This window comes from Vigna angularis, chromosome 1, assembly GCF_016808095.1.
Source record: "Vigna angularis cultivar LongXiaoDou No.4 chromosome 1, ASM1680809v1, whole genome shotgun sequence".
Lineage (NCBI taxonomy): Eukaryota > Viridiplantae > Streptophyta > Magnoliopsida > Fabales > Fabaceae > Vigna > Vigna angularis.
In genome coordinates, this window is record NC_068970.1 from 37,907,405 (window position 1) to 37,979,493 (window position 72,089).

Here is a 72,089-nt window from a genome sequence, read left to right on the forward strand (position 1 = left end):
TTCGCACATTGGTCCTCAATGACGTTCGGCCATCCATGGCCTCAACCATTCAGCCATTCGCTCATCATTGTGAACGAGCGTCCAAACACTTGGCCTCACACTCGGCCTCTCGACATCTACAGCTCGACCATCTACGGCACGTCCTATTGACGTTCAGCCTGGAGCGTTCGTCTCTCCTCTCAGCATCGACATTCAGTCCCTTGCGCTCGACTAGACCGCTCGACAACTCATGTGTACGAGCGTCCAAACAGCCGGACGTTCGTCCTCACCCTGCGGAAACGAATGCTCGACACTCAATGTGGACGAGCGTTCAAACAGCAGCCGCTCGTCCTCGTCTTTATATCCGAACGCTCGACACTCAATGTGGACGACCGTTCAATAAGCAGACCGTTCGTCACCTCCCTTCGGAATCAAATGCACGACAATCAGTAGGTGTACGAACGTTCAAACACTGGGCCGTTCGGTTTCAACCGCTCATCCGCACGTTCGGTCTCTACCGCTCGACCATTCTTCAATACGAGCGCTCCCACATTCGGCCAATCACTTCATTAGCGTTCGCCAAATTCCGTAGGAAGCATTCGGTCACTTCATCTCTTTGACGCTCGGCCTCAAGCGTCCAGCCACCAGGTTTGCAACTTGACCAAACGGTCTCACCTATATGCTTAATATTATTTCTTACAATGCAGATAAACTTATCTTGTACATAAAAGCGGACACTTGAAAGCCGATCATCCTGAAGCACTTCTAAGCCCAGCTGCATCGAGCAACACGTGCATAAAGGGATACACTCCCGCTGGCCGATGTTCGCCCTAGAACACCCAGCTGCATCGAGCAACACGTGCATAAAGGGATACACTCCCGCTGGCCGATGTTCGCCCTAGAACACCCAGCTGCATCGAGCAACACGTGCATAAAGGGATACACTCCCGCTGGCCGATGTTCGCCCTAGAACACCCAGGTGCATCGAACAAAGGGACACACTCAACGCTCGACATTCAATGGTTAACGAGCGCCCACTCAGTCAGCGTTCGGCCTCAACGCTCGACAAACAATTATCAACGAGCGTCCCCTCGGTCAGTCGTTCGGCCTCAACGCTCGACATTCGATTATCAACGAACGTCCACTCAGTCAGTCGTTCGGCCTCAACGCTCGACAAACAATTATCAACGAGCGTCCACTCGGTCAGCCGTTCGGCTTCAACGCTCGACATTCAATTGTCAGCGAGCGTCCAATCAGTCAGTCGTTCGGCCTCAACGCTCAACATTCAATTGTCAAAGAGCGTCCTCATGATCGGCCTCGCCCTCACTTGCTCCAGCAACCACTCGGTCACGATCAATCCACACATGAGCAATGACCAGGAACACGCTCTCTAATTACAGCAAAGACAGCCTCCCTCAAACTCATAAGTCCTATAGTTACCACGCCAACGGTTAACTCGGACTTGGGGGGCATGTTATGTAGTAAGGATATTTATGTAATAACATAAATATCTTAGATATTTTAGACAGTTAAAATATCAGTCAAAGCCACTAACCATACTTTTAGGTAAGGTGGTTATTTTTATTCTTTATAAATACAGTGACAGGACCCAAGTCCAGGTACGTTCTCTTTATGCTCTAGAGATCCTGAATAATACTTCAGAGCAGTATCCAATTACTCTCTTCTGAGCTTCAGCTCCATAACTCATATCTGACTTGAACGTCGGAGTATCTTTGCAGGTACCTCCCCCTCCTTTGGCGAATACGAAGGACAACAGTTGAAGAAATGCAAGCATCCCAGACATCCAGGAGCAACAGAGACACACAGGAAAATGTACACTGAAACAGTATTGTAAAAAGATATTATAATGATATTATTTTAATAAGTGTAAATTGATTAAAGTGATTTAATTTAATAAAGTCCTGTACTTGTTGGTGGCTGTATGACTTGTGATGCACGTGATTTGGTTGTGTTTAGCACGCAGTTTGTGGGCCGGCTCATTCGAAATCCTGTGAGACTGCAAAAGCTATGTTTTTATCGTACTCCTAAAATTTGACACATAAAATAATAAAAGTTTAATCATTCTATTGGTTTCACTTTTTTTCAAAACCATAAATTTAGTATCTCTATTTTTTTCTCTTAATTAGCTCTATAATTTAAAATATAATTCAATCATTTTTATTAGTAATGTATTAACACCATTGAAAGGGTATTACATGTCATTTTAATAGTTTTTCTAAATTTTTTTAATATTTTTTTAATATTTTTATTTTTTAAACTTTTTAAAGAAATAAAAAATTTATCGCTTGCTAAATTGACATATTTCACATTACATGGGAATGTGACTATATTTTTATTTTATCATAATTTAGTTCTAATTTTTTTTAAAATAAATAATTTTATCATTTTCAAAATTAAAGCAAAATTTAATTTTTATATAAATGTTATACAAATATTATTATTAAAATTAATATTTTTATTAAATAATTTTAACAAGATTAAGTTTATTTATATTTATATTTTATATTAAATTTAATTTAAAAAACTTTTACAATTATAAATAAAAACTAATGTTAATAGAAAAAAATTCAGAATTAATTTCAACTAAAAAATATACTAAACCTGTTAATCAATTGCATTTCATAAAATAAAATAAATTTATGTAATTTTTCTATTTTTTTATAATAAAAATAAAAATATTTCAAATTTATAATAAAATTTTAAAACAATTTTAAATTTTTTTATAACAATTTAAAACAAATTAAATGCAAAATTTATAAACAATTTTAAATAAAGTTTAATGTAAAATATAAATATAAATAAACTTAATCTTGTTAAAAATATTTAATAAAAATATTTGTATAAAATATATATAAATTTTTTTTTCAATTTAGAGAAGTACAAAATTATTTAATTTAAAAAAAACTGAATTGAGATAAAATAAAAAATACAATAACCAAATTGAAACTAAATGTAACATCCTAAAATATAGTATTAAACTATGAGTAGTAATAGGGTGACACGCCAACGTGTCACTTACACTCATTTGACACGGTCCACGTCAGCTTTTTTCAAAAAAAACTGCAAAATGATGGAGGGTAAAAGTGGAAAAACACCTACTAGGGTTTGTTTTTTCAGAATCGAAATCCCCATTTGAGTTTTCTTAAGAAACTCGATTTCCACCACTGTCATATGGTTCTCAGTTTCATCTTTCAGACACCTTAGTCGTTTGTTGTGAACGTTATTGAGGCGCTTCATTGGTTTATTGTGGAGGCGTGTGCTTGGTGTATCGATTTGTGTCGCGCGTTTCGTCTTCGAATTTTACGGTACAGGTTTTTGATTTTTTATTTTCTGTCTTAGGCTGTGTAGTTTTTGTCGCAATGTAATTTTTTGCTACATCGGTTTATTGATGTGGGGTTGTGGGGGACCAATCTCTGATTTTTGGGTTGATGGGAGGTGGGGTTGGTTTGTTGGTGATGTGTTCTATGTTGGAGGTGGGGTTGGGGTTGCTTTGCTGGTAACGTGTTTTATGTAGGAGCTTTATGTGTGGTGCGACAGGAAGCAGAGTAGTAAAAAGGTTGAGACTTTTGAGTTTCATTTTGACCCTAGGGTGTAGGCGTGATACGGGGTCCATTTGGTTTAAAATTGGGGAGGTGGTTTTTTACACTTTTGAGTTTGTTTTTGTCGCTATGCCGTTGACTGAGGTGGGTTTTTAAGACCCTTTATGCATGCATGAGTTGAGTAATGAGCTGCAGTAAGTGGTTATGTTGTTAATCCTATGTGGTTATTTGTAAATCTGGTTTTGTACTGCCGTAGAAGTTTTTTATATTCAATGAGACAATGAGAGCCTTAGAAATAATGAGACCCTTCACAACCTGCTAAGCCAGTGAGCTTGCAGGACAACCTTTTCTTCCACTCCCAAACGAAATCAGATTGCAATATTCTCCCTGTAGTAGCTAGTTATCTTGTTAGTCGGATGTGGTTATTTGTAAATCGGTTTTTGTACATATGTAGCAGTTTTTATATACAATATCAATGTCCACATTTTAAAGTGCAATAAGTGGTGTTATGGTTAGTTATGCATGCATTAGTTAGATACATTGTATTTTTTGGTACAGTAAGTGGTCAATGTTCAAATTTTAATATCACGATTCCACTTTATGCATGCATTAGTTTGATAAATTGTATTTAACCAATTTATTAATTTGAACATGTGACTGTCAAGTGAGATACATAGTATTATACAATAATTTTATTTTGTTTTGTTAAATTTGCAGGATATAGTGATATGGACAAAGAAGTTAGTGAAATGGTAAGTATGGTGTATTTTTATTAATTTACTATTAAATATGCACATTGTTGTATTGAATTAAGTAACATATGGGTTGATTTATACTTGCAGGCCTCACTTAGAGTTAGGCATCGAGTCCAGACACAACATATAGTTCAAGTGAACGGTTGCCTATCATCCTTTCAAAAGGAACGTTTAAAGTCAACACCTTTCAAGTGGCTGGTGGATATGGTTGATGATATGGTTATTTCTAGCCCTATTCTTATAGAGTTAATCAGTAGGTGGGACGTGGTTCATAAGGCATTTAGGATTAGGGAGAATTTAGTACCTTTTAGAGTTGATGAAGTTTGTTTTTTTTTAGGTTTACCTAATGTTGGTGAGAGTGTTAATTTAGAGAATGATGTCGGTGGCATTGTCAATGACTTGTTTAAGGATGAGGACATCACAATTTTAAGTATAATGGAAAAGATGAAGCATAAGACATTTAAATCCAAAAAAAATGTTGACATGTTTTGCAGGTTGTATATTTTGTTAGGTTTTGGAGCATTTTATTTTCCTAGGAATAGTAATGTGATAAACAATGTCCCTTTTAGTAAACTAGATAACATTATTGATCTAAATATATACAATTGGGGTGATGCTGTACATGGTTTGATAGTAAGTAGTTTGAATCGGGCATGCAATAAATACAATAGCAGATCTTACCACGAAGCTATACACATGGCTGGGTGTGCAACAGTTTTGCAGGTATGTTTATACATTCATTTATTTAACTGTTACAAAATAAATAATGATATTTTTTGAAAGAGATATAACTATTGTAATGAACTTTACAGTTGTGGGTTGTTGAACACATCAGTTTGTATCATCTTGATGGACGATGTATTTATCCCCGATTTCTTCATTGGGTTGTTATTAAAGATAAAAGGAAAAAAATCAAATTAACTTTTCAACAAACAGAGGTAATTCCATACTTTTTTATATAATGCTTACATTTGTTGTGTTATTTGATTAATATGATTTATTAGCGTTGTTAAAATTTCTATTTTGTTTTGAAGATATTGTGGGAATGCAACTTGTCTGAAGAGAAATTACAAAATGATGAAATGAAGGAATCACAAACTTATGGTGGGAAAAGTAATCCTGAGTCAAATGATGAGAACGTAGAGTTTGCTAGACTTGTGGAAGAGCAGAGAGTATTGAGGAGAAGAGTTGACAAGCATGCAGAACGGCTTGATGAGTTACAAATGAAAATAAGACGTCTTGAAGAACAAGTACAGAATGAAATGCCATCTTTTAATGATGGTATGGAGGGACCATCGACAGCTGACAAAATGAATGATTTAGCTATTGTCAATTTTGTGGATGTGGGAATAGAGGGAGCTTCCAGACAGGACAACATTGATTTTAGAAGTGTTTACACCACCTGCACTTCATCACTTTGTAATGATGCTGATGTGTAAGTTATATATAACTCAATGGAACCAAAAATTCAAAAAATTATGTATAAATGTTTTTATGATTGAAATTTATGAGGAATTTGTTTTGTATATAGAGCGCTTGTGGAGGTGTCTAACAACATCTTAACCAGAGGAGACTTGCAATGCTTTCGACCTCGTGCAAAAATTGATAACATCGTAAGTTCAAATACCCGAAAGTTGTTGTGTAGAAGTACTATGTGAGGAGTATATAGAACGGTTAAGATTGAAAAATGGTACATTATTTTATTATAATGAAATATAAATGTGAAAAGGATATTCAGTGATTGGTTATGAACTTTTGGTGTAGATTATGCTGTTTACGACTGCGATGCTTGTGTTAAATCAATTGCATAAATCAGGAATGATCACTCGATGTTGTTTCAATCCATTTTTTGCGGTACATTAATTATTCATTGATGTTTGACCTTGGTGAAGTACGTATGTTTGAACTAATGTTACTGATGCAATTTTTGTAGACAACGATCATTGAAAGAATGAAGATTCCTAAAAAAAAGAGAGAATTATTGGAAGCAATAGATTACCATAATTTCTTCCAACCTCAGAGTTGTTCATTAAATCATTTGTTAATTTCTGAATTTGTAAGTACTTCAACCTATACCTTTATCATAACATGTGTTGTTCACTATATTGATGTTTGTGGTTGTGGTTCTGTAGTTGTTTGTGCCTACTGTGAGTGATGACCATTGGTGGTGCTATTGTGTCAATTGCCAATCAAGAGAATTTTTCATTTTAGATTCTCTTGGTCATAAGAGGCGGACCAAATATGGTATTGACAAGGCAATGGTAAGAGAAGTTGTTTTGTAGACTTGTTATTTTGATGGAAGTATTATTTTAGAGTAAAAGGTGTACAATAATAATGAATGTGTTGAATACAAATTTCCAAGGTCGGTTGTTTGCAAGAGTTATTCAATATGATAGATAATGAAGCAAATTGTAAGGAGCGACAATTGAAGGTCATTAAAGAAGATTTGCCAATTCAACCAAATACGTTAGTGACCTTATCCATAACCAATGTATTAGGTTGTCTCATATGTGATCCTTCTAATATTAGTTTAATGTGTAGGTATGATTGTGGTTTGTTGGTGATGAAATATATGGAGTTATGGGACAACCAACCTAAATTTGATGGCAAAAAAATGCCCGATTACACAACGGTTGGTCTTCTTTAAGTATATGTTTGTATTGTTTTATATGGTTTTTGAAAACAGGTTATTAATTATAATATTTCACAACTGTAATATCAATGCAGGAGCAATTACAACTTATTCGACAACAAACAGTTTGTGATTGGGTATTACATGAAGGAAATATGCATAGAAGTACAGTAATGAAGAACTGTGGAATGCTATAGCAAATGAAGAAGTCATGAAGTAGGATATAACTTGTAATGATGTTGGTGGAATATGATAGAATATGAAACAATTTTTGTTATCGTTTTTTAAGTTGTTTACTATGTATAATGAAGGATCACAAATTGCATTGCTTATGCACTAGTATCACCAATGTCCAATGTAGTTCCAGGAGGTGTTAAATGACCAATGTCCATTTTGTGTACATAAGCTATTAACTAAATTAGCAGAACATGCAGTGAACAAAAGTTATTGAGCAAATAACCATATAAAACTTAACAGATAACCAGTTACTGTACGAAAAATATTTGACATTGAAATTGAAGTTGAACACTTGTATTGTTGTACATAACCTATTCAGTAAATACCCGAATAAAGTTGTCCATATATCCAGTTACTGCATCAAAGAATTAAAACTTTGATATTGAATTTAACCAGTAATATTGTTGTACAAAATAAAATTCCGAAATAACCACATAGGTCTAACAACATAACCAGTTATTGTAACCGAATCAGCGCCTATGCATGACGTGACCGAGCGCTCTCTACACGTGACCGAGCGTTCTCTCTATCCAGTTGACCGAGCGTCCAGCGTTTCAGCACATCACCGTGTCGCCCAGGACGCTCGTCACATAGCGAGCGCACGAACATTTCATAGCAAGCTGACGCTCGTCGCCCCCTGCACGCACAAGAGGACGCTCGTCCACAGAATATCAAGTCGACGCTCGATCTGCTATTGGACGCTCGTCCATACGTCCGTCGCTGGCACATGGACGCTCGTCTAGCGCTCGTGTAGACGCTGGACCAGATGGACGCTCATCCAGACGCTCATCCAGAAGGACGGTCGTCCAGAAGTGGACGCTCGTCCAGACGCTCATCCAGACGCTCATCCAGAAGGACGCTCGTCCATACGCTCGTCGAGAAGTGGACGCTCGTCCAGAAAATTGGACGTTGGTCCAGCGAGACAGCCGTGACTCAATAATTGGACCCTTGTCTTTAAAAACCAGATCTGGAGTCTGTTAGCAAAATGTGCAGATGAAGTTTTGATGATGTACAAATCAAGTCAAGAACAACCAAGACTCATGAAGACTCATGAAGAATGATCTTTGAAGACTTGTAACCTTTTGTAATAATTGTATAAACATAGGAGAATTAGTAGTTTGATGTATGCATTCAAAAGTGATGTAAAAATAAACCAGAAGCAAAATTCTGTGCAGTGTTAATCGATTAACAGAGGGTGTTAATCGATTAACGTTAATCGATTAACAAGGGCTGTTAATCGATTGTTCCAGTGCGCCATGGAGAAGCCCAGAAATGCAGTGCTAATCGATTAACAGAGGGTGTTAATCGATTAGCGTTAATCGATTAACAAAGGCTGTTAATCGATTAACAAGGTGAACGTTTGAAAAACTAGCCGTTTTTAGAGCCGTTAAAGTATCCGTTGGGTTGTTAATCGATTAACCACTGTAGCTAATCGATTAACACAGTCAGAAAGTCTAAAAGCGAAAATGGAGGAGCCTTTGGATGAGTCTATAAATAGACTCTCATTTTCTCTCAACAAAAACTCTTCCCTTGTGCTCAAATACTCTGAAACTCTTGAGAATTATGTGCTCTTGCTCAGCTAAGGAAACTCTGTCTGTAGAGTTGGTGAAATACTGCTACGGTGATAGAGGAATAGCTGGTTCATCCTTGGTGCATCTAAGGAAGTGTTTGGAAGAGGAATTCATCCTTCGTGAAGTATTCGGAGGAAGTGTTTCATCCTTTGTGAAGATTCAAAGGAGGTGTTGTTTCATCTCTTGTGGCTTCAAGAGAGGTGTTTTCTAAACTTTTACAAATTGTATCTGTGTGATTGTAGTTTGTAATAGTTTTGTGATTAGTGAAGTGTTTATCTTGTTTTGAGATAAGCGACTGGACGTAGGATTGGTAAGATCCGAACCAGGATAAAATCATCTGTGCAAATTTCTCTCAACCTTACTCTACTTTATTGTCTTTATTATCTGTTAAGTAAGTTTAATTGAGTAGAAATTTTTAAGGCACACGTTTTTAGTAAGAACCAATTCACCCCCCCTCTTGGTTTGTTATCCCACGCTAACCATTCCGCTGCAGCCGCTTCTGACAATTGGTATCAGAGCTTGCTTTGATAGTCATTCAAATGGCGGGATCGCATCAAACATTTGCAGAGGGTGCTTCTATCAATAGACCACCACTATTCACAAGTGAAAATTACGCATTCTGGAAGGTAAGAATGCAAATATTTATGGAGTCTATTGATATAGATATTTGGGATGCTGTTGCATCTGGTCCTTTTGTTCCAATTAACAATATGCAGGAACCAAAGCCCCGTGACCAATGGACTGCTGAAGATAAGAGAAAATTTGGTAATGGTGTAAAAGCTCGTAATATTATTTCATCTGCTTTAACTGTTGACGAGTTTTACAGGATTTCTATTTGTAAAACTGCACAAGAAATGTGGGAAGTACTTAGAGTAACCCATGAAGGTACAGATGATGTTAAGAGAGCCAGAAAAAATACCTTAATCCAGGAATACGAGATGTTCAGGATGAAGCAAGGGGAAACAATAGTTGATGTTCAAAAACGCTTCACCAACATTGTTAATCATCTTATTGGACTAGGTAAGTCATTTGATACTGATGAACTTAACATTAAAATCTTGAAATCTTTAGACAGGTCTTGGCAACCAAAAGTGACTGCAATTTCTGAGTCACAAAATCTCAACACAATGACCATGGCTGCATTATTTGGAAAGTTGAGGGAACATGAACTAGATCTTGGAAGACTTGATGAAGAAGAAGCAAAAGCCAAAAACAACAAGAAGAGTTTGGCATTAAAGTTGGAGGTTGAAAGAAGCAAAGGTAAATCAGAAGATGAAGACTCGGACGAAGAAGAAAATTTAAGTCTTATGATCAAAAGGTTAAACAGGTTCATGAAGTCTAAAGGTAAAGGAAGATTTAGATACGAAAAGAAAGATAATCAAGCATCTTCCTCAAATTACCGATGTTATGGCTGTGGAGAAAAGGGGCATCTAAAAGCAGACTGCCCAAATCAAAAGAAGGGTGAAGACAAGAAGGAGAAAAGATTCTTCAAGAAAAAGAAGGCCTACATTGCCTGGGAAGACGACAATGAGACCATTTCAGATTCAAGCGACTCAGATGAAGAAGCAAACATCTGTTTGATGGCAGATGATGATAACGTCAGCCAAGTAAGTAGTTCACACTATTCTGATAATGATAGTCATATGGATGAAGATGAACTGCATGATACTTATGCTGCTTTATTAGTAGAATCTGAAAAATTAGATATAGCTCATAAGAAATTGAAAAGGGACTTCAAAAAGTTAAAATTGAATTTTGAAAATATTCTTGAAGAAAATGAAAATTTGAAATCTACTTCTGAAAATCTCTCTAAGATAAATGATAATTTGAAAACTGAATTTACAAATTTATCTGAAGAAAACAGAAGTTTGAAAAATAAATTTTTATTTCAAGCAGAAGAAATTAGAAATTTAAAAAGTAAAGTTTTATATTATGAAAAAGAAAAATATATTGCTAATAATGAATGTGAATCTTGCATAAAATTCAAATATTTTTCTGAAAACACAACCACTGGAGAATGTAGTAAAAATACTGAAAATAAGGTTGTTAAAAATAAGTATGTTCCTAAAAATAAACATAATCATAGAACCCGTAGAACTTGGGTAGAAAAAGGAACAACTTATAGGAACACAAATGTTGCATCATGCTTTTATTGTATGAAAAAGGGTCATACATCTAACAAATGTAAAATTAAGCATTATGGTGTTCCAAGTGGTAGATATGCTTGGGTTGTAAAATGATTTTAATCTTTTAAATCTAACCCAAAGGACCCATACAAAGTAGTTGGGTACCTAAATAGCTTGTTCTTTTTATGTTGTAGGAATTATCAAAACCAAGGAAGTATATGTGGTGTCTTGATAGTGGATGTTCAAAACACATGACCGGAGATAAAAAGAAATTTACAAGCTTCCGGAAAAAGGAACGAGGCTTTCTCACCTATGGTGACAACAACAAAGGAAAAATCCTTGGAATAGGAGATATTGGAAGTGAAGATACCTTGATGATTAAAGACGTACTTTATGTGGAAGGATTAAAGCACAACTTAATTAGCATTAGTCAATTATGCGATAAAGGATTCAAGGTAACCTTCGAACAAAATTCTTGCACTATTTATAAAAATGATTCTTCTGAAATTGCTTTGAAAGGAATTAGGCATAACAATATTTATTTGATTGATTTAGAAAATGCATCAAATAGGAATATTTCATGTTTAGTAGTAAAAGAAGAAAATCCATGGTTATGGCATAAAAGAGCTGCACATATTCATATGCAACAATTGACTAAACTCATTTCTAAAGACTTAGTAATTGGTTTACCAAAACTAAAATATGTGAAAAATAAATTGTGTGATGCATGTCAAAAGGGAAAACAAGTGAAATCATCTTTTCATTCGAAAAATATTGTTTCTAGTTTAAAACCCTTAGAACTTTTGCACATGGATTTATTTGGTCCCTCTAGGATAAAAAGTTTTGGAGGAAATTATTATGCTTTAGTTATTGTGGATGATTATTCAAGATATACTTGGACTTTCTTTCTTACTCTTAAAAGTGAAGCTTTCAAAGAATTTAAAAAGTTTGCAAATTTAGTTCAAAATGAAAAGGACTTGAAAATAAAGGCTATTAGAAGTGACCATGGAGGTGAATTTCAAAATGAATCTTTTGAAACTTTTTGTGAAGAATATGGCATTTCTCATAATTTTTCTGCACCTAGAACTCCTCAACAAAATGGAGTTGTAGAAAGAAAGAATAGATCCTTAGAGGAACTTGCTAGAACTATGTTAAATGAATATAGTGTTCCTAAACAATTTTGGGCTGATGCTGTGAGTACTGCATGTTATGTATTGAATAGAATGCTTATTAGGCCAATTTTGAAATGTACTCCTTATGAACTTTTTAAAGGTAGAAAACCAAATGTTTCACATTTAAGAATTTTTGGATGCAAATGTTTTGTCTTAAATAATGGAAAACAAAATTTAGGAAAATTTGATTCCAAATCCGATGAAGCTATTTTTCTAGGATATTCTCTTACTAGCAAAGCTTATAGAGTTTTTAATCGGAAAACACTTGACATAGAAGAATCTGTGCATGTTGTCTTTGATGAAATTGTGGACCTTGAGGTAAAACCTCTTGAGTCAGATGAATCAGATGCAGGTGAAAATGAAGACTTGCAAAAGACAACCAATGAAGAGAAAATGAATAATCCTCAAGATGATGAAGATCTAAACAAAATATGGCAACAACCTAGAGGATTATCATTGGACAACATCATTGGCGACATATCAAAAGGGGTAAACACTAGAAGAAATCTAGTTAATTTTTGTATGAATGTAGCTTTCATGTCGCAGATAGAACCTAAGAACATTAAGGAAGCTCTTCAAGATGAACAATGGTGTATAGCAATGCAAGAAGAACTCAACCAGTTTGAAAGAAATCAAGTTTGGGAATTGATTCCTAGAGAAGATACTCATCAAGTAATTGGAACAAAATGGGTATTCAGAAACAAACTGGATGAAGATGGAAACATCACCAAGAATAAAGCTAGGCTTGTGGCTCAAGGATATAGTCAAGAAGAAGGTATAGATTATGATGAGACATATGCTCCAGTTGCCAGGTTAGAGGCAATACACCTACTTCTTGCTTATGCATCTATAATGAAATTTAAATTATTTCAAATGGATGTTAAAAGTGCATTTCTAAATGGTTTTATAAAAGAAGATGTGTATGTTGAACAACCACCCGGTTTTGAAGATTTTAAATTTCCAAACCACATCTATAAGTTAAAGAAAGCACTTTATGGTTTAAAACAAGCACCTAGATCTTGGTATGAAAGACTTAGCAATTTTCTTTTAGAAAATGATTTTAATCGAGGAAAAGTTTATTCCACTTTGTTTATTAAGAGAGTCGGAAAACATATTTTGATTATTCAAGTATATGTTGATGATATTATTTTTGGATCAACTAATAAATCTCTTTGTGAGGAATTTGCTAAGACTATGCAGGGTGAATTTGAAATGTCTATGATGGGAGAATTAACATTCTTCCTTGGTCTTCAAATTAAGCAAATGAAAGAAGGTACGTTCATTTCTCAAACTAAGTATTGTAGAGAAATTCTTAAGAAGTTTGAAATGGACAAAGCAAAGGAAGCATCTACACCTATGGGAACCTCTTGCTATCTTGACAAAGATGAGTCAGGTAAAGAGGTAAATCAAACTAAATATAGATGTATGATAGGTTCTTTGCTATATCTCACTGCTAGTAGACCAGATATTATGCAAAGTGTTTGTGTGTGTGCTAGGTATCAATCTAGTCCTAGAGAATCTCACATTACAGCAGTTAAAAGAATATTGAAATATCTTAAGGGAACTGCATCATTTGGTTTATGGTATCCATCTGGAACGGAACCTAGTCTTGTAGGTTTTTCAGACGCAGATTATGGAGGTTGTAAGATAGATAGAAAAAGCACTAGTGGAACATGTCATCTTCTAGGTAGCTCCTTAGTTTCTTGGCATTCTAAGAAACAAGCATGTGTAGCCTTATCTACTACTGAGGCTGAATATATTGCTGCAGGAAATTGTTGTGCACAAATTTTATGGATGAAACAGCAATTAGAAGATTATGACATTCACTTAGATCATATACCACTTAAGTGTGATAATACAAGTGCAATAAACCTTACAAAGAATCCCATAATGCACTCTAGAACCAAGCACATTGAGATTAGGCATCACTTTCTTAGAGATCATGTGCAAAAAGGAGATTGTGAAATAGAATATATTGATACCCAACATCAATTAGCTGATATTTTCACCAAAGCATTGCCTAAAGATAGATTCTATGAGCTTAGAAGAGACTTAGGAATATTAAAAATATCTTAAAATTGGACAAAGGGACAAATTTGCTGTTTTTCGGAAATCAGCGTCTGTTAATCGATTAACACGTCCTGTTAATCGATTAACGTTAATCGATTAACACACCCTGTTAATCGATTAACAACGGTAACCTGCAGTAAATTCTGCAGAATCTAGCCGTTTGTAACGGCTATAAACGGTTATTTTCTCATTTTTGAACGTTGGAGGGTCATTTCTAAGCCTATTTAAACCCATTCTATCCCTCATTTTTACCCACTCACTTTACCCATCCTTCTCCAACTCAATTTCACTTCTTTTCTTCACTCAAATTCCATTCTTTTGCTGTCCAAACTTTCTTTCACACTCTCATGGCTGAACCATCAAGAAGAAGAAGAAGAAGAAGCTATGGATCGGAAAGCACACCTCTTGCACGTGGTCCAAACATTCATGGGTGGATTTCCGATGAAGGAAAGCATGACGAATATCTACAAATGTGGAAAGAACGCAAGATTCTTCGTAAAAAATTTGTAGATCTCAATTGGTTCACCACACATCAATTTCAATTTTCTTAGCAATTGATTGAGCAAGGCGTCCAGCATCTAATGCAACTTCAAGGGCAATATTATCCAGATTTGGTAAGAGTATTCTACTACAATCTAAAATCCCAAAATGGTATTGTTTACACTCGTGTAAAAGGGATAGATATCATTCTGGATAATGACATTTGGACAAATGTTGCTCATCTACCCATTTTAGAAAATACCATGCATGTGCCAAATGACTTTGGTGATTTTAACAAAATTTTGGCATATCGTTCTTTCATGCGCAACCCTCAACAACCTCTACCAAATAGGAGATATCTTCTTGTAGGAAATCTTAGAATGGAGGAAAGGGTTCTTCATTATCTTATTGTATGGTTGTTGTGTCCAAGAGGCTCAAACCTAGCCCAATGCTTTGAAATTGATCTCATGCTCATGTCTGCCATTACTCAAAATATCAAAATCAATTGGGCAGATCTCATCTCCGACACTATTGTCCGGGCAAAGAGGTATGATAGAGGTCATCTTCCATATCCCCTCCTCATTTCCTTAATATGTGTGTATAAAGGAGTTGATGTTACGGGAGAGAAACATCTCTCTGTCTTAAGAAGTCATGAAATTGAGGAATCAGCATTGCATCAAATGGGGTTTATACGACAAGGAAATCTGTTTGTCCGAGCTGCAGATGATATTGCACCAGAAGATGATGCATCAGCTGAAGAAGATGAAGATATACCTATGCCTCATCCAACCAATGTTGCTGGACCATCCCATCCTCCCCAAGAATATAGTCTAGAGAGTATATCTAGACAAATTGCAGATATGGCTTCTATGCAGCAATCACGGATGGATGATATGATGGCTTATCATGCTCTTAGATATGATGCAATTGATAATCATCTTAAGGAGATTGATGACAAACTGGCGAAACTCTATGTACCCGATAGCGATGATGAGCCCTAGGAAATTTATGTCTCTATGTTTTTATTAGTGTGTGCCCTTTATATTTCCTTGTATGCTTGCATCTTAATATTCAATAAAATGTATGTTGTTTTTTATTCTTTCTATGCATACATGCTTTTATTAAGGGGGAGTATAATTTCTAATCAAATTAGGGGGAGCACTTCTACATCACTTTTTAATAATGATCAAAAAGGGGGAGAAATATTTAAAGTCTTCAAATTATCTCTAAGTTCACTAACAAATTATTTCTTCCTTAAGTTGTATTTCAAATACAGATTATTACCAAAAGCTTTAAATCAAGAAGGTTTTGATCATCATCAAAAAGGGGGAGATTGTTAGCAAAATGTGCAGATGAAGTTTTGATGATGTACAAATCAAGTCAAGAACAACCAAGACTCATGAAGACTCATGAAGAATGATCTTTGAAGACTTGTAACCTTTTGTAATAATTGTATAAACATAGGAGAATTAGTAGTTTGATGTATGCATTCAAAAGTGATGTAAAAATAAACCAGAAGCAAAATTCTGTGCAGTGTTAATCGATTAACAGAGGGTGTTAATCGATTAACGTTAATCGATTAACAAGGGCTGTTAATCGATTGTTCCAGTGCGCCATGGAGAAGCCCAGAAATGCACTGCTAATCGATTAACAGAGGGTGTTAATCGATTAGCGTTAATCGATTAACAAAGGCTGTTAATCGATTAACAAGGTGAACGTTTGAAAAACTAGCCGTTTTTAGAGCCGTTAAAGTATCCGTTGGGTTGTTAATCGATTAACCACTGTAGCTAATCGATTAACACAGTCAGAAAGTCTAAAAGCGAAAATGGAGGAGCCTTTGGATGAGTCTATAAATAGACTCTCATTTTCTCTCAACAAAAACTCTTCCCTTGTGCTCAAATACTCTGAAACTCTTGAGAATTGTGTGCTCTTGCTCAGCTAAGGAAACTCTGTCTGTAGAGTTGGTGAAATACTGCTACGGTGATAGAGGAATAGCTGGTTCATCCTTGGTGCATCTAAGGAAGTGTTTGGAAGAGGAATTCATCCTTCGTGAAGTATTCGGAGGAAGTGTTTCATCCTTTGTGAAGATTCAAAGGAGGTGTTGTTTCATCTCTTGTGGCTTCAAGAGAGGTGTTTTCTAAACTTTTACAAATTGTATCTGTGTGATTGTAGTTTGTAATAGTTTTGTGATTAGTGAAGTGTTTATCTTGTTTTGAGATAAGCGACTGGACGTAGGATTGGTAAGATCCGAACCAGGATAAAATCATCTGTGCAAATTTCTCTCAACCTTACTCTACTTTATTGTCTTTATTATCTGTTAAGTAAGTTTAATTGAGTAGAAATTTTTAAGGCACACGTTTTTAGTAAGAACCAATTCACCCCCCCTCTTGGTTTGTTATCCCACGCTAACCATTCCGCTGCAGCCGCTTCTGACAGAGTCCAGAACTAGAGAGTTCTGACGGGGAGGAAACCAGAGGACGCTGCAGCCGTGGTGGTGTAGAAAACCAATTCAATAAATAACCACTTGTATTGTTGTAGAAAACCAATTCAATAAATAACCGAATAAAGTTGTCCATAAAGTTAAACACTTTTAATTTTCACCAAATGAACTTCATATAAAACTTATAACATAACGAACATTACATAAGCACTTAATGCAACAACAAATTGATCAACATAAGTTAAGTAGTTCACAAATTTTTCTAAATAACACATCCATGTAACCACGCACAATATTCGACAACAAACAACAACGATAAATCTGAAATACAGGCAAGGAAATTATGAAAGTTTTAAAGTTGTTGCATTTATATTGTTCTTCTTTCATCCAGTGCCTTCAGGTTTGTGAAGAGGTGGAATCAATGTCGATAGAATGTCATCAACGGAGCGTGTTGGAGGCTTGTTGGTATCAATTGGTATTGATAGACGTACTAGGTCATCAGTTGGGCCCCCAATATCACTTCCAAAAACCTGCACAATCCGAGAGTATCATTTAAAGTCATAGAAAAGTTTACAACATATATAACAGTACAATAGAAAATTGTTCACAAAAATCTTTACCTTGACAATATTCCTCAGAGTTATGTTAAGATAGTATGTTTCACGTATTGGTGAAAAAATTGAAACCTGTAGAAATATTATTGGTGGAATCCATATTTTGATGTGGGAATATAAGGTCAATAGCTAAGTGTTTATGAAAATTAAATATACTTACATCTTGTAGGATTATCACACTTCCAACTTTTAAGTGTACACCTATTTCAGGATGATCAATGGCCTTGTGGTGAACACTTGCTTTTACAGTCCCTATTGGATCCTGTTAAGAAAGAGGTTCATTTATCACAATAATATTTGAAGATGGTCGTCAAAGTAAATATACATCAACCTACCCGAATTGTTATTTTCATGTCAACCAATCCGTTAAGTTCACAAGCTTTAACAATACATCGCAACAAAGATAACTTAGAAGTTCCTCTCAATGAATCAAGGGTTGAGATATGCTCAACCTCATGTTTAATCAACAATCCTGCAAATGAAATTACTATTTCGATAATCTTCCTAAAATAGCAAATTACAAAAAATCTATCAACATCAACTCCCAATTAGGGTATTTATTGTGGATGTCAATGAATTTTTCAACCCATAACCAAGGATTGGAAGTGAAGTCACGATCAAAACTAGCTTTAGCTATGTCACTCAAAAATTCTTGTGTTGGAATGTTTTCATTCACTTGTCGGTTAAGCATAGCTGCCTCAATGACACCAGCAGGGCCCGCGATGACAGTGTCATTAGAATTGCAACGGCGAATAAAACTATCAAGATCACTTTCATCAATATCAAGTTCTTCCCATGGCTCCATTGCTCTCGGTTGCTGTTGACACAAATAAAATTGGACAAAAAAATCAAGTTCACCAAACTAAAACGATGTATTCCCTAAATCCTATGACGTGTGCATGAGAAAAACACAATTTCAGAGGATGTATGCAGCAAAAGTAACCCTAACAATGGGGGGAAATTTCAAAATCGGGGAGACAATAACGAAGGTCGGTGTTGTTCTTCTAAAAATTATAAAATGAAGAGGATGTGGCCATAACCAAATATAATCCATAACCAAAGAATTAGTTGGGGGTGACGGAAATGAAACCTTAAAATTGGGCATACCAGGAAGCGCAGATATTGTGCGTCCGTTCCAGTGAAATGTTTCGTATTCCTACCCAACCAGAGGTTTTAATAAGAGAATTCTGCAATTACATAAATGCCCTTATGAAACATTAAATGTGATTGCTTGTGGTAGAAGTCATGCAATCACTGTCTATTTAATGCCTCTGCCAAAACTTAATGACCCACACACTTTTTTCGTTTTATGATTGAAATAAAAGGTAGAGACAATGTTGTTTCCAACACAATGAAGTTCAAACCCAACCGTAAACCCTAATATTGGTCGGAGAGGAGATGACCGAATGGAGAGAGCTCATACTCATTTATTGAAGTGCATTAATCTCAACAACCATTGCAGTTTTATTGAATAGGTAAGTTATTACAACTTTCCATTCAAAGTAAGAAATATTTACAGTTGGCCAGAAGGTTGTTCACTGCCTTTATTGTTGGGAAATTATATTTGTCATTTTCTTTGTGTTTGTGATATTGTTCTTAGTGTCATCTTTGAATTTATACCCCTTTGAATGCATAGACATGGTACAATGGTGTGTAATGTTCGGTGTGACAGAAATCATTGCATAGTGTACGTTTCAAAAGATTTAACGTTACAGTAAATGGTTGTTTCCTCATTGGTACGTGGTTATTTGTTAAACTGGTTATGGACATATAGAAAAGTACTAACTTAAATTAATGAAGACGATATTAAGTAGTCCAATAATGAACAATAAAAGGTTTACTGAATTAATGTGCTTAAACAAAGTCCATGCACATTATACATGCATATTTGGATGATAATCACATTGATGATCAACATTTAATGTGCAGTAAATGGTTATTTTGTCATTTCTATCTGGTTATTTCCTCTATTGGTTATGTACATATAAAAATTTCATTTTCTTCAATATGAAGAACCATACTAATTAGTGCAGTGAGTAGTAATCATTTTTTTATTAATTAAATGTAGGAAAATCAGGTACATGGATCATACAAATACATCTTTGGATGATATTCAAATTGATGAACAACACGAACAAACACAAGAAGAATTAAATGAAAACAATGTTCAACCTCTCTCAATCGCTCCAACAATTGGAATGGTTTTTGAAACTGTAAATGAAGTGAAGTTATTTTATAGACAATATGCAATATCAAAGGGTTTTGGAATTCGTACAAGGAGTTCAAGGAAGAACAACGAGAACGAATTATGTTACTTCATGATGGTGTGTTCTAGGGCTGGAAAATATGTCTCCGCCATTCAAAATGAAATGACTGGACGTCCAACATGTGCTAATGACTGTTCAGCTCGAATGATTGTATCAAAAAGAGATGATAAATGGTACATTTCAGGATTTGATGATGTACATACTCATGATCTTAGTCCAACAAAGTCCAGATTGTTCCGAGGCAATAAAAGAATGAATCTCAACGTCAAAAGAACTCTAGACTTGAATGCCGAAGCAGGAGTTAGGATTAACAAGAGTTTTCGTTCCTTGGTTTGTGCAACTGGAGGTTATGAGAACATGGAGTTTGTCGAACACGATGTTAGAAATTATGTGGCCAAACAAAGAAGAGCCTTATCAAAAGATGATGATGCTAAGACACTCTTAAATCATTTCTCTTCCATGAGAGAATTAAATAAGGATTTTTTTTACGACATTGATGTGGATGACGACAACCGCATACTTAATGTGTTTTGGGCTGATGCACGAAGTAGGGCAGCTTGTGAGTATTTTGGTGATGTCATTTCTTTTGACACAACATACTTAACGAATAAGTACGACATGCCATTTGCTCCTTTCGTTGGTGTTAACCATCATGGCCAATCTATATTGTTAGGTTGTGGTTTGTTATGTTCAGAGGACACAGATTCATTTGTTTGGCTATTTAATTCATGGCTTCGGTGCATGTCCAATAGACCACCCGAAGGAATTGTTACGGATCAGTGCAAAGCAATGAAGAAAGCCATTTCTTTAGTGTTTCCTAACACTCGTCATAGGTGGTGCTTATGGCATATAATGAAAAAAATACCTGAGAAGTTACAGAGTTATGCAGCTTACAAAGATATCAAGCGCGAACTTAAGCAAGTTGTGTACAATTCTGATTCAGTTGATAATTTTGTTTATGGATGGGAGAGGATGATAACAACCTTTTCACTTCACAAGAATGAATGACTTTCTTCACTTTACGAAGAACGTCATAGGTGGGTTCCTTGTTACTTGAGAAACAGTTTTTGGGCTGGCATGTCAACAACTCAAAGAAGCGAGAGCATGAATGCATTCTTTGATGGATATATTAACTCACGCACTACTCTTCAAGAATTTGTTAAACAATATGACAATGCACTACAACACAAGACAGAGAAAGAGACCCAAGTTGACTTCACATCATTAAACACAACTCTTCCATGCGGTTCACAATCACTTATAGAGCGGCAATTCCAAAAGCATTACACACATGCTAAGTTTACAGAAATACAGTCAGAATTTAGAGGTAAAATTAATTGTTTCGTTGATGGCGTTGTGGTACAAGATAATTCGTCACTATACAAGGTCATGGAGGACTTCATTCATAATGAAATAAGGGAAGAGAGGGCATTCATGGTTACATTTCAGCGAGACACAATGGATGTTAACTGTAGTTGTTTGCTTTTTGAGTTTAGGGGCATTATATGTAGACATTGTGTTTGTGTTTTGGCCCAAGAGCGAGTGATACAGGTTCCAGCTAAGTACATACTCACAAGATGGTGTAAAAGTGTCCGCAGAAAGCACACGTATATTAGAGCAACATACAACAACAAGGAAAAGGACCCACATATTGAACGGTATGATGAGTTAATGAAGACTTTTGGAAATATTGCTGAGATTGCTTGTGACTCAGTACACATGACACAATTATTGGTTGACAACCTTAGTTCTTTTGTAAACAAGCATGACCTACAAATTTCATCTTCACCATACGTCGACAACAATAGCCACATACAAGAAGAACACCTGTATGATATTAACATAGTCCATGATGTAGACACCACTGCAAACACTGCTCAAATCCAAAGCCCCAAAAGTGTGAAGCGAAAGGGTCAACCTAAGACAAGAAGGTTGAAGTCAACAACTGAGACAATCAAAAGAAAGAAACCATCAACAAAAGGCACTAATCAAACATCCAATGCTATTGGTGTAAGTAATTATTTTATTAATTTTTACTGTGTTTAGTTGCAATAATCATTTCGTTATGTAAAAATTCCCAAACTAATGCAAGTTAAACTAACTTCATATCGACTACTCATAAAGGACACAATGACGGACGTACCATATACAACATTGAGAAACAATAGTGATGTCACAGTCAACACACATTACACAACATCCAACTCAATTGGACCGGTAAGATTCAATTCTGATTTTATAATTTATTGATTTCACATTTAGTAAGTCCTGCATATATTTAGATGGCATTTTATACTCTTGTTCTGTCATGCAGGTATCAGGTGTGCAATCCACTGGGTTCATGTCACTGCTGACATCATTACACAATGACATGCAAAACACACAGTTGTCCACAACTAATATTGACAATGTATTTTGAAATACAATATTCACATTTACGATTCAATTCCTGACATGTATGTTGTTACATTTTTTGGGTGATGTCATTTGAAATATGTGGTGAACAACATATTTACAATCATTGCACACAAATGTTTTATTTATACTTTGCTAGTGATATCGATTTCAAGTATTCTGCTTTTGTACAAAATGTCTGAGACAACTAACCAGAAAATTGTACGTCAATAACCACTTACTGAACCAAAATAATCAAACCAGTTAAAATGATCAAATAACTATTCTGCCAAATACCACTCCATTTGACCATATCACGCGATGCACATTAACTACTTCATCAAACCTTAATATCAAACGCATTGAAATGAGGTTGATAAATTTATTGTTGAACGAAATATGTGTGAGGACCAACCACAAGTTTTCAATCAAATAACCACTAACTGCTGCAAAAAGGCTGACCATTTAAAATGACCAAATTATTATTCTGCATAATACCATTCCTAGTACCAAAATATTGGGAACCACATTAACTTCTTAGTCAACTGTTGCTATCAAACCCCTTGAAATCAGTGATATTATTTTATTCTTGTATATAATATCTATTACAACCAACCACAACTTTTCAAACTAATAACCACTAACTGCTGCAAAAAGGTTGACCATTTAAAATGACCAAATTATTATTCTACATAATACCATTCCTGGTACCAAAATATTGGGAACCACATTAACTTCTTAGTCAACTGTTGCTATCAAACCACTTGAAATTAGTGATATCATTTTATTCTTGTACATAATATCTGTTACAACCAACCACAACTTTTCAAACAAATAACCACGTACTGCAGCAAAAAATCTACTAATCTACAGTATTGACTACAAAACTGTTTGAGTTATTGCTTATCTCTAATGAAGCACATGGTTAATTCAATTGCCCTTATCAACAAAAACAACATAAAAAGTTACGTATTCCCAAATCAAATTCAATCAACCAGGAAAAATAACATCTCAATAACAATTACAAATGCTTCATATATTCAACCTTTATTCATCAAAAAATACAACAGTTAACATAATTCAAAATAACATTTCAGTTTGGTAACAATATTTATCATTTCAACCTAATATTGTAACATAAACAAGTTCATAAACTATACAATGCGCCTATGATTTTTCCTATCTAATCTTGTCCAAGGGGTTTTCAGAAGAACACTTCTAACACGCTTCCTAGGTTGAGCTTTTAAACGCGTGTACATGTCAGATTTTTCAATATCCATCTCTGCATGACCTAAAACATCACCACCATTTTCATTGAAACTTTTTCTAACAGCAGGTGTAACATCAAAAACATTATCAGAATTGGACTTCTCCACACGATCACCTTCAATCTCTGACTCTTTCTTTGAATTTGACTTCCCAATAGATGATACTACTACCTCATAATGTTCCTGTGAACTACTGGTCCCAAATTCATGAACTAACATGTCACACTTTTTATTCGAATTTGAATTCGTAACATCATCAACATGTTGCCGCTTTTGTGCAACAAACATTGACAGGTTGTCAACCATTTTCTCCAGCTTGCCAATGGATGCCTCTTGGTCAACAATGATAGCAACCAAAGCTTCATTTTCTGCCACAATATCAGCCATAGATCGCCTTTGCAAGTTCTCCTTCAATCCAGCATTATGATGACCATCTAAGCCTTCTTTGACTATTTCAGTACACATCTCTTCATTGCTTACATATACCTCGGTAATCACCTATACAAAACAAAATAACCACAAAAAACATATTAAAATCAATACAAATTACAAAACATCCAATTGGTATAACACATATTAATTTAATCTCACTTCATTACACAGGAAGGCTTTCTCAATTTCTGCTTCACCAACTTTAACATGTATCCAATGAAGGATTCTAGGTAAACAACTATTTGTTTTAGCCAACTTCTTCTGACCAAATAAAACATGTTCCATTGCCCAGATCTATTACATACAAACTTCAATTTCAAAAAAGTTACAATTGTAAGTTATAACACAATAACTTTTGTAACTAACATCAAAATATACCTGTAATGCAAATACACAACCAACCACATGACAGTGTGATCTGTTTTGTCTCTTTCCCACACACAATGCAGCATCACACAAACTAGAAACCAAATACTCATAAATAACACGCCCCCAGTTATATTTTCCAATACAGGATAAATCATCTAATAATTCAAATAAACCTAAGTGAACTTTTCCACCTCTTTTTGGGAAGAAAAACTCACTCAACCCTAACAATAAATATAATCTACAAACATCACTTACTTCATCCCCTTTTATATGCTTTTGAATTTCTTCATAAACATTATGAACACTTACATCAATTGTGTCAAACAATCTCCTAGTATGACAATCAACTTCATCTTTAAACAACTTAAACATCTCTCCATTAACCCTACCCCCTAAACCTAAACAAAGGTCTAACTTGGTGAATGGAATAAAGACAGACCTAACTTCAAACCCGCCCCTCCTCTCTGACCATCTACTACACAATTCTAAAAGTAGTGTCCTACTCATTTTGGCATCCACATCAATGGACAATAGCCATGCAAAAGGAGTTGTTTGTATCAATGTCTTTTGCACATATGTTAATAATGTGTTCACATGTGCCAAGTATTTTGTCCTGCATGAATGTCGTACATAAACCTATACATCAAAGTATACAATTGAATAAGTCAGACAAAGCATTTCACCAAATTAATTTTAAAAACATAATAAATCATCATGTGTATTCAAACCTGTTTCTCCATAATGACTCTTCCAACTATCTCTATGGTTTGTACTAAATGTCCATCAAATAAACAAGTTAGACTTCAAGCCATAAAAGCTAGAAAATTAAAAATCTTGTCTGTCATTCATCAAATATCGTTTCAACCAACCAATTTATTAACGTAATTATATCAAACATTCTACAAAAACACAAGATAAAAAATAAAATAGTGGTAATAATGATTGTGTGGATAGTAGGAAAGCATTAAATACTCTCTGGAAGGGAATACATACATTTGTCATAGGGTAATACATGCAATCTTCAAGTTCACGAACATTTGTCAAATCTAACTCCTGCATCAATTGTCATACGGTAATACATGCAAAACAATTAATTTCGTAAGAGCTCATTCCACAAGGACACTAGAAACAGAAAAAATGGAGAAAGAAACTTTTGGTGTTAATCAAGCACTTAGCTCTACATAAAATCCAAGGAGTTGAAAATAACAATGGCCAAACACCATATACAAACCACAAACAACATAATCACGCAATATATCTAGGGGCAAAGAGGGCACAATGCACAATGCTAATACAACTGACCAAGAAAGGGCAACCTAGTAGTGATAGAAATAAAATATATGTGATGGATTCCAAAGCAAATTTATCACTGAGTAAAAAACATTGGATGCTGGTAAATAACATATACAATACATAAATTAAAAATAAAATGGTGCCAGAAGCAAATGTATGAAAAATTCAGGACACCTTAAACTGATGTTCAACTCTCATGACAATATTTCCCTTTTTCTAACGCAAAAAAATATCATCAAACAGAAAAGAATGAAGGAACATAGAGGGAGCGAATGCAGCATGGACAGGGAGTTTTCGGACTATAAGAAAATGGGGAATCATTTGAATCAGTTCATGGGAAGTAGCTCCAGCATTGGCGCGAAGAGAGTTAGAAACGTTTGCGTTGCATTTCGTGCTGCTGCTGAGCAGTTAAACCGTGCTAGGTGGGTGCCATTTTGCAACTTTTTCACTCTCTAGCTCTCCATCGCCACTACCCTTTTTCCATTTCTTCTAATCATCTCACACTTTATCCATTTATTGCAATATTCCCTTTTGCAAATAAGCAAAGCAAGCCCAAAAACACTAAGGATAGTAAATAATCCTACAGGTTTGCCCAATCCAGAATTTTATCTCTCACGACATTTCCCCCTTTAGTCTAGGGTTTCCGAAAATAAACCAAAAATATAAAGAAAGATAGACAAATTATGAGAAAAGAAGAAAGGAAGAAGAAACTCATACTTTATATTCTTCAAACGGTACAAAGGGGAGAAATTAGAAAGGGGACAAACCTTCCGCGCTCCACATCGATGACGTCCGGTACGAACTTTTCCTTCGGCTTCACCTTCGCTGGTACAAACTTTTCCGATCACGTCCAGCCTCCGGTGGCAGCAATGGAGTTCTCCTTTTTTTTTCTCCCTCGATCTCTCTCGTTCTCTCGTTATCTCTCGTTCTCTCTCAATCCTAACCCTAGCTCCAACTTTCGAAATTTCAAATCCCACACAAGATCCTAACGCAGCAAGTGAAACGCAACGTTTCATTTACTTTTTTATAAGCCAACTCAGCACCAGCCCATAAACTGAAATGACCAAGCTATCCTTCATGATGTTGACAATTATCGGGTCCCACCGCGTGTCAAATGAATGTAATTTGCTTTAACCGTGTCAAAGAATCATTTTTGTTAAACTATAAAAAAGTTATTACATATTTAATAAAATAGTACCGTCAACAAAACAATGATTAAAACGTTTCATCATAATTATATAAAACAGAACTATAAATTTAACTTTGTAGAGTCCAACTTAGAACCCAATTATAAATCTACACTACTGAAAAAAAAGTTTTTGACATTTGTTATTTTCAACATTCAACGTCCAATCTAGATCTAACGTCTTATTGGGAGACGTCAATTTGACGTCAGATCCCTTTCCTAGACGTCAATTTTGACGTCAGACTCCTCCTAACTGACGTCCATTTTTTTTTAAAAAAAAAAATAATTTGATTTTACAATATTACTACACCTGAAATATAGAAAATGATTTCAGCCACTAGTACAAAAACAACGTACAACGTCGAATATTTTGGGCCTTTCACGTCGAATTCGAGAACGACGTCATATCGCGAGACGTTAAATTTAACGTAGAATTTTATCAATAAACGACATTAATTAATTTTTTTATTTTTTTTTAATTAACTGTGATCATTTTTTACAACTTTACGAGACCTGAAAAGTTGAAAAACAACAAATTTTAGTTTTTGGAATTTTGTAAAGCATGAACTATGAACATGTAATATAGTATCAACAATAAACAACAATGACAAACAACAAACAAGTTCAATCAAACAACAACAACAAACAAGTTCAACCAAACAACAACAACAAACAAGTTCAACGAAAAATAACAACAAACAAGTTCAACAAATAAGTTCTTCAAAACAAAAACGAAAATAACAATAAAAACTAACCTTGGTTCTTCGGAATAAAGTGTTGCCACAAATGAGAGAGAAAGGAGAATGCGCCTATGAAGAACAAGAACATGAAAATAATCAGTCAAAACAAACGAAAATCATACCTAAAGTAGTAAATTAACATGCATTTGTATCAAATGAAAGAAAGATGACATGTGATGGTCATCAAACTTCGTTTGAGAAAAGTTTGAGTAGAGAAGAGAGTCTCGCGCGCTAAGATAAAGTGAATGAATTTTCAATCTCTCACTCAAATTTTTATTGAATTCATTAACCTTTTTACGTCTAACGCTTGGGCATTCGACGTTTTATATCCTTTTAAATCGAATTACAATTCTAGATGACGTTTAATAATTGCATTTATTTAGCAAAATACCACCGGTCATTTATTTACCATTTGAGTGGTTCGACGTTAAATGCGTGATGTTATACCCTGTTTTTGCACTACTGAGCACATCATAAAATTGTATATACTATGAGTTTCAAGTAATGAAGAATGACCACTCAATGTCGTCGCTGAGATTCGTCAACTCGTGCACAAAACTGCATCATAAGCCAAAATTAATTACTGCAAACGAAATTTAATCGGTACAAGCTAAAGTTAATCGGTGCAAAATAAATTAACTCGAAGAAAATCAATCAAACATACCTTGCAGCAACAATGGCAAACACAAGAGGAACAAAAATCCAAACGAAAATGAAAAAGAAAGTGAGGCTCGCGTTATGAGGTTTTGGGGTTTAAAAGGGCATTTGACGTTAGCCCTCTCCACCTCCAATGTCTAATTGCTAAAAACAATCCATTTTGGTGCTACTTTGGGTATTTTTGCAGCTTATTGATGTCCAGAGAAGGGGATCTGACGTTTAATGTGTATTAGACATCGACCCCCTTCTGTGTGCAATGTTTAATGTCTGAAAAAGTGACCTTCAAATTTGATTTTGTAGAGGATTTGACATCTGATCTGGGGGGCAACGTCTATGTTGGATATTGACGCTTAAAATGAGATATTTTCAAACATTTTTTACATTCGTGGATGGGGTAGTGTTAAGACCTTGGTAAGTGTATCGAATTGTATCAAGTAATATAAAATGGTAAGACCAAGTATCGTATCCCAAAAGACTCACGACACTAAAAAATTGTGTAATTACTTAACTAATTAAGACTGAAAAGATATTTTGTTGGTTTTTTAAATGCAAATGTAACAAAAATAAATATGAATGCAAATTGATCAATTGAGGCTAAACACTAGAATGAATGGAAGTTGATAACATGAGATGATAATGTTGTTGGGGTTTAGATTTCACCTAATCACTCTCATACATATAAGAATTCTTCTTCTTTATTAAATGTCAATGTCACTTTCTAATAATTAATTATGCATCACGAACGGAAGCTTAAGACAACCAAGTGTTCTATCCCTATGTCTAGGCAATAGTTCCCTTGGGAGAAATTCCCTAGATCATGAATTGTAAGATATCTATCGATACTCAGACAAATCAAATATCATGTTGTGAATGAGTTAAACATAACAAGCATTGAGCAAAGAAGAATAACCCTAACAATTAATGGAAAAAGCATATATAAATAAGAATAAATTCAAATACATGAGAGTTTAGAGGTTACATCTTCCCCAAATACAAATGAATTTAGTTCTCCCTTGTCATGGAGAAACTAGATGTACAATGCAATGAGAATGAAAGATAAACCCTAAAAACCAAAAAGGAGAGCTGTCGCATCCAATTCTTCCTCTAGAGAGCTGAAAAAGGTTGAATTTATGTCCCTTCTGTCAAAAGATACCCCCTCTAGGACGTGCAAGTCCTTATATACAGCTGAATTGGATCATGGGCCAACGTCTCTAGTACTCAGCTCCCCGAATTAGGGCGCCCAGGCGAGCTTGCGAGAGAAATGGCGCTGAACGCCCTAGGAAGGATGCCCAGGCGTGAAACGGTACTCGAAGACTAGTGCTCAGCGTCTCTAAAAGGGCGCTTAGGCGTGAGTGCGAGACATCTGATAACGGTTGATTTCACCGTTATTTGGGATTAAATTTTGATAATAAATGAACCCTTCTTGACTTAGAAACTTGCTTGTTCTCTTGTTTTTAGCTTATTTTAATGAATAAGAGAGTTGAGGTTATAATTGAGGATTTTATTACTAAATTTCCTTGATTTTGTAGGAAACTATGATGAATTGGAAGAAGAGTTAAATTGTCAAGAAGTTGGAACTTAGAAAGGACAGAAAGAGCACTAGAAAAGAAGGTTGCAGAAGGTCGCAACCACGCCTAGGCACCTTTCTGGACTCTAAGCGCTAGAGGTCTCACACCCATGCCTAGGCGCCCTTTCAGAGACGCTGAGTGCCAATCTTCATGTAACGTTTCACGCCTTTTCAGGGATTAAAAATTTGTTTATCAACATATATGCTTAGTTGATTGATCATTCATGAGAATAGCATTTGTTGAATACTGTGATTATGTGAACACTAAAACATGTGTGCATCTTGACTGAATTCTTTGTGTTGAGCTGATTTGAGTAATTACTTTTCTTGAAAGAAGGAGTTTTGAATGTGGTAAACCATTGTATGGATTGGTGGAAGATTGAGTTACATCTTTTTTGCTTGAGGACAAGTAAAGTTCTAAGTTTGAGGTTGTGATAACAGTTGAAAAACTATTAATACTTAATTTTGACATCAAAAACAACCTTTATGACTTAGAAACTAGCTTGGAATCATACTTTTGCTTATGTTTTGGAAATAAGAGAGTTGGATGGGTTTTATGCTTGGTTTTCCTTATTTTTGCAGGTTTTAAGATGAATTGAATGAAAGAAGTGAAGTAGCCAGAAGTTGGACTCAGAAAAGGAAGAAAAAGTGCACAAAAGAAGAGCCGTAAGTACCGCTCAACGCCACTCTTACCGCTGAGCGGCACTCTAAAGTCCCGCAATCAACGTTGAGGGGCAAAACTGCAACTGAGCGTCAAAATAGAAGAATCGCACTTACCGCTGAGCGGTAATTATTGCTGAGCGCCATTTTATTGGGCCTTGGGCCAATTTTCTATAATTTTTAGGAAGCTATATAAGGTTTTGGCCGAATTATGGTTAATATCTTTGGACAGAAAGAGGAGAAATCACACTTTCTTCACCCCTTGGAGGAGGATTTTGGATGCTCCAACTCTATTATTCAACTTTTAGGGTTTTATCTTTCATTGTTTTTCATCTAGTTTCACCATGATTATGGTGAACTAAACCTTCATTGTTATTGGGGAACTGATGTAATCCTTTGAAACTCTCATGTATTAAATTGATTCTTTAACCTATATGCTTTCTTTCATTAATTGTTAGGGTTTTTCTTCTATACTATATGCATGCTTTGTTTAACTCATTCAATTGCATGATCATTGATGTTATTTGTATGGAGACATATAAGTAAATCTAGAACTGAAGAAATTCTCCCAAGAGCAATATTTCCTAGACATAGGGATAGGAGGATTGGTTGCCTTTAAGCTTCTGTGCGAATGTAATGCATGAATAATTGCTAAGGAGACAATACATTATAAACTAGTGATTAGGAATAGGCTTTCTTCACCGAAACATCGGCTTTAAGGTAAATTAGAAAGTGTCATTAACATTAATGAAGAAAGATGAATTTTTGAATACATGAGAGTGGATAGGATGAATCGAAAACCCCAACAACATAATCATTCATATTATACATATTTCAAGTCCATTGATCAAAACTTTGAATTCCTGTTTATTTTTCATAGTTCAACAACAATATTTTCGGTTACAAGTCTAAGATAATCAACAAATCACATAACTGTTTAGGCCGTGAGTCCTTTGAGAAACGATACTTGGTCTTACCATTTTATTATTACTTGATACGATTCGGTACATTTGCCGAGGGTAAACAGTATGCGAAAATGAGAGTTTGGGGTTGAGAGTGAAATCTGGTATGAGACTCTTTGGGATGAGGTTAGAACGATTTTAGGTACCTTTGGATAAGCATAAATTGGTATATGAATAATGTTTGGATGATTAGAAGTTGGGGAAGTTGTAGTATATTGGTAAAGATAGTTGTTGATCATAATTTTGCAGTTATTCTACAGATCGTCGAGTGTCATTCATTGACCGTTTGACTTTCTTCTTGTGTTCAGTCTTAACTGAGTCCTACTTTTGTAGAGTTTTTCAGTTAATGACCGATCGATCTTGTGCTAGTATTTAATTGAATATATCATTCGTTACTAGTCGTACTCAGTTCTGTATTAGTGTTCGTTACTAGTCGTACTCAGTTATGTATTAGCGTTCATTACTAGTCGTACTCAGTTTTGTATTAGCGTTCGTTACTAGTTGTACTCAGTTCTTATTAGCGTTCGTTACTAGTCGTACTCAATTCTGTATTAGCGTTCGTTACTAGTCGTACTCAGTTCTGTATTAGCGTTCGGTTTAGTAGTGCTCTGTCTCGTACTCGTATCAGTCTTAATTGTGTTCGACCTCTCATGGGCCTTACCCGTTAATGACTGTTCGGTGATATTTTAGAAATTGATCTTATATTAGTATTTGGTATCAACTCTAAGTGTTCGGCCTAAGCTATAGCTGTTTGGCCTAAGCCATAAGCTTTCAGTCTAAACTTAGTACTTGGCCTGGTGGTAGTATTCGGTCATGTTGTGGTACTCGGAATCATCTAGTTGTCGGTCATTAATAGTGCTCAACCCTCTCTTCAGATGTATCTATTATTGACTGTTCGGTCATGTTCTTTAGGTAGTGATAGACCATTCGGTCTCCAACATTCACAAGGTGTTCGGTCTTGTTCATATATGTTTGGTGATTTATGTTCGGCCTATACTTATATTTATTCTAGTGTGCTATTTTAATTAATTGTTCCAATTGCTTTGATGGCTTATGTATCCATTATCATAATGGTGTCAAAATGAAAGTATGGTATGATAATTGTAATATGGATGTGAAAAGGAATTCCAAGGAGGAATGTCTCAGTGATTTGTTATCAAGGTGGTGGTAAAGTATGAATATGGACAGCGAAATCCACGTCGTTCATCCTGACATTCTAATGGTTACCAAGTCTCAAGTAGAGATGGGTAATTCATGTCGTGAGAATAACAGGAGGTCCTAGCCTATAGGGTATCGTAGGTGAGTTATAATGGACTAACCTCGGGTGGCAGCTGAGGGTCTCCAATTACTCCATCACCCGAGTGCACGAACAGCCCCAAGCTACATATTCATACAAACCGGATGGTCAAGTCAAGTGTTCGATCATTGCCTGTAATGTATGGTCGGTCATTGTATGCTTGGAATGCTCGGTTGACACATGCTTATGTATTTGTTTAATTTGCATGATTAGTGTAATCAATTAAATTACTCTAGCTTACCCTTCTTTTCTGTCTTGTCATGTTTGTTCGTTTGGTTTTTTCTTTGCAATGATCATCCTATGAATGTGAGCAGAGGGAGAGGAGTTTCTGTCTAGAGCAAGCAATGGAAGGAGAGGATCCCTCTATTTAGCATAATACCGATCGGTCTTGTACATAGTCCGTATCAGCATAGAAATTTTGTAAAGTTTTTAAATCTTCTAGTTATTTTAGAGTGACTGTAAGTTAACTTTCTTTACCGTAACTGTTCTACCTTATTATTATGTGATGTTTTATTAATATAGTTTCATACTATATTTTTAGGATGTTACATAATTAAAATCTAATCCTTTTCTAATTTTTAAAATAATTTAATATTAAGGATATTATGCTTCGATTTTAGTAATAATTGAAGCATCGTATCCCTTAAAATTAAACAATTTTTAAATTATAAAAGGAATTACTTTCGTTTTTAAAAAAATTGAAGCGTAATACCTTTAATATTATTTCTTTTGAAATTAAAAAGATTATTAAAAAATTGGAAGCCAAATAAAGTTTATCTCTATGTTCATAACTGAAGCCAAAAAAAATATTTTTTTTATCTTGATTATGTTTTTCTTGTTAAATCAAAGTACAATACCTAAAACAATCGGTGGCAAAATTCTTTCTTGTAATAGTTTATTATTATTAGTGTCGCAGAACAAATTAAACTAATATTAAAAATAATAAAAATATTTTAGAATAAGTTAAACTTATGCTAACTAATTAAAAATTATAATTTAAAAAATAATCATAAATTAGTGTCGGCTAAGTTAATGCTAGTTAGAGTTGATATTCAAAAGCTTATACTAACTAATATTAAAAAAGAATCATAAATTAGCGTTCTTGATTTTAATGTTGAGTATAAGTGTTATACAAAATCGACACTAATTACTTTTTAAATTCACTTTTATTTGTTATCATTGATAATAAACGATGTTAAATACTCATTTTCTGTAGTGTTAAATAACTCTTGAACCGAATCAAGGAGCAAAAGAAACATTCCATTGATTTTAGAGCTATTGATGTTTGCTTGAGTTTGGGTACTAGAGAGATCGAGTCAGTAGATTCATATGCCAGAGACCTTTATAAAAGAAGGTGTCAAATCTACACAATCCCCAAATTCAGTCTTCCAGTTTTTCTTCTATGAATTAGCATGATTTTTTTACTGCTTGTAGGATACTATATACTCTAGCAATTGCAAAATCCATGGAGAAAGAGTTAAAGTTAAAATTTTTTAAATCTTATTTAAAACCAATAATGTTATAAAATAAATTAGATATATCTTATATCTTACTGTTGAAAAGGAAACATTGAAATTACTTTATTATATAAATAGTTTTATCTTATATCTTGATAAATAATTTTTCGATTCAAACTGTTAAAATATTATTATAAGGGACTGGTAATATATAGTACATTATAAGATTCTCCAAAAGAATTTGACTTAGATCCAAAACTTCTACATGACATTGGTACAAACTGATAAACTGGAGTTGATATATGATACATCTGAATGTGCCTGACTTCGTTAAGTATCAAAGACACCTTATTGAAACGATTATTATAAACACACAAAAGCAACTGTATGCGTGGCAAGACACTGTTGTTGTATATATCTTGTGAACTAGGAAAGGAGTTTAGCTGCAACGCTTGTCCTTGCAACTGGAACACACTCCAGATTATGTGCCCTTGGAACCGTGAGTCCACCTCTCTCTTCCATGCTCACTTTGGCGTCATTGCCTTTCAATATTTGTCCTTGTGGGCCCACCACTTGCAGGTCAAAGCACTGGATAACAGATGCAAGAAGTGTTGCCATACCTGAAGTAGCCAAATTCACTCCAGGGCACATTCTTCTACCTGACCCAAATGGGAGAAGTGTGAAATGTTGGCCCCTAAGATCAAGAGGCCCAGCTTCTCCTTCAGCTCCAGTTTCCAAGAATCTCTCAGGACGAAACTCCAATGGTCTGTCCCAGTATTTAGGGTCTCTTCCTACAGCCCACACATTGAAAAGTATCAATGCTCCCTCTGGGATCACATACCCGTCAATCTCACACTCTTCCACACACTTTCTTTTCACCACAGGGAGTGGTGGGTGCATGCGGAATGTCTCCTTCACAATCGCCCTGATGTAAGGAAGGTTTTGAGTATCAACTTCATCAACCAGTCTATCTTTTCCCACAACACTGTATACCTCCTCCCGAGCCTTCTGCAACACCCTAGGGTTGTTGATCAGCTCTGCCAAAGCCCACTCAGTTGCCACAGCTGTGGAATCTGTCCCTGCTGAGAAGAAGTCCTGCACATACAAACGACTGTCTATTAGTCTACGTTGCAACATCAAATAAAAATCCAATTAACTCGTCATATATACTTTTTGTCTTGATATACACATTATATGTGGTCACCTTATCTACACCAATACTATAAATACAATTATTGAGTATAGCATTAACATTTCCTTCATTAAATATTCCAACAGTTTAAAAAGACTTTTATCCCTATAGGGTTATTTTTATAGTGATATATATTATTAAATATGATGATGAAGCCGACCAATCAAAAAGAAGTAGGAAACTCACAACAACAAGACCCTTGATCTGCTCCTTGGTAATTTTGATCTCCATGGTCTCGTCCTCAGCGAATTCAAGCAAAGTGTCGAGGAAAACTCCGCTCTGCTCTTCCTCAATGACTTCTCCGTTCTTTCTCCTTCTCATGATCTCTCGGCGCTTCTTAATAACCCTCTCAATGACAGGGTCGAACTTGTTGAATATTTCATCGATCCTCTTCTCGTACTGTCCAAACTTGAGCTTCTTCAATGGCCAGATGAAGTCAGTGAGACTGTACTCCCCGAAAATCTTAAGCACCTCACGAGCAATATCTCTAATCTCTTCAGCCTCACCCAACATCATCATGGAGATAGTGCTGTTGGTCCACTTAAGAAGCTCCTCGGTGACGTTAAGGGGCTGTTGAGCCTGTGCGCTTTGGGCCATCACCTTGAGGAACTTACGGATCTGTTGGGTCCTCAGGGGCCTCAACTTGTTGACGGTGGTGGCGTTGAGAAGGTCGTTCATGATGAGCTTCCTGATGAACTTCCAGTAAGGTCCAAAGGGAACCATGGCCACTGAGTTGTCATAAGTGAGGCGCCTTATGGCAGAGGTTTGGAACCTTGTGTTGAAGGAAGCAGCCTCGTGGGTTTGAAGGAAGAGTTTGAATAACTCAGGGGAGGAGGCAACAACGGTTGGCATAGACCCAAAGTAGAGAGAATACAGAGGGCCATACTTTTTGGATAAATCTATGAGAGCATAGTGGAGAAGTTTGTCCTTTAGAAGGTGAAGGTGACCAATGAATGGAAGACGAGGCTTTGGACTGGGAGGGTTGGGAAGGTGGCGAAGGGCCTTTGATTTAGCAGTGGGTGTGGGACGCAAGTGCAAAAACAAAGCCAGCACCAGCAAACCAATTGTAATTTCGAGCAACATGGTCGTGAATGTGTTTGTCTGACCTTTGTTTTTGTGATCCCGAGCTTGAGGATAAGTAACCAAGATTTTGGCCTGAGGATCCTACCTTGCCCAGCTCCCCTTTTATAGAATCTGATTCACAACTCATGGGAGCATTTCTTGGATTAAATGTATGATATTTTTCTTGTTAGTGGGCCCAGTAGATTATTCTATTCCAATACTTTGTTTTACTCCCGAAGCAGACCACGAATGAAATACTTGCTTTTATTATTTAACAAAACGAAGATTGAACTGGTTTTACTACAAAGATGGCATAAACCAAACTCAAAACGCCTATATACCAACTACCACACATATGGTCTAAGATCTCGTGCTATGACTTTCCTTTTTTATTTCGATTGGAAACACTTGCCACAAAGGACTTGATTTTGTATTTTAACAGGTACCCACCTGAATTAGTGGTATACTTGGCATTTTTCAATAAGGAATTGTGGTGGGGCCAAGTGCTTATTTTATCTCCAACTTGAAATTAAAGCATTAATATCCACTAATTCTCAACTTAAAGATTAGTGATTGTCCATTTGAATATGTCAATTTTCAGTCTTCTAAATAATTTTATCGGGTTGATTTGAAAATCACTCGTGAGAACTATAGGGATTTGAAAATCACATGTGGGCTGCTGAAGTTAATTTCTGGCATTGCCCTTTAGGGATTTTAGAGGTTATGAAAGCTATAGAGGGTATAAGAGAAATGTTATATTAGAGAACTTATTATATTATTTTATTTATATATTTTATATATATACTGCCAAATATAACATATTACAATATTTTTCGGTAATTACATAAATTTGTTAATAAAACAAAATTATCTTAATAAAATATTTGTTGATAGATTTGATCTAACATATAAAAACATATTTCACTGATTATTTATAATAAAAAATATTTTAGTAATTATTCTTAAATTTGTCGATAATTATCTTTGATAATATTTATTAGTAAATATTGGTTAATTTTTTATAGATAAATTCATCCGTAAATATTATAATTTTTTTTTCTTCTTCATCACTTTCTTCTCTTTTTCAACTGTCATCATTGTTATGTCTATTACTATTTTCTTTCCTTCGTCCTCCCTGTTGTTACTACCACCATTGTTTTTGCTGCTATAGTGGTTTTTTTCGTCATTGTCTCCTCGTCTTCTTCTTTCTTGTCCTTCTTTTCTTCTTTTTTTCTTTTTTTGCTCTTCTTCTCATTTATCTTTGTTTAATTTATAATAAATATTTTGTCACGTTTGATGAGAAAGTTAACATCTATTTTATTCATGTATTTATGGATGGAATTATTAATGGGGGTTTTAAAAAATACAATTACTAATGATTTTTCAAAAACTAATTATTGAATAATTTTAAAAAAAATCAGTTACTGAAAAATTTATTGTCAAATTTTAAAAAAATAAAATTCATTAATGATGGATTTATGTTCTTTAAGTGATATTGAATGATATAATAATAATAAGATCTACGTTAAATAAAAATTTCAAGGATTTTAAAATAAATGATTCGAGTTTTCTTTTTATATGTTACTCAAAATTTTCATTTTTATTGAAACATATCTTTCTTGAAAGTATTATGTGTTATTGATTTTGTTAACATTAATCTCGTTAATAAATATTGAATTTTCTTTAGTTTTATTCTTTACCTTTCAATATTCATATATACTTTTAAAAAGTTGTTTAACTCTCAACGTTTAAGTTTTATTAGTTTTTAAAAGATGTTTCTTTTTTCATGAGTTTCAATTTGTTTGGTCATGTGCTCAAACTCATGTGAAATGTTAACATTTCATGTTAATGCATAACATGATGTAAATAAATTCAAAAAAAACCTTGTTATAAGTTTCATTTTAATTTTAGTGAAAAAGTTCTTAAATATGCTTACGGTGATTTTTAAGTCAATAATTATAAAGTTCTATTAGGAAGAATTTAAATATTCTAAATGATACCTACCAAGTCTACAAGTTGGACCATGCACAGAACACCATAATAAAAACTTATAAAAAATAAGTACACGACAAGAAGCACATGAGGGCATTCTAATTTCGCTATCGCTATTGCTGATATGCAAAAACGAAGTAGATGGGAAAGACCCGACCTACCCAGCATTCATTATTAAGCATTAGTTTTATCATTACATCCTTATCATCATTTTATGTAATAGTAAATCACTAATATAGTCAAAATAGACAGCCATATCAGTGGCCTATTTCTCTACCAAATAATAATTTAATCGTGATAAAACTCTTTTTCTGTATACCTCGATTGACTAAATTGCTGTATTCAACGTTGAAAGTTCACATGTCATTATTTTTCAAAAATATGGAACAATAATCGTGTACAGAATCTTCATTTCAAGATAATATTTAATTGTGAAAAGATGGTATGCTTGAACATATATGTTATTGTTTTTGTCGTTATCTAAAGAAATAACATAATATTATTCTTGAATGTCAAATAAAGTTTTACCACAAATGAATGTAAACACCCGCCGTTTTATTAAAATTTTATTTTATTTTATAATAGTGAAACTTCATATACAATTATTCAAACATTTCATCACTAAGTTTACTTTAGTGAGTTCATTAAAATATTCAAAATATTGAATTTTATATATTATCACGTGTTTGAATCAATGTTTAAAGGTTTGATTTTTAATTAAAATAATTCTCGTTAATGTTTAAATTTGTAATATTGATTTAACTTTATATATTATCATAAAAAAAAGTTAATAAAATTCAACGAGTTATATTCAGTACAAAAATCATCCAGATTACTTCATTCGAAATCAAGTTTAAATGCATAATTAATTTGTGAACTTGAGATTAATGAATATATCTCAACAATTAATATTTTAAAACAGGGTGATCTAAACTTGAAAAAAAGTATGGAGCATGGCTACTGAACTATTCACCAATGCTGACCAAAGATTCAATGACGTCAGCATTAAAGCTGACCATGTAATTGACTAGTAATGGAAAATGTCAATAAATTAAAGGTTCTCATAAATAAAGAAATTTATAAGTACTTTAATTTTTTTTCTACAATTAAGCCTTATTTTAAAATAATTATAAAATAATTAAATCTATATTTTTTATTTAATTAAAGTTAATCGAGAATTAATTTTATTTTTCCTAAAATTAACATAAATTGTCATTTTCTGCTTAGAATGTTCAACATTTTAAATAAAATCATTCTAGACTTTTCCCACCTGAACACATGAACGAAACGTCAAATTAATTTCATCATCCAGTGTACAAAAGGAAAAAAAAAGATCTCAGTGTGCTTTCTATATAGATCTTAGTTTTAAATCCTACAAATGCTTTAAAATATATTTTTAATTATTGTTTTTTTTACATTTAAATGTTTAAATTTATTTCTTACTTGAAAATGATAAAAATTTCAAATTTGTTTGATTGTTTTTAAGAGAAAAAGATTAAATCGAAAGAACTTATTAGAATTTATAATTGACATTTTATTTTTTTTCTTCTAATATATTTTAATTACAATTAAATAAAAATTTTAAATATTAAATAATGATTAATAATTAAAAGGCTTAATTTCTTTCTTGGTCTCCAAATTCAGTGTTCAGTGTCTTGTTGGTACCTGTTTTTAAAAACGCTTCTATTGAGTCCTAATGTAGTATAACTGGATCAATCAAGTCCTATCTGATTAACGATGTTTAAATTGATAATGTTGACAATTTTGTCAATGTGTGTTGTGCAACCATTGGTGTCATGGCATTCACTTGGCATATATTAAGTTGACGTGTCAGGCATAATTATGGTTACGTGGTAATTCGATATTTTAGGGTTGTTAATTGGGAAAAAATAATAATTTATAGAATTAGGCCTTATTAGAGTTGGGGTATTCGACAAAAGAAAGGGAATTTGGGAATTTTTTATCGAGGGTTCAATTGGTAAGTGAATTGGTTTTGTGAGCAAAGGAGGTTGGTGAGCGAAGGAGTTTCGTGACCGAAGGAGGTTCGTGAGCGTGGGAGGTTTGTGAGCGAAGGAGGTTGGTCAACGAAGTGCATTCGTGAGCGAATAGGGTTCATGAGCCAAGTAGGTTCGTCAAAGAAATTTGTGATTTCGAAGCCAAAGGTGCAAGGTGCATTTTTGATAAATTAGTGATAACGGTTTAAAATATCTTTATCTGTGATGTAATTTTGATACTAAATGCACCCTTTTTGACTTAGAAACTTGCTTGGACTCATGCTTTTGCATTAAGTTGTGTGAATAAGAGAGTTGAGGTTGAATTTGATGATTTTATGACTAATTCCCTTTGTTTTGATAGAAAATGAGTTAATACAGAAAACAGAGATGAAGTGCTAAGGATACAGAAAGCAGAGATGAAGCACCAGAAGAGGGAACCGCACGAAGCTTGGGCGATCTTCAGGATAATAGTTGAAAAACTGTTATTTTTATACTTAAAATTGACTTCAATTACAACCTTTATGACTTAGAAATTAGCTTGAACTCAATATTTTGTTGAATTATTGGAAATAACAGAGTTGGACAGGTTTTATGCTGAATTTCCTTGTTTTTGCAGGTTTTTAGGTGAAATTGATGAAAGAAGTGAAAAGGGATAAAGATGAAATCAGAAAAGGACACAGAAAGTGCAAAAGAAGAGAAACCGCAAGTACCGCTCAGTGCAAATTACAGCTGAGCGACACTCGCAAAGAACCGTTGGCACCGTTGAGGGGAGAAAAGCCACTAAGGGGAAGAAGTGGTCACGCGTTATTACCGCTGAGTGGCACTTTTCTGGGCTTGGGCCTACTTTTTTGTAATTTTTAGAATATTATATAAGCTTTAGGACGTTCTAGGGTTGTATCTTTGGCTGGAACGAAGCAAAAACACATTTTTCACCCCTTGGGGGTAGAATTGGAGATGGTGACGGCTCTCCTCTTCTCTTTCTCAGGTTTTTCTATCTCTTCCATTCTTTCATTCCATTGTTCATCTAGTTCTTTCATGACGATGGAGAACTAAACTTATTTTGTTGTTGGGGAATCAATGTAAATCCTTAGAAACTCTCTTGTATGAAATTTGTTCTTCAAGATCATTTTTATGATACATGCTTTCTTTCATTAATTGTTAGAGATATTCTCCTTTACTCAAATGCTTGTGATATTTTATTCATGTATAGCATAAATCTTATGATTTGTAAGTATCAGGAGATTTCGTACCCCTAGGGTTGGACGATTTGGGGATGTGACAACTCTCCTCTTCTCTCCCTAGGATTGTTATTGAGAGATATCTTACAAATCACGATCTGGGGAATTCTTCCAACAGTATATTACAAACCTAGACACAAGAGTATGATAGTTGGTTGCCTTTAAGCTTTTGTTCACTATAATGCATGATTAATTTCTAGGGAGAGAAGACATTGTAAACTAGTGATTATGATTAGGCTTTCTTCGCCGAGACATCGGGTTTAAAGTAATTTAGAAAGTGGCATTAACATTAATGAAAAGAATGATGAATTCCTAAATACAAGAGAGTGGATAGGATGAAATTGATAAACCCCAACAACATATTCATCCATATATTTCAATTCACGTGTTTTGTTTCTTCTTGCCCATTGATCATCACATGCATACATATTTACTTTTTAGTCTATTGCATTTGAAACTTACAACAATTTGTTCACAAGTCTTAATTAATCAATAAATCACATAACTGTCTAGGCCGTGACTCCTTTAGGAGAACGATACTTGGTCTTACCAGGTTTATTACTTGATACGATTCGGTTACACTTGTCGAGGGTTAACAAGTTTTTGACTCCGTTTTCGGGGATCAAAAATTTGTTCATCAAGTTTTTGGCGCCGTTGCCGGGGACTCGTGGTTTAACTAGTCTATTTGTGTGATTTTTGATTATTTTTTACTTGATCGAAAATTTGTTCATCAAGAAGGCTTGAGCGTGGAAAATCGACGTCCGCCGCTCGGGCGCCTTAGGCCTCTCGGGCGTCGAACCCCGAAGCCTGGGCGAAATTGAAGGCTCAAGCCCTACGGAAATCGACGTCCACCGCCCGAGCGCCCTAAATGGGGTGCCTGAGCATCGCGCATTGAAGATCTGGCCTAGTTTTTGCTCTGTTTCGACCCTTTTGGACCGGGCCCTGTTTCTACTCTGTTCCAACTCTATTTAAAGGACCCAAGCGCTCTAGGTTTTGTATCTCTGGTTGGAACAACACAACAACACACTCTTCCACTCTCTAAAGGCGGATCTGGAGGCGGGAGCTTCCTCTTCTACTCTTAGGGTTTCACTATCTCATGCTTTTCCATTATTCATATAGTTTCTCCATGTCTATAGGGAACTAAACTCTATTTGTTGTTGGGGAACGATGTAACCTTGTGAACTCTCATGTATTTGAATTGATTCGTAATTTATATGCTTTTTCATTAATTATTAGGAAAATCATTTGTTTCAATGCTTGCTCTATTTAACTCATTTAGTAGCATGATTTATGTATTGCATGAGTGCCGGGAGGTTCCTTACAATTCAGGTTCTTGTTGAATTCTCCCAAGGGTAATATTTCTCAAGGATGAGGGTATGAATACTTGGTCGTCTTAAGCTCTTGATCTTCAAACTTAATTTTCTAGGAACGCTAGGAATTGCACGAACTAGGAATTAAGGCAGACTTATTGCGCCGAGGGATCGGGTTCTAAGTAATTTAGTGAGTGACGTTAATATTAATGTAAAAAGAAGAATTCTTATATACATGAGAGTAAACTTGGTGAAATCAAACTCTAACAACATAATCATCTCATTTTATAAACAACCTCCGTTCATCTTTGTGTTACTCTACTATTGATCAATTTGCATTCATATTTAATTTTATGTCTTTGCATTTGAAACCAACAATCTCATTTTATTTAAGTCTTAATTAATTGAGTTATCACACAATTATTTAGTGTCGAGAGTCTTCAGGGATACGATACTTGGTCTTACCATTTTATATTACTTGTGCGATTCGATACACTTGCCGATCCATCAACAAGTTTTTGGTTTCGTTTCTGGAGATCAAAAATATTGTCAACAGTTAGTTTATATAGTTGCGGTCCCCCATTATTGTGAGTTGTGTTGTTGTCCCCCATGATAATGTCTTATGGTCTTCCATAATAACCTTGCCTCTATTGTGGTCCCATTGTGTTTCCCTTTTTTTCCTGTTTGTCCCCTATTGTGTGTTTCGTTTTGGTCTCCCATTTGAAAATGAAATTATTTTATGGTTAGTTGTTTCAATTGTTTATAGTGTGTTGTTGTTGGTCTGTTATTGTTGGTCTGTTGCATGTAGTTGGTGTGTGTTAAAATATAGGCTTAATTGGTTTATTGTTGTGTGTAAGAAGAAAACAATAACACTATACAATATCCCCCTCCAAGGGAGTAGTCCCCCTCCATAGGAATTTTTAACTGAATAGGTTAAAATATAGGCTTAATCCTAACCTTCTTATAAGGTTTTCCCCATTACCTAGGTAATTGTTAGCTGAATAGTTAACATCTTCCTTGTCTTATAAGTTAATATTGTATGACATGGTGAACTGAATGTAGTCTAACATCAACTTTTATATAGGCATATATTCCTTGACATGTCCAACTCTAATATCAAAGTGGTGTTTCACCATGGGGGTAAGTTTGTGAATGATGGGTCACTTAGATATTAGGGTGGTGAAACCAGTACCTTGGTCTTAACCTAGACAGATGGAGTTACTTTGAAATTTTTTCCATACTGAAGGAGATGGGTTATAGGAATGTTAAAGAGTTGTGGTGTTTAGTGGGTGGTGGTTGATGAACAAATCTTTAATCCCCAAAAACGGAGTCAAGAACTTGTTAGACCCTCGACAAGTGTAACCGAATCGTATCAAGTAATAAACCTGGTAAGACCAAGTATCGTTCTCCCAAAGGACTCATGGCCTAGACAGTTGTGTGGTTTGTTGATTAGCTAAGACTTGTAAAATCGATTGATTAATATTTAAATGCAAATACTCAAAAGTAAATATGTATGCATGGATTGATCAATGGTAAGAAGAAAAAAAAAACATGTGAATTGAAATATGTGGATGATTATGTTGTTGGGGTTTATCAATTTCATCCTTATCTACTCTCATGTATTCAGGAATTCATCTTTCTTCATTAATTGTTAATGCCACTTTCTAAATTACCTTAAACTCGATGTCTCGGCGAAGAAAGCCTAATCATAATCACTAGTTTACAATGTCTTGTCTCCCTAGCAATTAATCATGCATTATAGTGAACAGAAGCTTAAAGGCAACCAACCATCATACTCTTATGTCTAGGTTTATACTACTATTGGGAGAGATTCCCCAGATCTAGATTTCCCCGTATGTGTCCATATCGACAAAATCAATAATCATGACATCGAATGAGTTAAACAATGCATGCTTTGAGCAAAGAGGAAAAACCCTAACCATTAATGAAAGAAAGCATGTATCTTAAAGAAGATTTTGAAGAACAAATTCCATACATGAGAGTTTCAAAAGGATTACATTGATTCCCCAACAATAATAAAGGTTTAGTTCACCATATTCCTGGTGAAACTAGATGAAATAAAATGAAAGAGTAAAAAGATAGAACCCTAGAAACTGAGAAAGGAGCCTTAGCATCCAAAATCCTCCTCCAAGGGGTGAAAGAGTGTGTTTCTGCTTCGTCCCAGCCAAAGATGACTGACCTAGGTTAACTAAAACCTTATATAGTATTCTAAAAATTACAGAAAAGTGAGCCCAAGCCCATCAGAATGCCGCTCAGTGCTAAAATACCGCTCAACGGTGAGTGTGTGTCCTCTATTCCACCCCTCAGCAGTACTTCTGCCCCTCAGCGGTGTCTTTGAGTCTTGAAGAACACCGCTCAACGGAAATTTCTGCTGAGCGGTACTTGGTTTTTCTCTTCTTGTACACTTTTTGTGTCCTTTTCTGATTCCATCTCTTTCCTACTTCTCTTCTTTCATCAAATTCATCTCAAAAACCTACAAAAACAAGGAAATCAAGATAAAACCTGTCCAACTCTCTTATTTCTAAAAACATAAGCAAATGCATGATTCCAAGCTAGTTTCTAGTCATAAAGGTTGTTTTTTATATCAATTTTAAGTATAAAAATAACAGTTTTTCAACTGTTATCACAACCCCAAACTTAGAACTTTGCTTGTCCTCAAGCAAACAAAATGTAACTCAATTTTCTATCAATCCATACAATGGTTCCCATATTCAAAATTCCTTCTTCCAGGACAAGTAAATACTCAAATTAGCTCTTCTCAAAGACTTCAATCAAGATGTACACATGCTTTAGTGTTCACATAAGCACATAATATCCAACAAATGCTATTTTCATGAATGATCAATCAACTAAGCATAGATGTTCCTATGTGTTAATGGAATCTTTCCTCCCTAGATAAAGTGTTTCACTCAAATACAAAAGTGTATAAGAGGTATTTGATGGACAAATTTATGAACACCGAAATACGGCGTCACAAACTTGTTTTACAATCGACAAGTATGACCGAATCGTTTCAAGTAATAAACTTGGTAAGACCAAGTATCGTTCTCCCAAAGGACTCACGGCCTAGTTTATTTATGTGATTTGTTGATTAGCTAAGACTTAAGAATAAAATAATTGGATTTTATATGCAAAAGACGAAAATAAACATGTATGCATGAGGGTGATCAATGGCTAAAACAAAATACAAATACTTTCAATGGAATATATGGATGAATATGTTGTTGGGGGTCAATTTCATCTTATCCACTCTCATATATTTTAGGAATTCAACATTCAAGTCATCATTGTTAATGCCACTCTCTAAATTACCTTGTCAAGAAGGCCTATCCCCAATTACGAGTTCATACAATTCCTAGCATTCCTAATAATTAGTTCTTTTAGCACAGGAGCTTAACAATATACTATTGGGAGTAATTCCCCGGATCTAGACTTCCCCGTACGTTCCCGTATCGACAAAATCAATAATCATGCATTGAATGAGTTAAACAAAGCAAGCATTGAGCAAAGAGGAAAAACCCTAACTAATGATGAAAGAAAGCATAGGTCTTAGATTAAGATGCAAGCACAAATTCCATATATGAGAGCTTCAAAAGATTACATTGATTCCCCAACAAACATACAAGGTTTAGTTCACCATATTCATGGTGAACCTAGATGAACAATAATGAAAGAATGAAAGATAAAACCCTAAAAAGGTGAAGAGGTAGCCTGAGCATCCAAGATCCTCCTTCAAAGGGGTGGAAGAGAGAGTGTTTGCTTCGTCCCAACCAAAGATACAAACCCTAGGACGTGCAAGTCCTTAAATAGGGCATAAAAATAACATAAGACAAGTCCAAGCCCATAAAAACAAAAGAAAACCGGTCCAAGCCCACTTAGAATGCCGCTCAGCGGTATTTTACCACTGAGCGGTAATACCGCATGATCCATTTTGCCCCCAACTGCATTTTTTGCCCCTCAGCGGTGATTTTGGCACCTGAAAAGTGCCGCTCAGCGGTATTTTACCGCTCAGCGCCACTCGGTCACACTTTTTCTCCGTTCTGGTTGATTTTTCAGCATTCTGGTTGACTTTTCTAGTTGACTGGTTGACTTTTCTGGTTGACTGGTTGACTTTTCTGGTTTTTGGTTGACTTTTCAGCACTCCAATTATTCAGTACTTCAATTCTTCTTTCAAATCATTCAATTAGCCTACAAAATCAAGGGAATCTTGCACAAAACCATTAAATTCACTTTCAACTCTCTTATTCACAAAACTAAAGCAAAAATATGAGTTCAAGCTAGTTTCTAAGTCTTAAAGGTTGCTTTTGGTATCAATTTTTAAGCATAAAAGTAACGGTTTTTCAACCGTTATCACAACCCCAAACTTAAAACTTTGCTTGTCCTCAAGCAAACAAGATGTAACTCAATCTTCTTCCAATCAATACAATGGTTTACTCCATTCAAAATCCTCTTTTCAAGATAAGTAAAAACTTCAATCAAACTCATGACAAAGATTTCAATCAAGATGTGCACATGCTTCGGTGTTCACAAAATCACTTGATATCCAACAAATGCTATTTTTCATGAATGATCAATCAACTAAGCATGGATGTTCATGTGCTCATGGAATATTTCCTCACTAGGTAAAGTGTTTCTCTCAAACACAAGTGTATAAGAGGTAATCACTCATTCACTCTACTATCACAATGTCACATGAATTGACTTTGCCTTCCATTTAACCACAATCAAATAAATTCACACGCATGCATTATCACAAGGACTTTCAATGGCTTATAATGTGGCTGGGCTAACAAGAAAATTGGTTTTTCTAGATCACAAAACCCTTGAGATAAGAGAATCATATAAACACAATCATTCTTACTTTTCCCAACTTTCCTTTGCATTGAGCTTTGCTTTTTCTTTTCTTTCTCTTTTTCTTTTGCTTTTCACATACTTAATTCTTAGCTCTTAGCTCAATGCTTTCAAATTCCCTTTCTATTTTCCAACAACCCCAAACTTGAACATTTGTCAATACCACAAAATATTTTCTACTTAACTCAAGGTAAAGCTTTCAACAAGGGTTTTAAATTTATGTTCAAGGCTAAGGGTTCAACTGATAGAACACATAGTGTTCTCTTTTGGTGGCTTATTTCATGCAATTTGGCTAATATAAGGGCTTCCAACAAACGGCCTTGATCATATAATGCAAACAAGCAAATAATTCAATCATAGAAAACCTGGGCAAAGTCATTCATGCTTCCAAAGTAATAGCACTCAATCTCAAAAACTCTAGAGCTCAAAACCTCACATATAAGCTCATTCACATTTGACATACACATCCTGCTTAATATCACAATCACAATCATAATAACTTGCATTTATTCACAAAGCTTGTGAACCACCTGTATAAGCATGTAATGTACACATCTCAAAATCAATCCATATCAAAGCATCATTCAAGCATTACTTATCAAACAATCACAATTATCAGCAAACCATCATAACAGATAAAATTTCCATTGAGTACATCAATTCCTATTCTAATAACAATGAATTATAAAACAAATCCTGCTCTAGTGCTTTGAAAAACTCATCCCCATCAATGATGCTCTCTCCCAACCCCAAACTTAAATGGACAACAAGTGAGAAAGTGAGTGGAAAAGAAATTTTCTCAAAAGGGATGAGGGAAAAGTTGTAGAAAACCTTGGAAAAGTATGTAGGAGTGTGTGCAGAGAAGAATCTAAAAAGAGAAGCCAAGGCGCAGCTTAGGGTATAAAAATACCCCTAATGGGCTCGGATTCCGCTGAGGGGTAACCCAAGCCCCTTCTGCGACACTACCGCTCAGCGGTAGTTTGCCGCTCAACGGCACTTACGGGAAGTGCTCTCCTTCTCCTTAGCTTAACCTAGATGCGTCCTAAGCATACCCCTCACTGGCTCCCTGCAATAAAATTCTCAGATCACTCATGCACAACCCTATTATGCAACTAAAGCAGGATCAAAACAAAAAATACAGAAAAATCAATCAACTGGGTTGCCTCCCAGGTAGCGCTTGTTTAACGTCACGAGCCTGACCCAAAATCCTCCAGCACCCTTCAGTAAGTGCAAATCTTCCTTACCAACACCCATCAGTAGGTGTATACAAACATAGTATCCTTCAGTAGATACTCTTCCGCCTAACATCCATCAGTAGATGTAAACCCTGTAACAAACTTATAAAAAAAAAAATACCCAAAAGTTCAAAATTACATCACCAAAACAAAAATTAAAAAGTTCTTAAATCACTAGGTTGCCTCCCAGCAAGCGCTCTTTTAACGTCACTAGCTTGACCCAAGCTCATGTTCTTTCTTCTTTTTCTTCTTTCTACTGAACTTCTTCAGAAATTTGATCAAACCAGGAACCTGTTGCGGTGTCAATCAGAGGAAGTTTAATCTCCAATTTCTTGAAGATTTCCATAAAGCACTTAAATTTCTTTTCCTTCCTATGATTCTTCTTTAGATGAGGATGGGATTTTTCATATGATTTCTTCTTCTTTCCTCTCATCTTCTTTTTCTTCCTTTTCCTCTCACTAAATTTTCTGTTTTTCTTTTCTCTTATTTTTTTCTTCCCTTTTCTTTTTCTTTTCAACTTCTTTATTTTCACACAAATTTTCTTTCTCTCTTCTCTCTCAACCACTTCTTTCTCTTTTTCTTCATCTTTATTTTTCTCACTCAACTCTTCTTTTTCTTTTCTCTCTATCTTTTCCTCATCGCCCCCTATTTTTTTCTCATCAAGAATCTTGTCACTTTCAGTGATAATGGCTTGCCCTTCCTCCTTAGGGTTAACTTCAGTATTAACCTCATCATTCAATCTCTGACTAATGTAACAAAGGTGCATCTCCATCCTTTTACATGATTCTTCAATGCTTTTCTGAGTAGCGTCAGAATTTTTCAAAAATCGTTGAAGGGTGTCATCCAAACTTCCTGATAGAAAGGGTTGTTGCTGCCATTGTTGAGGTGATGGCCATTGTTGTGGTGGTGGCCATTGTTATGGTGATGACCTATCAAACTCTTCGACAGCTTGAGTGCTTTTGTGATGACAATTAGGTACCTGTATGTAGTGTTGAACTGCCTCCTCCAACGTTATCCTTCTTCCTGATAGAGAGGGTCGTTGCTGCCTTTGTTGTGGTGATTGATTCTTAAATTGTTCGCAAGCTTGCCAAAATTCCATGCTTGAGTGAGGTTCCCACCAGTGGTTAAAATTACCTTAGTAGAATTTGAGTGCCCGTATAATTAAATTCTTGTCCGAATTGCATCCTGCAAACATTAGACACAAAACTCTAGAAAATATTTGTTAGCACAAAAAGATAGAGAAGATAGATAAAAACAAATCAAAGGATATAATTGAAAAGGTAACACTACAAAAAATTAAATTTTTACCGGGGGTTATTTTTTTCGTTTCCGGCGGTTTTAACCCCCGGAAAATATGTTACCCGCGGTTAGGAAAACCGTTGGGAAAACCTGCGTCGCTAAGTAATTACCGGCGGTTTTTTTAAAAACCGCCGCAATTAGCGGGGGTTTTGAAAAACCGCCGGTAATAGTGGGGGTTTTACTAAAACCGCCAGAAATAACCGAGGTTATGCAAAACCGCCGGTAATTTGTGAGGGTTTATGAAAACCGCCGGTACTTTTGAGGGTTTTCCAAAACCGCCGGAAATGTAAATAATTTAATTTTTTTATTATTCAAATGACTTGATTATCATTAATAAACCAAAATTAAATAATATGAAACCAAAATTAAATAATATGAAACCAAAATTAAATGTAAACATTAAATATAAACCAAAATATTATTATATAAATTGTAAACATTAGAAATACAATTAATATTTCTTAAAAATTAAAATTAACATGTTATGAATAATAATTATAGTTTTGTACTTCTTCAATTGTCTTCATCATTTGATACTTTTTCATTGTCTTCGTCATTTGGTACTTCTTCATTTTTTCCATCATTTGATATGCTTCCTTTTTCAAATACCTAAAATATAAAACAATAATTAGTTAATGTTTTAAAACGGTTCAATTCACTAATATCTCTTCTACCCTCACAAAGTAAGCTAGTACTTGCAAATTACACAACATATCAATATTTTCTAATGGGTTTTACTGAAGTTTTTTAAGGCTAGGCTTCAATATCTAATGATGAATATAAAAGAATGAAATGCATGAGGGGAATTGAGTGGAATAGAATGAAATGGGACAAAGGTACCATTTCTATGTTTGGAAATCAATCATTTAATAGATAATACCATCCCCGTGCCCTCCAAATTCAAGGGAGAGAATGGGAAGGGTCCTTTTCATTCAATCCAACTAAACCTCATTTCACTTCATTCCATCCCTTTCAGTCAGTCCAAACATAACCTTTTAGGTTTCCTGTCTTCCTCTATCCCTCTTAATTGGATTATTTTCCTTTACAATACTGTAAATAGTAAGCATGATGAGAGATTTCACAGAAGAGAAGGTGGGGGGAACATGGAACCTGAAATCACGTGGCAGTTATCTAAAGGTGAGTGAGGAGAGTTCAAAAGTTATTGGGACACCCAGGGTTTGTGAGACATAAGAAACCAGATGGCCAATAAAAAAACTATTCACTTAAGGGTTCCTAATAAAAAAGAGAAATGCTACATATTTCAATACATTCTTTGTTACTTTCTTTATCAAAAGATTGAATCTGCACTCTATCAGAGACATGCAAACAGAGACTATTTCATCCTAGAAACATACTTAGGTATATATTTAATGACAGTGGGGACAAAAACCTCCCTTGGTTTTCTTCCATTTTGAACAGGACGCCATTTCTTAGTCACCACCACACACTAGCTGATGTAGAATAACAAATTCCATTATATATAACGAAAGGAGAAAAATAAGTACCCCGAGTTCTTCAGCCTTAGCTCTGTTACAAAGCAGGTTTAACCACAAGCTTGATTAACACAAATTATTAACCATATAATTAGTCTACCAGCTTTGTTTAAAAGAAGATGATGTTGTGACAAAGAATTCAATGTACTAGTTAAACATTAATCAAATTACACGAGCAAGATTTGAGAATGTATAGAAATTACCTGCAAGCAAGCCAGTGTTTCCCCAAAGAAGAATGTGCTACCATGGAAGGAAGCGCATCATGATGTCACCATCCCCAGTTGCACAACATGCATCAACTTCCTCTACAACATATGCAGAGGATCTAGCTATGGGACCATCACCTACCCTGTAATCAAAGAAATACATATAAAAAAAACTTAATTATAAAAATCAACGAGAGAACAGACTAAGGGTGATCAATTTCTACTGCATTAAATAAGTGTGAAGTTCATATCCAAAGAGGATATGTATTTGGAATTGACAGAAGCACTTTCCCCAAATGAAAAACACTCTCTTAGAGTGATATTCAAGAGTTCGTATGAGAGGTAGTGTTTATTGTTGCAAAAGGAGCAAAAGTAAAAAAAATCATTTTGTTATTTCTAGTTATTATATAATTGTGTTATTATAATAATTAAACACATTATGACTTGGAACTAAAAGAATAAATATTTGCCTTTAAATTATAAAGTTTACTTAAAATAAATATACATCAGAAGTATATTAAAAAAATCTGTATATTTAGAAAATCTGAGTGTCATTGTCATAAAATAATATTCTTATTCTTCTTTCATAAATTTATATATATATATATATATATATATATATATATATATATATATATATATATATATATATATATATATATATAGGTTAATGGCTTGTTGATGTTAATATTAGGGTAGTTTTCATAATTTCTTTCCACCATTTTGAATGTTGTCAATTTGGTCTTATTTCTTATAAAAATAAGTCAATATAATTTCTTCTACATCAAATTCATGATTACATCAAACACTCTATGAAGACTCTGTGTGATCTTAAACAGCAAGTATACAATATGTGGACATTATAAAACAGCTTTATTGGATTGATATTTGGTAATGATTGACTATATATTTTATTATATTTGTGATGATTTTATTGAATGCTTTTATTATTATCCTGATAATGGGCTCTTTGTTCCAGTTATCAGGGTTAGCAATGGCCTCTTTCTATTATTTGAAATAATTACAGCCTATATTCCAATCATAGGTCATCATTTTGACACATATTCATAATATATGTAGGATGCAGACATGAAAGGCCTCTCTACAATAGGGGAGGAGGTCAAACAATGGATTGGTGATGGAGGTTGTACCACTGTTCTCCGATGTCTCTGAAACGCATTAAGAGCAACCCAATTTGGAGATTTTGATTGGGATAAGAGAACATTTTTCAAGAAATTCAAGACATTGTTGTTGGAACTATTGCAGAAAATTAATATACAGATCAAATGGAAACAATATATTAGAATATAATTTTGATTTGAAGATAAGGAATAAGATAAGATATTCTACCGATTCAAAGAGTAAAAACACATCATCAGATTCGTCTTAAAATTTTCTTTTTAAGTAAAGTCTTTTTGATGTGATCCTTTCGTTCAAGTATTTGCGTTTTGATGAACACATAATCAAAGATGAAGAATATTAATAATTATTATACTAGGGAGCTTCGTATGCCAATTAATATGGCCATCTACCAGCACACTGCCACAAGAACAAAATTAATTACAGATAGCAGAAAGTAGAAATCCAAAAGCAACAAGTTCAAATCCAAGAAGAAGTAAACGACTTGAATCAAGACAAGAACAACTTACCGATGTTTCTTAACAAATGAGGTCCACATAGTTATGAGCCGCTTCTGATCCTTAGAAAGACCAAGAAGCTCAAGTTTATGCATATCAATTTTCTCAATTAATGATTCCTCAAAACATAACTGATTTTGTTGTTTATGGAGAAGAAGTTGAACTTACCTAGAGAGAGGAACTATCTCCTCCTCAATGTCACGAGTCCAAAGGGGCACTCCATTTGAACAATAGTGATGGGATTAACAACATGTCCTCTCCTAATAGTATACATCCAATTAAAACTAACCCAATTCTAACCAATTCATAATTACCTGGTGCAGAGGGTGATTGGACCTCGAACTGATTCGAACAAGCCAACCTAGGGTTTCTGAAATTGGAATTTTTAAAACTTTAAAGAATAAAGAGCAAAGTTGGGTCAATATAACTACAAACACAAACCGACATTAATCAAAACTCACTCCAACCTTCGATTTCTCACCGCGTTCAGAAGTCAACGACCAAATCCAATCTCCTTCGACACACAGCGCGATACGAGCGATAGAGAACAAAGAGTGACTCTAGTGTGAGTAAGAGAGACCACGAGGAAGACGACGCCAATGCTTCAAGGGCTTTTCGAGAAGGTGTAGAATCGAAACCAGTGGTGGTGAGCGCAACTTTGGATTGTGTGAGAAGATAAACCCTAAATCAGAACAAATTTGGTATCGCCGCCGTTTTCTTCTATGGTGCTTTTCTCGTCTTGGAGGATCTGTTCCTCAAAAAAGTAGAACGCCTCTCAGACCATCGGATTCCTCTCCTTCCTTCGCATCCCTCGCCACTGTCATTCCAACCGTCTGCACATGAGTCCAAGCAAGGAATCGTTGGATTTGATGGTCTCCCAATCTCTAAGAGAAGCGCGCGAGGGAGGGTGGGGTTCCAAGGGAAAAGATAGGGTTGGGGAAAATGATTATGTGCGAGAAAACAGGGTTTAGAGAAAAATAAGGGAAATGATGAAGGCACAGAGAGGGTGAATAGATATTTAGGGATTAAAACTTATTCTAGAAATTAAAAAAATATTTAGGGGCGGTTTTAGTTCAAACCGTCAGAAAGTTTTTGGGGTTCTTAAAACCGCCGGAAAATAGCCTCTGCTAAAATATATTATTTTTGTAGTGTAAGAAGATAGGAAATAAAAACAGAAAAATAAAAACAGAAAAATAAAATAAAATAAAAAGAGAAAATAAAATAAAATAAAAATAGAAAATAAAATAAAATAAAATAAAAACAGAAAAATAAAATAAAATAAAATAAAATAAAATAAAAACAGAAAAATAAAATAAAATAAAAACAGAAAACAAGTAAAAGATAATCAATAATCAAAAAAATGAACTAGTTAAACCACGAGTCCCCGACGACGGCGCCAAAAACTTGATGGACAAATTTATGAACACCTTGTAACAAACTTATAACCAAAACAAAAATACCAATAGTTCAAAATTACATCACCAAACCAAAAATTAAAAGTTCTTAAATCACTAGGTTGCCTCCCAGCAAGCGCTCTTTTAACTTCACTAGCTTGACCCAGTTCAAGTTCCATCTTCTTTTTTTCTTCTTTCTACTGAACTTCTTCAAAAATTTGATCAAACCAGGAACCTGTTGCAATGTCTCAATCATAGGAACTTTAATCTCCAATTTCTTGAAGATTTCCATGAAGCGCTCAAATTCCTTCTCCTTCCTATGATACTTCTTTGGATGAGGAATATGTTTTTCATATGATTCTTTCTTTTTTTCTCTCGTCCTCTTTTTCTTACTTTTCTTCTCCCTCAATTTTCTCTTTTTCTTTTCTCTTATTTTTTTCTCCCCTTCTTTTTTTCCACTCAACTTCTTTATTTTCACACACATTCTCTTTTTTTCTTGTCTCTCAACCACTTCTTTTTCTTTCTCTTCATCTTTATCTTTCTCACTCAACCTTTCTCTTTCTTTTTCCTCTATCTTTTCCTCATCTCTCTCTATCTTTTCCTCATAAAATTTTTTGTCACTTTTAGTGACAATGGCTTGACCTTCCTCCCTAGGGTTAACTTCAGTATTAACCTCAATATCTTTCAATCTATCAATTATGTAATCAAAATGTATATCCTTTTACATGATTCTTCAATGCTTTTCTGAGTGGAGATGGACTCTTGCATAAATAGTTGAAACACGTCATCCAACTTGGTTTAATCCCTGAAAACAGAGTCAAAAACTTGTTAAACCCTCGGCAAGTGTAACCGAATCGTATCAAGTAATAAACCTGGTAAGACCAAGTATCGTTCTCCCAAAGGACTCACGGCCTAGACAGTTTTGTGGTTTGTTTATTAACTAAGACTTGTAAAACCAATTGATTAAGATTTAAAAGAAAATACTCAAAAGTAAATATGTATGCATGGATTGATCAATGGTAAGAAGAAACAAAAACACGTGAAATGAAATATGTGGATGATTATGTTGTTGGGGTTTATCAATTTCATCCTTATCTACTCTCATGTATTCAGGAATTCATCTTTCTTCATTAATTGTTAATGTCACTTTCTAAATTACTTTAAACCCGATGTCTCGGCGAAGAAAGCCTAATCATAATCACTAGTTTACAATGTCTTGTCTCCCTAGCAATTAATCATGCATTATAGTGAGCAGAAGCTTAAAGGCAACCAATCATCATACTCCTATGTCTAGGTTTATACTACTATTGGGAGAGATTCCCCAGATCTAGATTTTCCCGTATGTGTCCATATCGACAAAATCAATTATCATGACATCGAATGAGTTAAACAATGCATGCTTTGAGCAAAGAGGAAAAACCCTAACAATTAATGAAAGAAAGCATGTATCTTAAAGAAGATTTTGAAGAACAAATTCCATACATGAGAGTTTCAAAAGGATTACATTGATTCCCCAACAACAATAAATGTTTAGTTCACCATATTCATGGTGAAACTATATGAAATACAATGAAAGAATGAAAGATAGAACCCTAGAAAGTTGAGAAAGGAGCCTTAACATCCAAAATCCTCCTCCAAGGGGTGAAAGAGTGTGTTTCTGCTTCGTCCCAGCCAAAGATGACTGACCTAGGTTAAGTAAAACCTTATATATTATTCCAAAAATTATAGAAAAATAGGCCCAAGCCCATAAAAGTGGCGCTCAGCGGTAAATACCGCTCAGCGGCAATAGTGCATCTTCTATTTTGCCCCTCAGCTGCATTTTTACCCCTCAGCGATGCCAACGAGTCCTTGAAAGTGCCGCTCAGCGGTAATTGGCGCTGAGCGGTACTTGCGGTTTCTCTTCTTTTGCACTTTTTGTGTCCTTTTCTGATTCCATTTCTGTCCCACTACACTTCTTTCATTAAATTCATCTCAAAAACTTACAAAAACAAGGAAATTAAGCATAAACCTGTCCAACTCTCTTATTTCCAAAAACATAAGCAAAAGCATGATTCCAAGCTAGTTTCTAGTCATAAAGGTTGTTTTTAATATCAATTTTAAGTATAAAACTATCAGTTTTTCAACTGTTATCAGTGGTTCTATGTTAGAAGGAAGGTTGCAATTGTTAAGTGATGACAAAGGTGCATGTCATCTGATCAACATTGCCTTATTGAATGGTCAAGGTCACTTGTATGTTGTACACATGATGTCAGATGTAACGCCCCAATTTCTAGAGTGTCACGGGTTATTCAAAAATCGGTAAAAATTACAAACTTTAACATAATGCAGAAACGTATTTTCAAAACTCAACATTTAAACGTGCATAAAACATAATAGTTCCAAAACATTTGTCGAATGAGAATAATGAAGGAATTAAAATGACTTCAATTACATTGTCTCAGAGTTCAAAAGTAATAACTGTAAATAAAATCTCAAGTTTGTCCCCCGTCATCTCTCGAATCTATCATGCCTCAACACCATATGCAACCTCATCTGCTCACATATAACATCACACATTATACGATCGTCGCATTCACATGCACACACACAAACATGTATGGGTAAGCTACCGATAAAACAATCATAATAACATGATATAAACATATTGATTAAATCAACAATAATCAAACACCCCATACATAGTAGTATAACAATAGGATTCCTAATCTTCTAACACAATAATTCAGTCAAACGAATTACTCGATCCTCGAACTTCGATCTCTAACCCTTGATGTCATCACTAACATCTCACACTTAGACTCTTGGTCTATCCACTCCTTAGCACCTATGTTAACTACTTACTATACTCTTATAGTAACATCGCTATCACATAGCATCACTTGGAGCATCTCAACCACCATGATCACCATCATAGATACACCACCATCATGACTATCCCAGTCATGAAAACACCCTGAGCATCACCATACCATAGACACCACAATGGAAAGATTCAATCACACTCTTGTACCTTACCTCACCGACTGTATATTCCCCATACATAGATTCCCCATACAGATACATTCGAGTAGTCCCGCAATCCAGCAAGGAACATGTAATCCTTCCACACAAGGACAAGGAAGACACCTTCAGCTCCACACAAGGAAGGCTCAATACCCGAATAACCTCCAATGCACACAAGGCAAAAGGAAGCACCTATTCGTAGATAGCACTAGGATTTACTAGTTACAACAAGTAGACTTTATCTTCCACTCTCATGCTCATCAATCACATACTAAGGTACATCCCAACACTCACACATGCTCCAATCTCATTGATGAGTCAATATTTTATTGATTTCACTTAGCTTATTGTGCTATATTTAATTAGAGAATTGTGTTTGAATGTCCAGTATTTTCCCATTTTTGCTAATTGTGCTTAATTTGACCAGAAATTCTTATTTTAATTAATTTGAATTATTTGAGGCTAATTATTTGCAATATTAATTGTAGAGAAATTATTGGATAATATTTTGGGACTTAAAGAGAAATGTCACATCAATTATATTTTAAGCTAAAATGAGAGAGGAGGTGTGGATTTCATATTAGGGGTAGCACGTGAAGGAGTTATGAAAAGAAAAAAATGTTGCACATGGGAAAGCATGCGTCCAGCAGCTTGGCATTAAAAAACAACACTAGCCGGCGTTAAATTTCATTGAAGAGGCAGCGGGGCCCATGAGCATAAGGTGTCGGTGCTTCATGCTGGAATGGAGGGAGCTGATTTCTTTTGGGCTTTGGACACACTGCCACGTCTAGTTTTCTGCATCCAGTAGGCACACATGGTCCAACGTCTAGCAAGGGGCTGTGACGGGACAAGGAGAATGCGCTGGCAGCAGGGACCCATGGGAATCAACTTTGCACGTCCAGGACCCAACGGGTCCAGCTGGCTGGGAAAGAGAATGCCACGGTCCAACAATAGCATCCAGCAAAGAAGGGTTCCATTCTTTATATTGAAGGAGGGCACGCAGCAGCCAGGAGAGAGAGGAATTCATTCACTTTAGAAAGCAATGTAGTGCACGGGAGAGTGGAGTTGGCGGAAGAAGCGCTATTACATTCTTCTTGGAGAAGAGCACACTACTGTCACGTCCACAAGGAGAGAGCTCCAAATGAGAAAAAAAAAGTCTTCTTTTATATTGTCTTCACGCTTAACCGAGAATGATTTTTATATTCTACATGTTGAATGTCGGCTAATGTTTTAAGCTATTTAACTGATTCATCATTTGCGTTTCTCAATGTTCATTGCCACCTCTTCGCAAGTTGAGCCCATCGTGCTACTGTTCATGCATTGTTTTTAATGTCGTTTCAATGATGGATGTACTTCATCTAGATGATTACAATGTGCAATTCTTTTTTTAAACTGACGTGTTCCACTTCAATAGCGATAGATTCATTAGATTATGTGCATTTAAATTGATCCACGCAAGCTAAAAGGGAAGTTTGTTTTCTTTTTTTTGCTGCAGGGTGTTTCTAAGCTGATGCAAGTATGCGGTTTATGATTTGCTTAGGATAGACCGCTCGGTCTATTATGCTAGCTCTTTTATCACCCTTGGATGGTGCCTTTATTCACCATGGTTAATCCTAGCTCCATTTTCTTTAGCATAGGATACGTGCATAATTAATTCTAGCTCGGTTCTTTACTTAGTGACTCAATACCGTTTGGTCATCTTCAATAGGTTTGGGTTTAATGTTTTCTTCAATTATTTTCATGTTCTTAACTCTGATTAGTTGTCTCAATTTCGTTTTAATGTTAGCTTAAGTTAGTTGGGTAGGTCATTAACGATATTACATTGCTTCCTTGAGATTTCTGGACTGTTCTTATGTTTCTTCTGCTCTGCTTATTTGTGTTTTAAATTTAGTGCATTTCGCATACACAAACTCTTCACCAACTCCCCCTTACTACGTGTTTGACCTGATTCTCGAACCACAGTTTGATCCTTCAGAGACGACCTAGGAGTCACTTCCTAGCACTATATTGCATTTTAATGCATATCAAATTTGCATGGGCCGCGACAGTCCCATCAAATTTTGGCGCTGTTGCCGGGGACCAACAGTTCGGTCTTAGGTCTTTTGTTATGTTAGTGTGTGTTGTGTTTTGTCTTGTGATGTGAGTGTGTTGTTTTGTTTTGTGTGTGTTGCATTTAGATAGCTTTAGTTGCATATTTTCATTGCATTCTTCCTTTCCCCCCTACTTTCACCATGCCTACCTATTTTGATTATGTGAATAATGCTTCTTCTGCTTGTGCCTATGACAATGATTCTCCTTCTGCATGTTACTCTGATTATGGTTCTCATGCTGATTTTTATGTTGAGGAAAATATGACTCATCCTCCAACTCCTGAGAGTGCTCTTTGGGAGCCAATTTCACTTAATGAGGATGACTTTCATTGGGTTCTCACCTCTGGACTGATACATTTGCTGCCTAAGTTTTATGGTTTTGCAGGACAATGCCCACATAGACATTTGGAGGAGTTCCACATCATTTGCTCTTCAATGAAACCTCTACATGTCCCTAATGATCACATTTTCTTGAGGGCATTTCTGCATTCAGTACAAGGAGCAGCTTGGGATCGACTTTATTATCTTCCTCCAAGATCCAAAGCCAGTTGGGAAGATCTAAAGAATCTGTTTTTGGGCAGATTCTCCCCTACTCAACATCATTTTGATTCATATAGCAACGATCCTGAATTGAATGATCCTAACTTGGGATGGTATGATGTTCCACAGCAATATCAGCCATCTTAGAATACTTGGACACCAGTCCAGCAATACCAGAGTCAACAATATGATGCTCCTGCCCAAACAGCTCCTTAGCCTTCTACTTCTGAGCCTACATTGCAGGAGTTATTGGAGTAGATGACCATGCATAACCTTTAGTTTCAGTAAGAGAACAAAGCATACCTTCAAAGCTTGAGCAATCAGATAGGGCAGATGGCCACTCAGCTCAATCAGGAACAGTCTCAAGATTTAGAGGAATAATCATTTCAGACTGTTCAAATTCCTAATGATGTTAGTTACATCAACATAGGAGATGGGGAGCAGAGTCATGAGCTTACTATTACGCCACCTACTTTCCCACCTTCCTATGTCCCTACTCTTGCAGTTAAGGAGACTGATGAAGATTTTAAGGACCAGGCAGGTATAAGCAGCAATTTTGAGCCAGGTAGACCATTTTCATCTACCACACTCTACCAATCTTCAGGGAAGTGTAGGTAAATATACCTCAATTTGATTATGTTGTTCATGATTATGCTTTTAAGGATTATGCCGTTGAGGGGTATGTTGATGATTATGATGTTGATGAGCATGCTTTTTATCCTCCACGCTCATGCTCATCAATCACATACTAAGGTACATCCCAACACTCACACATGCTCCAATCTCATCCACAAATCAAACCTGACTTTAAACAGAATTCCTAACCTCATTCTCTTATTCTCATCACGTTCTACAACTTCTCCAAAATAGAGCTGATGATACGAGACTTTTTTCTCCCAAAATTGACCTCTGATTGACGATCCGAACAGTCAAAATGAAGAACCATATGTCTGGAACCTACTGTCCAAAGGTCAGCCCCATCCAACGGTGAACGACTTCGCAATGATGAAAACACCAGTGCAAGTTTTGTGATATGCGGGAATACTTTCCTCTTTTTTTAGGCTTTTTTCTCCCAACATAGACCTCCAATTGCGGATCCGAACGGTCAAAATGAAGAATTATATCTCTGGAACCCACTGTCCAAAAATCAGCCCAATCCAACGATGAGTGACTTCGCAACGATGAAAACACCAGTGCAGGTTTTGTGATATGCGGGAATGACTTCTTTTCTTTCCTTTAATCCAAGGGCTTTATCTAACTTCAAAAATACCACAAGTCTTTCTTTTGCACTAGGGTTTTTTGTAGCTCATCCTCGTCTCTCCTAGAAACGTCTCTTCTCTCCCTTAACTCTCTAATTTTCGTTTTTGAATTTTAGGGTAGCAATACTGTTGATGGATTGGCAAGTGTACCAAATCGCACAAGTAATATAAAATGGTAAGACCAAGTATCGTATCCCAAAAGACTCTCGGCACTAAACAATTGTGTGATGACTCGATTAATTAAGACTTAAATAAAATGAGATCATTGGTTTAAGATGCAAAGACAAAAAATTAAATATGAATGTAGTTTGATCAATAGCAGAGTAACACAAAGATGAACGAATGTTGTTTATAATGAGATAAATGTGTTGTTGGGGTTAGATTTCACCAAGTTCCCTCTCATGTATGTAAGAATTCTTCTTTATGCATTAATATTAACGTCACTCACTAAATTACCTAAACCCGATCCCTCGGCGAATAAGCCTATCCTTAACCACCAGTTCATGCAATTCCTAGCATTCCTAGTGATTAAATGTGAAGATCAAGAGCTTAAGATGACCAAGACTCATACCCTCATCCATAAGAAATATTACTCTTGGGAGAATTCAACAAGAACCTGAATTGTAAGGAACCTCCCGGCACTCATGCAATTCATAAATCATGCGATAAATGAGTTAAACAAAGCATGTAATAAGCACATATGAATTACTCTAACAATTAATGAAAAAGCATATGGAATTAAGAATCAATTCAAATACATGAGAGTTCACAAGATTACATCATTCCCCAATAACAAATAGAGTTTAGTTCCCCATAGACATGGAGATAGACATGGAGATACTAGATGAATAATGGAAAAGCATGAGATAGCAAAACCCTAAAAGTAGAGGAAGGACGCTCCAGCCAGAGATGCAAAACCTAGGACGCCTGGGTCCTTAAAATAAAACAAAATCATAACAGAAACAAAGCCCAAGCCTGAGTCGCTGACGCTCAAGCGCCCCACTTAGGGCGCTCAGGCGGCGAGCGGTGATCTTCCACGCTCAAGCCTCGTAGAGGACGCCCAAGCCTTCTACATCTGGCGCTCAAGCGCCTCCAAAAGGGGCGCCCGGGAGGTGAGCGGCACTTCCTGCACTTAAGCCTTCTAGAGGACGCCCAAGCTTCGTATTGTTGGCGCTCAAGCGCCCCAAAAAGGGGGTGCCCGAGCGGTGAGCGGCACTTCCTGCGCTTAAGCCTCCACAAAGGGCGCCCAAGCCTCGAGCTTCTTTCCTTCCGATGCTTTTTCTGGACCTTTCTGAACTCTATCTCCTTAGCACTTTATCCCTGCTTTCCATATTAACTCATTTTCTATCAAAACAAAGGGAATTAGTCATAAAATCATCAAATTCAACCTCAACTCTCTTATTCACACAACTTAACAGAAAAACATGATTTCAAGCAAGTTTCTAAGCAGAAAAGGGTGCATTTAGTATTAAAATTACATCACAGATAACGGTATTTTCAACCGTTATCACAACCCCAAAATTAGAACTTTGCTTGTCCTCAAGCAAAACAGATTGTAACTCAGCTTTTCAGAACAATGACTCAACCTTTTACAACAACTTTTTCTTTCAGATAAGCAATTACTTTTATCAACTCAGCATACAGATATCAGTCAAAGTGTGCAGATGCCTTAATTCAATCAAAATCATTGTGATGCTCATATGTTTCACAGATGCTATGCTTAAGAATGATCAATCAACCAAGCAGAGATGCAATCAGAAATTCAAAGAACTACTCCTCACCAAAGAAAGTGTTTCACTCAAGCACTCAAAAGTGTATCACTCAAGCACTCAAAAGTGTATCACTCAACTCACAGGTGTATAATGAGGTGTTGGTGTTTCTTTCACTATGCTATCACAATGTCACACAAATTAACTTTGCCTTTCATTTAGCTACAATCAAACTTACTCACAAGCAAGTTGTCATCACAAGGGCTTTTCATGGCTTGTAACTTGGTTGGGCTAAGAAGGAAAATGGTTTTTCTGGTCAACAAAATCCTTGAGTTAAGAGAGACATTTATGATTTCATCATTCAAGTACAAACTCTCTTTCTTTTTCCCAGCTTTCCCTTGCATTGAGCTTTTCTTTTCTTTTTTTTTCATTTTTCTTTTTCTTTTTCTTGTGCTTTTCAAGTATTCAATGCTTAGCTCAACGCTTTTTCTTTTTACTTTTACCAATAACCCCAAACTTGAACATTTATCAATACCTCACAAATGTTCTCAACATAACTCAAGGTAAAGATTTTCACAAAGGGTTTTCAACACATGCATAAGGCTTAAGGTTCAAAGGATAGAATAAACTATTTTCTTTTCAGTGGATAATTTTATGTGAAGGCTAGAAGAATAAGGGATAACAAAAGATGGTCTTGATCATGGGAAACCTGCAAGCAAGTAGTTCAATCACAAAAAATTTGGGCAAAATCATTCATGCTTCCAAAGTAATAGCAATTATTCATCAAAAACTCTGAAGCCCAAAACTCACATAGGTAAACTCTCAAGTCCCAGAATTCAGAAAAACAATCTGCTCAGTATCTCAATCAAACTTTACCTCAAACACCTGTTTTATACACTGCGAGTCATCACTTGTAGATTAGCACACCATGCATTACCTCAACATCAATCCACACACTAGAATATCACCAAGCAATACTCATCACAAAACAATCATAGGTGAACCAAAGGATTGTAGTTCATTAAGGCAAAGTACAATATAAAGCACATAATTAAAAAGGAAACTAATAAAACAGAAACAAAATACAGTCAATCAAAGCAAATAACACAAAAACAGAAAAATAAAATAAATCCTGGTCATAACAAAGATGGCACCCTTCAGTAGGTGCCAGATACAAATCATCACTCCTCATTAGAATCCTCATCCTCAGCATCCTCATCCATGGCTGAAGCTTCAGCTCTATCACCCTCCTGTGCTAGGTCAACGGGCCATGCCACAAAAGCTGCAAATTCATCTTGAGACATGAACTGTCTCTCAGGGAATGTGGACGTTAGTGTCCTAAGTAGCGCCTGCTCACCCTTGTATACGGCAGCCATCCTAGCATCTAGCAGAGAATAGTACATGTCCCGCATATGGAAAGGAGCGGCCTCATGAACCGGCTCCTGAGTTGGTGGTAGCGCCCTCCTTTGTGCCCTGGGCTGCTGTGGTGGTGGCTTTGGATAGCCTGGCTCATCCACTGCACAATCATGAGTAAAGTAAGCTACACCCAGTTCCTGTCTTGGACGCTCTAGTGGTGGCCTAGAAACATCAATGTCTGCAGCCTCACAAAGGTAGGTGATCAATGAAGGATGTCCTAGGGGTGCCTTGCTGGTTGCACCACAGACACATCTATGAATCTCATCAGCTATGACCTGCCCTATGTTAATGTTAAGGCCCCTGAGAATACAATAGAGGAGGATAGTGTTATGAACAGTGATGTTAGAAACATGGGAGCAGGGCTGGATGTTGGCATGAGAGAATGCCATCCAATACTTCGCCAGAGGCGTCAGATGGGGTCTAGTAAGGTGGATGGGTGCCCCAGACCTGTTCCTCTGAAAATACCCTCCAGGTACACATAAGGTCCGCTCCACATCCTCATAATCTACCCCTTTCAGCATGGATGAGGCAAACTGACATTGCTCCCCCTCCCACTTTATACTAAGGAAGCAGTTAATATCATCGACATAAAAAATAACCATCTTACCCCTCACGTAGCTGAAGTACGTCTCATCTTCTCCCCCCAATGGTTTGGCATTTGTGTAAAACTCTTTGACTATGTCAAAATTGGCAGGAGAGGGGTAGACTGCCAGGTGGCCCCAGTCTCTATTGTTCAGCTCCCTTTCAAACTGGGAGCTACGGATGGGTTGATGACAAATTTATGAACACCGAAAACGGCGCCACAAACTTGTTTAACCCTCGGCAAGTGTGACCGAATCGTATCAAGTAATAAACTCGGTAAGACCAAGTATCGTTCTCCCAAAGGACTCACGGCCTAGTTAGTTATTTGATTCGTTGATTATTTAAGACTTGTGAACGATTGATTGTAGGTTTTTAATGCAAAAGACAGTAATTAAACATGTATGCATGAATGTGATCAATGGCAAAAAGAGTAAAACAAACACGGAATGAATTATATGGATGAGTATGTTGTTGGGGTTATCAATTTCATCTTATCCACTCTCATATACTTTAGGAATTCATCGATCTTTTCATCAATGTTAATGCCACTCTCTAAATTACCTTGTCAAGAAGGCTTATCCTTAATTACGAGTTCATACAATTCCTAGCATTCCTAGTAATTAGTTCTGAAGTGCAAGAGCTTAAAGGCAACTAATATACTATTGGGAGAAATTCCCCGGATCTAGACTTCCCCGTACGTTCCCATATCGACAAAATCAATGATCATGACAATGAATGAGTTAAACACTGCATGCTTTGAGCAAAGAGGAAAAACCCTAACAATTAATCAAAGAAAGCATGTATCTCAAATAAGATTTTTAAACACAGATTCCATATATGAGAGTTTCACAAGATTACATTGATCCCCCAACAACAATACAAGGTTTAGTTCATCATATTCATGGTGAATCTAGATGAACAATGATGAAAGAATGAAAGATAAAACCCTAGAAAGGTAGAGAGGTAGCTTGAGCATCCAAGATCTTCCTTCAAAGGGGTGGAAAAGAGAGTGTTTGCTTCGTCCCAGCCAAAGATACAAACCCTAGGAAACGCTAAAGCTTATATACTATTCGTAAAATTACAGAAAATTAGGCCCAAGCCCAAAATAGTGCCGCTCAGCGGTAAACTACCGCTCAGCGGTAAATGCGTGAGTTGGTTTCTTCCCCTCAGCGGCCTTTTCACCCCTCAGCGGAGCCAACGTGAGTTTCTGAGTGCCGGTCAGCGGTAAACTGCCGCTGAGCGATGGTTGCGGCTGCTCCTTTTGCACTTTTTAATGTCTTTTTTGATTCCATTCCTATTCTTCTTCACTTCTTTCACCAAATTCACCTTAAAACCTACATAAAACACTGAAATCAAGCATAAACCTGTCCAGCTCTCTTATTTCTAAAAATATAACCAAAAGCATGATTTCAAGCTGGTTTCTAAGTGTTAAAGGTTGCTTTTAGTATCAAATTTAAGCATGAAAATAACAGTTTTTCAACTGCTATCAGAGGCCACCTTCCTTTCCATTAGCAATTTTCTTCCCTCCGCTTGTGGGAAGTATCTTTCATGAGCAGGGGTCCTGAACTTGTTTGAGTGAAACTACTCCTTCTCCTTCCTCTTTGTTCCCTTTTCTTTGGAACCAACAGTTTTGATCCTTTTGCCTGAAGAAGATGTCATTCCTGCACAAAAAAAAAGTCACAGACAGACCTAGAATCATCAAGCATTGGTTCCCAAAAATCACAACCCTTATTATTCAGAAAGAGGGTATAATAGAGAGCTCTCACAAAAATTGTTGCACAGAACCAAACAGCCAAAAACACAACACAACAAAAATTTAAAAATCTGCCACTACCGCTCGCCGCTTGGGCGCCCCTTAGGGGGCGCTTGAGCGGCGCGTGGTGCAGCTAAGCGTAACCCTGTTGTTTCTATCCTTTTCCAAATCAGTTTTCACCAAGTTCAGATCAAAATTGGCACAATTTAATCGATCCAAATAGTTGGAAATCAAGCATAAGCAGTGATGAGTCAATATTTTCTTGATTTCACTTAGCTTATTGTGCTAGAATTAATTAGGGAATTGAGCTTAAATGTCCGGTATTTTTCCGTTTTTGCTAATTGTGCTTAATTTGATAAAAAATTCTTATTTTAATTAATTTGAATTATTTGAGCTAATTATTTTCATCATTGATTGCAGGAAAAATTTTGGAAATACAATTTGGGATATTTGGAGGTTAAATGAGGTGTAACTACCACCCCACTTGCATTTCATTTTTTCATTTGGGCTTGGAGAAGCTTCTTTTGTTTTCTTTTAAGATGAAGAAGGGGGTGCTGGAAGAAAGAAAGCAACACGGAAGTTGGTCCAGCAGCAGCAACACGGCCCAAGGTTGCCACGTTTTGAAGTTGCAGCACACGACCCACAAGAAATAAGCAACAACACGCGGAGAATGGGAAGCACAGGGGGTGTGTCCAGCACGGGAGTTCAACTTGGCACGTACAACACTCACGGTCCCATTTGGAAGTGCACATCCAGCTTTCAATTGGAGAAGCACGCACACATTGCGGTGCATTCAGCAGCTTGGAGAAATTCTGGTCCAGCAGCTTTTGAAGAAACAGCAGCAACACGTCTGCGATCCAGCACACGTCCACGCTCATTTTCTCGGTCAAACACGTCCAGCTTCACGCATCCAGCAAGCCTTCAACTTCACGCTCCAGCTTCAACAAGTCCAGCAAGGTTTGAGGAAAGCAACGCCCATCACGGCCCACACTTGGATCCACGGTCCAGCAAGCAGCTTCAGCACCACGCGTCCAAGAAGTGGCAAAAAGCAGTCCAGCATTCCAGCGGTACAATCCAGCAGCTAAGGGGTGCATCCAGTAAGCAAAGGGATTCATGGGTCCAGCAGGCTAAAGGGAGTTTTAGCTTGGAGCAGCAGCAGCCGTGGGGGGGTCTTCACTTTATTTTGGTAGCACGCTTGGATGGAAGGTTACGGGTGAGGGCTGGGGCATTAGGTCCAGCTGCCACTTGGGAAAGGAGGGAGAGAGGTGCTTCATTTTGGTTTTGATTCTCGGCCACAACAGCAAGCAATGTAGTTCACGGTGGGGGCTGGAAGAAGCAATGAAACGGTGATTCATGATGGGAAACATTTTTAATTTTTGAAGCTCTGCACGCTGTTTTTAATTTCCTTATCATTTTCTTTTTAGAAGCACACAGCTCACTTTCAGCATTGGGTGTTACAGTGGGATCTCTTTTAATCACATTTAGCTTGAATTTTCATTTAAGAGAAAAATGGTGATTGATTTTAAGAGGGCACACGCGGACATCAAAATTTGCACTATGCACATGCGGGATTTATTTAAGAGGTGTTCTATATTTTTTTCTTCTTCACGCATGAACCGGTAGTTATTTCTATAGTCTACATGTTAAATGCATATAATTTATTTTCGCTGCTTTATCTTTCACGATTTTCAATGCTAATCATCAAGGAGATGTGGGTTGCGTTTTTTTTTAATCTCCAAAGTTCACAAGCATGTCACAAGCGCGTTTATTTGAAGTTTCATTTAGCTGCTTTTCTCCAATGCTTATTGCAATTTGCTCGTTCCATTTTAATAACATTAAATGCATTTTCTTCCAAGCTTTATTCATGCTTCCGTTGGTTCACGTCCCTTTCATTTATTAGCTCACTAGTTGCAATCAATAACCTGCACGGTGCTTTATTGATCATGTTTGATCCTGTTTCCTTTTCTTAGCTAGGATGTGTGCATACTTAAGTACCGCTCAGACTATAATTTAGTTTTTAGGACCGTTCTTCCTGCTTTATTCATTTATTTCAATGTTTTCAATTATGTTTGATTGTATTTAATTTTCAGTGTTAATGTAGTTCATTTCTAATCACAAAAAACACTTTCAAACCCCCCCCACTACGTGTTCGACCTAAGACCCGAACCACATTTGGTCCTTGAGAGACGACCTAGGAGTCACTTCCTAGTTTATACTGCATTAATTTTGCAATCAATTTTTGTGTGAGGTGCGACCCTCTCAACAAGCAGTATAGGGCATCAAAAATCAAACTTTCTCATCAAAATCTTTCAAAAATCAAACTTTAAAGTGCTCAATTCATAACCTAACAAGAACTTACTTGATTAGAGATAAGAAAACAGAGATTGAAGTTCAAATTAAGTGCACAAGATAGAACCCTAGCAGCCACACAGTCAAAACTCCCAAACTTTGATGGTTGGAAAGTGCAAATCAAGTGAGAAATAAGGTTTTTTGTGGAAAAGTGAAGGGGAAAAGTGAAGAGAGGACTTCGGAGAAGTGTTTAAGGAGGCTAAAGTGAGGAGAATCTGAGAGAGGGGGCTTGGGCGAACCCTAGTGTGTAAAAAGAATGACGTGGGCCGAAATCCTGCTCAAGCCCCAACTTAAAAACCAAGTCTACAGTCACGCCGCCCGGGCGTCCCTCAGAGGACGCTCAAGCGGCGGGCGACACTCTTCCCCCTTTGCTTTTTCACTTGTTTTGGATATTCCTGGCCCTGGGTTCTCAGATTCAGCTCAGAATTTTTCAATTTCTTTTCCTTAGTCCTCACAACAACTCTCAAATCAATCAATTCATCTCTCTTCACCCCTCAAACATTCAGACTAAGCACATTGAAATCACACACAAACAGAAACTAAAGAAAGAAAAATAAAGTTTGTAAAACATTGGGTTGCCTCCCAACAAGCGCTTCTTTAACGTCACTAGCTTGACCCAAAAGAAACATAAAATAAACAGAAAAATTGAAAACTTAAAGAAACAATAAACAAATAAAAGTTATTAAAACACTGGGTTGCTGATAACGATTGAAAAACCGTTATTTTGATACTTAATTTTGATATTAAAAACACCATTTTTGACTTAGAAGCTTGCTTGAACTCATGTTTTTGCTTTGTTTCGTGAATTACTCTAGTTGAAGGTGAATTTAATGGTTTTGTGTTAGATTCCCTTGATTTTGTAGGCTATTGGAATGATTTGAAAGAAGAGTTAAAGTATCGAATGCTTGAAATGCATAAAAGTCAACCAGAATGCAGAAAAGTCAACCAAAGTGCAAAAAGTCAACTAGAATGCATAAAAGTCAAACAATCAACCATAGTGCAGAAAAGTCAACCAGAGTGCAGAAAAAGTTGCGATGGGCGCCAAATTTCGCTGAGCGCCAGTGCCGCACTTACCGCTGAGTGCCAAAAGTGCCGCTGAGCACCGATGACGTGGGCTTGGACCTATTTTCTATTATTTTTATGGGCTTGGACCTGTTTTTTATTATTTTTATGTTCTATTTAAGGACTTGCACATCCTAGGGATTGTATCTTTTGATGGCTTGAGCACATAAACACACTTTTCATGCCTTGGGGGTAGATTTGGAGATGGTGATGACTCTCCTCTTCTCTTTCTACGGTTATTCAATCTCTTCCATTCTTTCATTCCATTGTTCATCTAGTTCTTCCATGAAGATGGAGAACTAAACCTTATTTATTGTTGGGAAAGATGTAACCTCTTAAACTCTCATGTATTGAATTGATTCTTGATTATATATACTTTAGTTCATTAATTGTTAGGGTTTTTCCTCTACACTCTTTGTATGCTTTGCTTAACTCATTCAATTGCATGATCTTTGATTTCTTCGACATGGACACATACGGGGAAATCTAGAACTAGGGAAATTCTCCCGGAAGCAATATTACCTAGACATAGGAATAGGAGGATCGGTTGCCTTTAAGCTTCTATGCGAATGTAATGCATGATTAATTGCTAAGGAGACAAGACGTTGTGAACTAGTGTTAGGATTAGGCTTTCTTCACCGAGACATCGGGTTTAAGGTAAAGTAGAAAGTGACATTAACATTAATGAAGAAAGATGAATTCATATATGCATGATAGTAAATTAGGTGGAATCTAAACCCAACAACAATATCATCAACTTCATCCATTCATTCTTGTATTTAGCCTCAATTGATCAAATTGCATTCATGTTTATTTTATTGCATTTGCATCAAAAAACCCCAAAATTTGTTCTTTAGAGTCTTATTTAGTTGAGTAATCACATAACTGTTTAGTGTTGTGAGTATCTTGGGAAACGATACTTGGTCTTCCCATTTATTATTACTTGATACGATTCGGTACACTTGTCGAGGTCTTAACAAGTTTTTGACTCCGTTTTCGGGGATTAAAAATTTATTTATCAGTTGCCTCCCAGCAAGCGCTTCTTTAATGTCACTAGGTTGACCCAATAAGCTCATGTCACATCTTTGATCTTGGTGTCAATTTTTTCTTCTCTACCCCAAATGGTCTTCAACGATTTCCTATTCACCTTTTTAATTTTCCTGGAAATTGGAGATTCAATCTTTATCAGTCCATCAGTTCTGAGTTCTTTCATGATC

The 72,089-nt window shown here is 35.8% G+C and overlaps 5 protein-coding genes and 1 long non-coding RNA gene across 6 annotated transcripts; 2 read left to right on the forward strand and 4 right to left on the reverse strand.

Moving 5' to 3' along the window:
• Positions 1 to 17,311: 17,311 nt before the first annotated feature.
• On the reverse strand, positions 17,312 to 18,441 carry LOC128194982 (uncharacterized). The gene is made up of 5 exons (XM_052871663.1): positions 18,230 to 18,441; positions 17,972 to 18,140; positions 17,797 to 17,898; positions 17,643 to 17,708; positions 17,312 to 17,552 (listed from the first exon to the last, which is right to left on the reverse strand). The coding sequence occupies exons 1-5, from the start codon at positions 18,439 to 18,441 to the stop codon at positions 17,406 to 17,408; spliced, it is 696 nt and encodes a 231-aa protein (XP_052727623.1). The 3' UTR covers positions 17,312 to 17,405.
• A 1,276-nt stretch (positions 18,442 to 19,717) lies between these two features.
• Positions 19,718 to 20,911, forward strand: LOC128194985 (protein FAR-RED IMPAIRED RESPONSE 1-like). Its single transcript, XM_052871669.1, has one exon. The coding sequence runs from the start codon at positions 19,718 to 19,720 to the stop codon at positions 20,909 to 20,911; it is 1,194 nt and encodes a 397-aa protein (XP_052727629.1).
• A 96-nt stretch (positions 20,912 to 21,007) lies between these two features.
• On the forward strand, positions 21,008 to 22,322 carry LOC108327304 (protein FAR-RED IMPAIRED RESPONSE 1-like). Its single transcript, XM_052871670.1, has 2 exons — positions 21,008 to 21,913; positions 22,218 to 22,322. The coding sequence occupies exons 1-2, from the start codon at positions 21,008 to 21,010 to the stop codon at positions 22,320 to 22,322; spliced, it is 1,011 nt and encodes a 336-aa protein (XP_052727630.1).
• A 1,129-nt stretch (positions 22,323 to 23,451) lies between these two features.
• LOC128194986 (uncharacterized) lies at positions 23,452 to 24,282 on the reverse strand. The gene is made up of 2 exons (XM_052871674.1): positions 24,157 to 24,282; positions 23,452 to 24,063 (listed from the first exon to the last, which is right to left on the reverse strand). Exons 1-2 carry the CDS (start codon positions 24,280 to 24,282, stop codon positions 23,452 to 23,454), a joined length of 738 nt encoding a protein of 245 aa, XP_052727634.1.
• Positions 24,283 to 24,763: 481 nt separating this feature from the next.
• Positions 24,764 to 25,441, reverse strand: LOC128195165 (uncharacterized). The gene is made up of 3 exons (XR_008246740.1): positions 25,360 to 25,441; positions 25,095 to 25,138; positions 24,764 to 25,002 (listed from the first exon to the last, which is right to left on the reverse strand). It is a non-coding gene; the product is annotated as an uncharacterized LOC128195165 (long non-coding RNA).
• An 8,907-nt stretch (positions 25,442 to 34,348) lies between these two features.
• Positions 34,349 to 36,547, reverse strand: LOC108332082 (2-hydroxyisoflavanone synthase). Its single transcript, XM_017567230.2, has 2 exons — positions 35,564 to 36,547; positions 34,349 to 35,280 (listed from the first exon to the last, which is right to left on the reverse strand). The coding sequence occupies exons 1-2, from the start codon at positions 36,458 to 36,460 to the stop codon at positions 34,612 to 34,614; spliced, it is 1,566 nt and encodes a 521-aa protein (XP_017422719.1). The 5' UTR covers positions 36,461 to 36,547; the 3' UTR covers positions 34,349 to 34,611.
• Between the last annotated feature and the right edge of the window lie 35,542 nt (positions 36,548 to 72,089).

Coding starts and splice junctions, on each gene's coding strand:
- LOC128194982 (XM_052871663.1), bottom strand. CDS start 18,441: ATGGAGCCATGGGAAGAACTTGATATTGATGAAAGTGATCTTGATAGT. Junction 18,141..18,229: donor GACTTCACTTCCAATCCTTG/GTTATGGGTTGA, acceptor TTGCTATTTTAG/GAAGATTATCGAAATAGTAA. Junction 17,709..17,796: donor GTGTGATAATCCTACAAGAT/GTAAGTATATTT, acceptor ATATTTCTACAG/GTTTCAATTTTTTCACCAAT.
- LOC128194985 (XM_052871669.1), top strand. CDS start 19,718: ATGGATCATACAAATACATCTTTGGATGATATTCAAATTGATGAACAA.
- LOC108327304 (XM_052871670.1), top strand. CDS start 21,008: ATGAATGCATTCTTTGATGGATATATTAACTCACGCACTACTCTTCAA. Junction 21,914..22,217: donor AAACATCCAATGCTATTGGT/GTAAGTAATTAT, acceptor TCTGTCATGCAG/GTATCAGGTGTGCAATCCAC.
- LOC128194986 (XM_052871674.1), bottom strand. CDS start 24,282: ATGGAACATGTTTTATTTGGTCAGAAGAAGTTGGCTAAAACAAATAGT. Junction 24,064..24,156: donor AAGCCTTCCTGTGTAATGAA/GTGAGATTAAAT, acceptor TGTTTTGTATAG/GTGATTACCGAGGTATATGT.
- LOC108332082 (XM_017567230.2), bottom strand. CDS start 36,460: ATGTTGCTCGAAATTACAATTGGTTTGCTGGTGCTGGCTTTGTTTTTG. Junction 35,281..35,563: donor AGATCAAGGGTCTTGTTGTT/GTGAGTTTCCTA, acceptor TTGTATGTGCAG/GACTTCTTCTCAGCAGGGAC.